Raw genomic sequence first — 72,089 nt, forward strand, 5'->3', positions numbered from 1 at the left:
GAAATCCTGCCAATTCCTCTTCATAGCTAACCTTGTGTCCATGTCCTTCAAGTGTGTGGTGGAGGGGGAGGGAGGAAAAGAAGCCAATGAGCTGGTGTGGGAGGGACTACGCAAGGTGGAAGTGAGCTAACCACAGTTCTCCTACCTGCCCACCAGGAAGTCACAAATGCACCAGCTGACAGGAGATTGCACTAGTCTCTGACTCCTGCCCTCCGAAGTTATTATTTAAACAGTTCATCAGGGCTGGAAGTATGCTGAGCACTTTAGCTCCAAGAAGCCCCAGACTCTCTTCTCCACACCATCTTCTTCGTCCCCTCCAAGCCAGCTAGAAGTTGTAGGAGGGGAAGGCACCCCCAAGCTGAAAGCTGGCAGGGGGAAAACATTCCCTATCTCCCCGCTATAACTACATCCACATTTGTGGAGCATTAGTAGAGGAAGCATTTCAGTCCAAACCTACCAACCCATCCAGCCATTGCTGTTGCAGTCTTTCCAGCTTCATCTTACTGTATAAGCCGGGGATTCTCAAACTGAGGGTCGGGACCCCTCAGGAGGTCACGAGGTTATGGCCTGGGAGGTCGCAAGCAGTCAGCCTCCACACCAAACCCCACTTCGCCTCCAGCATTTATAATAGTGTTAAATATAAAAAAAGTGTTTTTAATTTATAAGGGGGGGTCTCACTCAGAGACTTGCTGTGTGAAAGGGGTCACCACTACAAAAGTTTGAGAACCACTGGTGTAAGCAGAGTCTGAATGAACTCTCTCCTGACATCTAGTGGTGAGCTGTGGAAAAAGACTTCAGAAGCTGATCTGGTTTGCATGGACACACCCACCCTGCCTAGGTGCACAGCATGATGGGATTGCTTGCCAAAATGATCACGTGTGGCTGGTGTTGGACCCCCAGTCTCCTTGTTATTGGGACAGGAGTAATAAAGGGTTGTTATCCTTCTTGTGTGAACCGAGGGCAGCAGAACTGTACCTCGCATATCCCAGTGGAGGGACTAACCCTCAACTGAATGGCACTCACTAGGCAGGGGACATGGGTTCCAAAGCCCTGTGAGTTGAGAAAGGGTGGGGACAAATACCTGTACTTGGTGGGGTGGGCCCTGTTTAAGGGTTCTATATGCCACTTGATCCTTTTTCTCTCTATGGTATAATAAGAGAGCTAATTTAGACTCAATTGAGAATCTTGTTATATGCTACAGAGCTGAAATCGCTGATATGTAGGTCTAAGCATTAGACCTACTATGGGAAAGTGTCTTTATTGCAAGAGACTCCTCAGTGTGCACCAGCAGTGAGGCTCCCCTACTAACAGCTGAAATCACTGACAGCTGTTTTAGGTGTGGGGGCCCTGAAGACATCTTAGAGAGCAGCCAGCTGGTGGAGAGGTGTGGCAAGCAGCTGTTGGGGCGACAAGCGAGTTTCCAAGCAGTGCAGTGTTTAAGGTGTTTCCTTACCCCCCCCCCCCCGCCTTCCACCCAGGGTGGGAGGTGAACTCTGTGGATGAACCTCTGAACTCTGGGGCTGCACTGGCCAAGGACAGCAACTGTGAGTAGGGTACAGATTAGAGACGGGCACGTTAAAGGGACTTTTGGGTTGCTTGACTAAAGACCCTGAGGGGAAAAGGACACTGCCCAGCTTACTTTGGGGTGGGTCTTTTGCTCATGGTTTGTGTTTATGAACCCTAGTTGCAGTGTTTTCCCAAATTAATGCTGAGTTACTTCCCTCCTTTTATTAAAAGTTTTTGCTACACTCAGACTCTGTGCTTGTGAGAGGGGAAGTATTGCCTCTCAGAGGCAGCCGGGGGTGGTGTGTAAATTTCCCAGGTCACTGGGCCGGGGCTCGAGCTGGTTTTGTGTTGTATTGTTGAAAAGGAACCCCTAAATACTGAACCCGGCCCTTGTTGCTGCTGGCTCCACCTGGCAGAGGGGTTACAATGTATGGCAGGGTGTTGTCACTGGATCACACCCACTTATGACACAGCATGGCACTGGTGGCACCGCCCTCAGTTCCTCCTGGCTTTTCCATAATAACCTATTCACAGCTTGTCATAACTATAAAGGGAAGGGTGACAGCTCTCCTGTGTACAGTGCTGAGATCCCTCCTGGCCAGAGACTCCAAATCCTTTTACCTGTAAAGGGTTAAGAAGCTCGGGTAACCTGGCTGACACCTGACCCCAGGGACCAATAAGGGGACAGGATACTTTCAAATCTTGGGGGGGGAAAGGCTTTTGTGTGTGTCCTTTGTTTGAGGGGTTGTTCGCTCTTGGGACTGAGAGGGACCAGACATCAATCCAGGTTCTCCCCATCTTTCTAAACAAGTCTCTCTTATTTCAGAATTGTAAGTAAAAGCCAGGCAAGGCGTCTTAGATTTACTTTGTTTTCTCAACTTGTAAATGTACCTTTTACTAAAGTGCTTATCTTGTTTGCTATACTTTGAACCTAAGACAGAGGGGATTCCTCTGAGCTCTTTAAGTTTGATTACCCTGTAAAGTTATTTTCCATACTGATTTTGCAGAGATGATTTTTACCTTTTGCTTTAATTAAAAGCCTTCTTTTTATAAACCTGATTGATTTCTCCTTGTTTTAAGATCCAAAGGGGGTTTGGATCTGTATTCACCAGGAGTTGGTGAAAGGAAGGAGGGGGGAAGGGTCAATTTCTCCTTGTTTAAAATCCAAGGAGTTTGGATCTGTATTCACCAGGGAATTGGTGAAAGGTTTCTCAAGGCTTCCCAGGGAGGGAATTCTTAAGATGGTGGCAGCGGACCAGAGCTAAGCTGGTAGATAAGCTTAGAAGTTTTCATGCAGGCCCCTACATTTGTACCCTAAAGTTCAAAGTAGGGATACAGCCTTGACATGGTGGCAGAGGTGGGATCGTTTTAAACCCAAAAGCCAGTAAGAGATTTTTTTTTCCTTCTAGCTGCTTGGAGAGCAGAGCTGAAGGTAGATGCATATCTTATCTCTCCTTGCCTGAAGGCAGAGGTGTTAAGTTTTTTTAACAAGGTCCTTTGTTAAGAGAAGGGTTCAATTAATGAGCAAACGACTGGTAAAAGGAATTTACAAGCTGAATTGTTTTTTTTTTTTCTTTTTTTTTCTTTTTACATCCTCGTGAGTAGCTAGTTAGAAAGTCTCTGTTAGCTCAGCAGCAGCCAGAGCTGAGTACATCCCAGTTTCATTCAACTGCAGAGGGGTGTGGCCCAGCACAGGAAAGCAGGAAAATGACTACCAGTGAAGCAGCTAACAAACTAGAACTGGCCAGACTAGAAGCAGAAGAAAATGAGAAAAAACATCAGAGACTACTTCAAATTAAAAAACTCGAGAAAGAAGCCAAAGAGGAGGCCCACAAGAGAGAAATGGAGCTGGAAAAAGCCAAAGAGGAGGCCCATGAAAAAGAAGAGAAAGCCAAACAGGAGGCCCATGAAAGAGAAGAAAAAGCCAAACAGGAGGCCCATAAAAAAGAGATGGAGCTGAAAGAAAAAGAGATGGAACTGGAAGCAGCAAGGACTAGGCAGGGTGCATCAGACCATCCTAACAACTCCTCTCCAGGTACCACTTCCCATCCCAGGAAATTCCCCACCTACAAGGCAGGCGATGATACTGAGGCCTTCTTAGAAAATTTTGAAAGGGCCTGCCTTGGATACGACATCTCTCCAACCCAGTACATGGTAGAGCTGAGGCCGCAGCTCAGTGGACCCTTAGCAGAAGTGGCGGCTGAAATGCCTAAGGAACACATGAACAGTTATGAACTTTTTAAAAACAAGGCCAGACTCAGAATGGGGCTAACACCCGAGCATGCCCGTCGGCGGTTCAGAGCCCTAAGGTGGAAACCAGATGTGTCATTTACCCGGCATGCCTACCACATTGACAAAAATTGTGATGCCTGGGTATCAGGAGCAAATGTTAAATCTCTGGAAGATCTGCTTTCCCTAGTAAAAATGGAGCAGTTTTTAGAGGGTGTTCCTAAAGAAATAGAAAGGTACATCCTAGATGGGAAGCCCAAAACTGTAACCGAGGCGGGGGAGATTGGAGCCAAATGGGTGGAGGTGACAGAAAAGAAAAAAGCTAGTAGCAGTTGGAGCGAATATCAGAAGGGGCAAGCCGAAACAAAACCTTATCACCGGGGACAACCCAAGACCCCACCCACATCCCAAGGGAAACCCCAGACGCCTTCTCACCCCACCACACCAGTCTCCAGCAACCAACATCGCCCCGGTGATACCTTAGCAGGGCGATGTTTTAAATGTAATGAACTGGGGCATATAAAGGCTCACTGCCCCAAGAACCCCAACCGATTACAGTTCATTACACCCCAATCACACCAAAGAACCCCAGACCCAGATGCCTCTCTCATACCCTCGGAGCGAAGGGAAACCTTGAGAGTGGGCGGAAAGAAGGTTATCGCTTGGAGGGACACTGGGGCACAAGTGTCAACTATCCACCAATCCCTAGTGGACCCCAAACTCATCAACCCTGAGGCTACAGTGACAATTCAACCCTTCGTGTCACAGTCTGTAACCTTGCCTACAGCCCAGTTGCATGTCCAGTACAAGGGCTGGTCAGGAATGTGGACTTTTGCAGTCTATGACAATTATCCCATTCCCATGCTGCTGGGGGAAGACTTGGCCAACCATGTGAAGCTAGCCAAGAGGGTGGGAATAGTCACCCGCAGCCAGGCTAAGCAAGCTTTCACCCCCATCCCTGTTCCTGAGCCGTCCACCAGGGCCCCGTCTGTGTTACCGGAGACCCAAAAACAGGTGGTGGAACCGAATCCCCTGCCAACGACTGCAACAGCCGTAGTGGATCCAATTCCAGAAACCCAGCCAAAGCCAGTCCCAGAACCGGAACTGGCAACGCAACCAGCACCAGAACCATTGCCAGCCCTGAGTCCAGCGCTTGCAACCCCGTCTACAACTCCAATGCCAGAGGGCACCAGCGAGCCTAAACTGGCGGAAGCAGCAGATAACCCTACCCAAGAGGCTCAGCCAGAGCCTGAAATACCACATAGTGCACCAGCGGACAGCGGTTCACAGTCAATGGAAAAAGCCCCAGCACCTGCATCGCTTCCAGAGGGACCAAGCCCCAGTCCACAGTCCAAGGAGGAACTGATGTCTCCAGCATCAAGGGAACAGTTCCAGGCCGAGCAGGAAGCAGATGACAGCCTTCAAAAAGCTTGGGCGGCGGCACGGAGCACCCCACCGCCTCTCAGCTCTTCTAACCGATCCCGGTTTGTTGTAGAAAAAGGACTTTTATACAAGGAGACTCTTTCTGGTGGGCACCAGGAAGACTGGCATCCTCAAAGACAGCTGGTAGTTCCCACTAAGTATCGGGTAAAACTCTTGAGCTTAGCCCATGATCATCCCAGTGGCCATTCTGGGGTGAACAGAACCAAAGACCGGTTGGGGAAGTCCTTCCACTGGGAGGGAATGGGCAAGGACGTTGCTAATTATGTCCGGTCTTGTGAGGTGTGCCAACGAGTGGGAAAGCCCCAAGACCAGGTTAAAGCCCCTCTCCAGCCACTACCCATAATTGAGGTCCCATTTCAGCGAGTAGCTGTGGATATTCTGGGTCCTTTCCCAAAGAAGACACCCAGAGGAAAGCAGTACGTACTGACTTTCATGGATTTTGCTACCCGATGGCCGGAAGCTGTACCCTTAAGCAACACCAAGGCTAAAAGTGTGTGCCAGGCATTAGCAGACATTTTTGCCAGGGTAGGTTGGCCCTCCGACATCCTTACAGATTCGGGAACTAATTTCCTGGCAGGGAACATAAAAAACCTGTGGGAAGCTCATGGGGTGAATCACTTGGTTGCCACCCCTCATCACCATCAAACCAATGGTCTGGTGGAGAGGTTTAATGAAACTTTGGGGGCCATGATACATAAATTCGTAAATGAACACTCCAATAATTGGGACCTAGTGTTGCAGCAGTTGCTTTTTGCCTACAGGGCTGTACCACATCCCAGTTTAGGGTTTTCACCATTTGAACTTGTGTATGGCCGCAAGGTTAAGGGGCCATTACAGTTGGTGAAGCAGCAATGGGAGGGGTTTACGCCTTCTCCAGGAACTAACATTCTAAACTTTGTAAGCAACCTACAAAACACCCTCCGACACTCTTTAGCCCTTGCTACAGAAAACCTAAAGGATGCTCAGGAAGAGCAAAAGGCCTGGTGTGATAAACATTCCAAAGAACGGTCCTTCAAAGTAGGAAACCAAGTCATGGTCTTAAAGGCGCTCCAGGCCCATAAAATGGAAGCGTCGTGGGAAGGACCATTCACGGTCCAGGAGCGCCTAGGAGCTGTTAACTATCTCATAGCCTCCCCCACCTCCAACATAAAGCCTAAGGTATACCATGTTAATTCTCTTAAGGCCTTTTATTCTAGAGAATTAAACGTTTGCCAGTTTACAGCCCAGAAAACTGATGACGCGGAGTGGCCTGCAGGTGTCTACTATAAAGGAAAAAGGAATGGTGGCGTGGAAGAGGTGAACCTCTCCACAACCCTGGGACGTCTGCAGCGACAGCAGATAAAGGAGCTGTGCACAAGCTTTGCACCGATTTTCTCAGCCACTCCAGGACGGACCGAACGGGCATACCACTCCATTAACACAGGTAATGCTCACCCAATTAGAACCCCACCCTACCGGGAGTCACCTCATGCCCAAGCGGCTATACAAAGGGAGATCCAGGACATGCTACAGATGGGTATAATCCGCCCCTCTAACAGTGCATGGGCATCTCCAGTGGTTCTAGTTCCCAAACCAGATGGGGAAATACGCTTTTGCGTGAACTACCGTAAGCTAAATGCTGTAATTCGTCCTAACAACTATCCAATGCCACGCACAGATGAGCTATTGGAGAAATTGGGACATGCCCAATTCATCTCTACTTTAAACTTAACCAAGGGGTACTGGCAAGTACCCTTAAATGAACCCGCTAAGAAAAGGTCCGCCTTCGTCACCCAGGCAGGGGTGTATAAATTCAATGTACTCCCTTTCGGGTTGCAAAATGCACCCGCCACCTTCCAAAAACTTGTAGATGGTCTCTTAGCGGAATTGGGAGAATCTGCCGTTGCCTATCTCGATGATGTGGCCATTTTTTCTGATTCATGGACAGAACACCTGGAGCACCTAAAAAAAGTCTTCGAGCGCATCCGGCAGAAAGGACTAACTGTTAAGGCTAAAAAGTGTCAAATAGGCCAAAACAGAGTAACATACCTGGGGCACCAGGTGGGTCAAGGAACTATAAATCCCCTACAGGCCAAAGTGGATGCTATCCAAAAGTGGCCGGTTCCAAAGTCAAAAAAACAGGTCCAATCCTTCTTAGGCTTGGCCGGATATTATAGGCGATTTGTACCACACTACAGCCAAATCGCCGCCCCGCTGACAGACCTAACCAAAAAAAAACAGCCAAATGCAGTTCAGTGGACTGATAAGTGTCAAAAGGCCTTTAACCAGCTTAAGGCAACACTCATGTCTAACCCTGTGCTAAGGGCCCCAGACTTTGACAAACCGTTCCTAGTAACCACAGATGCTTCCAAGCGAGGCGTGGGAGCAGTTTTAATGCAGGAAGGACCGGATCAAAAATTCCATCCTGTCGTGTTTCTCAGCAAGAAACTGTCTAAAAGGGAAAGCCACTGGTCAATCAGCGAAAAGGAATGCTACGCCATTGTGTACGCGCTGGAAAAGTTACGCCCATATGTTTGGTGACGACGTTTCCAACTACAAACAGACCATGCTGCGCTACAGTGGCTTCATACCGCCAAGGGAAATAACAAAAAACTTCTTCGGTGGAGTTTAGCTCTCCAAGATTTTAATTTTAAAATACAACACATTTCGGGAGCTTCTAACAAAGTGGCTAATGCACTCTCCCGGGAAAGTTTCCCAGAGTTAACTGGTTAACAATTGTTCTTGTAATAAAACATATTGTTAGTTTTTATATAATCAGTAGTATGTCTAAAGGTACATGTGTCTTATTAACTCTGTTTTCTCCTAGAGCTCCAGGAAAGAAATCACAGCCAGTGTGGAACCAAACGTCCAACACTATCTGTGATTTGGGGGGCGTGTCATAACTAGAAAGGGAAGGGTGACAGCTCTCCTGTGTACAGTGCTGAGATCCCTCCTGGCCAGAGACTCCAAATCCTTTTACCTGTAAAGGGTTAAGAAGCTCGGGTAACCTGGCTGACACCTGACCCCAGGGACCAATAAGGGGACAGGATACTTTCAAATCTTGGGGGGGGGAAAAGGCTTTTGTGTGTGTCCTTTGTTTGAGGGGTTGTTCGCTCTTGGGACTGAGAGGGACCAAACATCAATCCAGGTTCTCCCCATCTTTCTAAACAAGTCTCTCTTATTTCAAAATTGTAAGTAAAAGCCAGGCAAGGCGTCTTAAATTTACTTTGTTTTCTCAACTTGTAAATGTACCTTTTACTAAAGTGCTTATCTTGTTTGCTATACTTTGAACCTAAGACAGAGGGGATTCCTCTGAGCTCTTTAAGTTTGATTACCCTGTAAAGTTATTTTCCATACTGATTTTGCAGAGATGATTTTTACCTTTTGCTTTAATTAAAAGCCTTCTTTTTATAAACCTAATTGATTTCTCCTTGTTTTAAGATCCAAAGGGGGTTTGGATCTGTATTCACCAGGAGTTGGTGAAAGGAAGGAGTGGGGAAGGGTCAATTTCTCCTTGTTTAAAATCCAAGGAGTTTGAATCTGTATTCACCAGGGAATTGGTGAAAGGTTTCTCAAGGCTTCCCAGGGAGGGAATTCTTAAGATGGTGGCAGCGGACCAGAGCTAAGCTGGTAGATAAGCTTAGAAGTTTTCATGCAGGCCCCTACATTTGTACCCTAAAGTTCAAAGTAGGGATACAGCCTTAACACAGCTCAAAGTACTTAACATAATGTTCCCTCTAACTAGGGTCCAATTTATTAAGTATTGATAAATATACAGCTTCCTTTGATCCTTCAGGCCCAAATCCTTTGAACTGGTTAAGAAATTCCACAGTTCACCCTTCTGAGGCTGTGCAATGGTTAAGGCCAGCTTCCCCAGCCTACCAATAACCAGGTTCCAGCCCTGCTTCATAGACCCTCTCTTCCCATCTGCCCTTTGGTTCAGGGGCCCCCAGCCCTCCTTCTTACACAAACATTCTCCTTTCCGAGCTAGCTACCCTCTCCCCAGAGTCACCTCACAGCTGCTCAGGAAGGAGCTCCCGGATTACCACCTGGTCCCCATTCACCAGCTTGTCTGCTGCTCCCTTAAACACCTGTTTCTTTAAGGGACCAAGTCATGGAACAGGGTGGGCTGGCCCCAACCCCCCTCCTCCCTAAAGGAGCCAGACCACCCAGGGTCATGCTTCCTCTCACACTCTGCCTGCTGTCACATGCACACACCCTGAGGATGGGCAGGGGGAGTTCAAAGCCCAAGAGGCTGAGCTAAAAACACAATGTAATCTTCTTTTAAAATGCCATGATTTTGGGGCCAATCTCATGATTTTTTGGGGATCCGATTCATGATTTTTGATCTCGTGAATGTGGCAATATTGTAGTACCCACACACCTTAAGGATATACATATGTAGCTACACACACAATTCCTTACACGGTATTGTACATACATTTCGCAATGATTGTGATTACAGAGCGACACTGGCTTTCATTTAACATCTCACATGGCATCCTTTGGTAAACGAGAATGTACACACCAGGCCTGTGTGGTGCCTGTACCTACTCTGCACCCCCTTGCCAGTTGGCATTAAGAGGGTCTTGGGTCATAGTGTTAATGACTCTAAATACAATTTTGACCAATTAAGCAGGATGTTTAAAAAACAACCATGCTAAGTAGCTCTTACAGCATATAAACGAACAGAATGGAACTGCCTTGGGTAATATTTTTTGTAATAACTATCTTTTGTTGGTCCTTCTCACTTCCATCTTTTTATAAAAGATGACACTTTTTTTGTTTATCCAAAACTACCTGACCACTTGGTTTTTTTCAATCACAGCTACTGCTCGCACTAACTTCTGCGCTAGCATAAGGTTCACCTTAGTGGCTGGGATCAATTTGTCAACTCAGCATTGGGATGTTCTATTACAGAACTTCAGACTTCTACCCTGATGCTGGACCTTTGCCCTTAAGCCTCACGATTCAGTTGTTTACTAAACTAGAAAATCGTGATGCTTGGATGTGCCTCTCAGCTGTTCCATCACACATGCTTATGCTGTAGCTGACGTATCTGTCCCTCGAGCACATTTGTTAGTGAAACTCAAATTTGGCTGGTTCAAGTGTAGATTGTGGGGTATCTAGGACAATTACTCATTATAACCTTTATTTCAGCTCCTTTAAAATAAATGTTGTCTCTGACATCAAAAGCTGGTCAGAAATTTTCTATTGGAATGATTTTCCAACAGACAATGTCCTTTTTACAAAATCGGAATTTTCCATCGGAAAATTTCAAGTTTGCTGAAAAGTTTTCAATTTTCTATTGGGAAAATTGAATGGATGGCTCCCTGCCTAGAAAGCTCTTGTCAATGCCACTTTCTGCCTACCTCAGGCTGAGCCCCTGGACTGTCTCTCTGCCTTCCCCAGCTCTGGCTGCAGGAGAGGCAGAGAATTCTGGCACTCGGCCTCCCGGCCTCCCCCACAGCTCCTCTCCTATGCTGGCTGGGAGAAAGTGAAATTGACAAGAGCCTTCCAGGAGGGCAGCCAAGAAGCCAAAAAATTCCATTTTGGTTCTCCCAAAATGGAATTTTTCTGAAAATCCTTCCTGGAAAAAAAATCTGTCCCCTGAATTGGGGGCAAATTTTTGTTCCGAAACAGTGATATTTTTCTTAGGAAGGGATTTCCATTTTCCAGCCAGCTCTATTGACATGCACTTTTCCAGGAAACCATATGTTTTGAGGTCAGAGAGGGTATGATTTTGCAGATGTGACAGAATAGAAAATCTTATGAAGTCACCTGGCATTATATTCTTGGCAATAATGACTGCAGGCTCATGGGACCTGCCTATTATCTCATGTGCAGCAGTGTAAATCAGCAATAATGACTCTGGTAGAAAGACAGGATAAGTGAGATCAGAATCAGGCCTTCTGTTCCTTTTCCTTCTTTTGGACAGTGATATGAAGCTCTTTGCCCTGATGTTCTCAGCTTGTGAGGTGGATTCTTCTACATTTAATTTTCTTGCTTAATTTTGAAACATACGCACGTGTTCTATGTGCATACACAAAAACACACACAGAGATTTGCTCCTGGAAACAGGTGTGTTCTTTGTACCTGTGACAGCAGAAGGGCAACGCCCTGCCACATGCACTGACAGACTGAAGACAGGTTATCCCTCCTCAGAGTAGCTCTTCCTTTAACCCGGGTGCTTTTTTATTTCTTTTTCTTCCTTTGTCTGTCTTGTTTGCACTGTAAATAGCACTCTGCTTAAAATGCAAATGCAAAAAGAAGGAAAAAAACAGAACCGTTTCTTCAGAAGAGATTAAGGCCCTGATCCAGCAAAGGCACATATGTAACTGTAAGCATGAATGACTTCCATGGGAGTTCTCATGTGCTCTAAGTTACATGCTCATCAAATATTTAGAAGAAAGGAAAATAATCCATGGCATGACTCAGCCTCGTTGCATTCCCAAGTGTTTGTAATATATTGGACTATTTTGTATTTGCTTTTGACTGTTTTTCATCCTCTTCCCACAGTCACATCTTCACCATTAGTATATGGACAAAATCCACAGTCTCCGTCTATCAGGTAGAGGATATTCATGCTGATCTTTGGAACACCCATATATAACAGCCATCCCATTTGTACCATCCCAGGTGCCCGTTATGACGCGAGGAACTGATATGTAATGATATTATGAACACTGAGCTGCAACAGTTTTATGATCAGGTCAGTGAGGCAAAGTTGTGATATACTGGGTAATTAGATTGTTCTGTAATGATCAAATTTATACGTCAGGAAGTGGAATGTTTATTATCTGCCGATAATGCATGTGTTCGTGGGGTGTGTTCATTAGTGGCTTCCCAGATAAGAACATCCAACCAAGTACTTGAAAGGCAATGGGGCAAGCTGTTAGCTTCAAGGATCCTGTCTCCAACAAATGACAACCTTTGTTTTGCCAAAGCGAGGAGATACCAGCACAAAATTCTATAAACAGTTGAAAAGTGACTCGACTGCTGTGAAGGAGGGTGACAAACGCAGTGGGCTGCGAGTTAAGGAGTGAACTCTAACAGGAAGACAAGCTGACAGACAGTGGGGCTCTGCAGAAGAGCCTATAGGTAGGACGTTAGCCCTCCCAAGGTTCCCCATGTGGAATATGGTTAGATACCTGGTAAGGTAGGCATGCATATCGTCTGTTTTATCCTTTTAAAGAACTGTTTTCTCTGAAATGCTTTTGTTCTAAATAAATGATATTTGGCTCTGAGGAGGTTGTTTGGTCACTGGTTACCAATGTCGATGCCCAAGAGGGAACAGAACTGCAGGGTTTAAGCCTATCTCAGCAGACCTGATCTAATCATGTTAGTACATTTCATTTCTAAGACTCTGAGGGTAAGTCTGTATTGCAATTAGATACTCGCAGCTGGCCTAGTCCAGCTGATTTGGGCTATACAAAATTTTAAGAATCAAGGGGGGAGGGATAGCTCAGTGGTTTGAGCTTTGGCCTGCTAAACCCAGGGTTGTGAGTTCAATCCTTGAGGGGGCCATTTAGGGAACTGGGGTAAAAATCTGTCTGGGGATTGGTCCTGCTTTGAGCAAGGGGTTGGACTAGATGACCTCCTGAGGTCCCTTCCAACCCTGATATTCTATGATTCTAAGTACCAGGAGACTGCAGACCAGTGCCCTATCTGCGAGTGGGAGAATTGTGTGATCGCACCCTGAACCAGGTGACAGCTACAGGCCTGAGATGTGACAGAGGGCACACTTGAAGGGACCCGGAGGAGTCAGAGGTGCAGGGTGATATCCAGTAACTGTGATACCCAGCGCTGAGCAAGTCCTCCGAAGCCTGGCATCTCAATTTGCTAGCACTGCTTAGGGAATGTCTAACATTTTATAATCCCTTCTTAGTGCCATACGAATGCTGTAGTAGAGTCCCTGAAGTGCCTTAGGGCATGGCTACACTTGCAGATGTAGAGCGCTTTGAGTTAAACCAGCCTTCGGAGACCGCAGCAGGGAAAGCGCTGCAGTCTGTCCACACTGACAGCTGACAGCGCACAGGCGTGGCCACATTAGCAGCTCTTGCAACGGCCGCAGAGAGCAGTGCATTGTGGTAGCTATCCCAGCATACAAGTGGCTGCAACATGCTTTTCAAATGGGGGGGGGTGGAGTGTGACAGGGAATGTGTTGTATGTATGTGGGGGGAGAGAGAGTGGGTTTTTGGGGGGCTGAGAGCATGTCAGCATGCTGTCTTGTAAGTTCAGACAGCAGCAGACCTCCTCCTCCCTCCCCCTGCCTCTCTCTCTCATACACAGCATTCCACAGTAATGGTTGCTTTGTCTCGGAGCAGATAAGCAGCCGGCTGTCAGAAACAGAGCTTTCAAAGGGCATATCCGCATTCCTGCAGTGGTTGACTTAAGGGGATTATACGACATTTCCGGAGGCCGATCAGAGCGCAGTAATGCAACACCTCGTTCACACTGATGCCCGGGCGTTTCAGCCAATGCACACCAAGTGTTAATCTTCTTGCCGAGGTGGAGTACCAGCAGCGCTCTAGTTCTGGAGTCAGAGCACTCTACGTGCCTTGCCAGTGTGGATGGGTAGTGAGCTAGGGCGCCCAGGGCTGCTTTAATGCGCTCTAACTCGCAAGTGTAGCCAAGCCCTTAGGATGAATATGTTTTTGGATGTTGGCATTCACTCCAGGCTGGCCATGGAAACATTAAGGAGAATTTGCTGGCTTTTGAATTTGTCCTGATCTAGTCACCATACCACTGTTTGTTCCTTACTAGGAAATGGATCGACAAATGTTTATGAACCGGGCCTCGTATCTGTGTCTAATCTTATTAACCTTACTCTTCGGGCCATTTGCTTCTTTCTGGTTGGAAAGGAAATTGTTTTACACTCAATTTATACACACATTTTATTAAAGGAGTGTCTATCTTTTGCTCTAAGCTCTCCACAAGACCAGTGTTGCCAACACTCCCACTTTGATCATGAGTCTCGTGATATTTTGTGTTTTTCCTAAAGATCCAACTTCTAGAATTAGGTTATTACCAGACAATCTCAGCTTTCACTTACCTAAAAAGCAAGTTTCTAGCCCTCATGGGTCCTGCAAAATGCTTTAAAATGTGAGGTTCATTAAGAGAGATTCCCGTTCATAATGGTGCCAAACTACTGCTTCATAACTGGTAAACTTAATAAAGGATCAAGCACAACTAAGCTTCACAAAAAAAAAAAAAAGGCCACATAGTCTTGTGGATAGGGTGCTGTCAGAAGTGCCAGGTGATGTGGAGTCTGTCCCCCCCCTTTGGCGCTGACCTGCTGTGTGACTTTGGGCAAGTCACTTTACTTCTGTGTTCTTATTTTCCCTGCCCCCCCCTTGTCTGTTTAGATTATAAGCTCCTCCAGTCCCTGATCTCAGTTGGGGCACCAGTAATACCAACAGACTCTTCAGAAACAACTCTTCGCTGAATCATCAACATAAATCATAACCCAGCAGCTAAAACCTTATCTCCAACCTTTGTGGTCTCCCCTCATTGCTGTGAGGGTCTTTTCAAATATATAATGTTAGATAGCTCTATTCACCAATACAAACTGGCATAAAAAAGAGTCAGGGTTGAAAGTGTGTTTGAATGGAAACCAGTGGATGCCAAACAGCAACACTACAGGTACAAATATCCTGTTTCTTGAAGCAGTCCAAATGTTGGAGATAGAACTGGCAGAAAAATTTCCACCAGAAATGTTTTTTTTAATCATAAATTATGTTCTCAACTAAATGGACTTTTTAGTAGAAAATGTTTTTGTGTCTAAACTGAAAACAAACATTTTTAGTTTTCCAACAAAAATCTGAATATTACTGACAAAAAAATGAGATCAAAACGAACACATTTTGTTTTCACTGGCATTTTTCACAGGGGAAATAATCTCATTTCCTGACCAGCTCTAGGCAGAATGTCTAGAAATAAACAATGAAGGCATCCAGCCAGTTCACAACAGCCCTATAATCCTTTATCACTTACTGTTAACCCATCTGATTTACACAGATCAGTCAACCTCAATTTTGCTCATTCGTTATTATTATTATGATGATGATTATTTATTGGTATTATCATAATGTGTAGGAGCCTCAGTCATAGACCAGGGTCCCATTGCGCTAGGCACTGTACGAACATGGGGAAACCTTGTTCTGTAATGGAAATATACTGTTGGATGTTTGCTGTTGGTTTTATCTACTGTTTACTGAATGTGTTGCAAAGACTTTGAACGGAATATAATTCTAGCTATAATCCCTAATCCTATGTCAGGGTTCTATTCATTTTCTCTAAGCATGATATCTTGGTGGAGAAGCAGAACATATTTTTGAACAGAACCCGGATTGTTTAATCTCCTTGGTGTATAAACTATTTATGCTCATTCAAACAACTGGAAAATTCACAAGCAAAATTTTGTTAAAAAGAGTTGAGGTTGAGAGGGTCTTTCTGCGGAGTTCAGCTAGCAAACTAACTTTACAAAACACTTTACAACACTCCTTTAAAAAAAACAAATGTGAGAATGTCTGGAAATGTTAAAGGACCCAGCCAGTTCCTCACTGACATAATCCTCCATCCTTTACTCTCATCCCACCTGATCAACACCACTGACATCTAAAATCTGCAAAATTATATGCAAGTGTCAAATAGCTACAGTGCAAGGTTCTGGCACACAGCTTATGCCCCACTTAAGTTCCATCTAAACCTTCAAAACAAGGGCTTAAGTGTGACTTAAATGATGCTCAGGCCTCTGCCCAGGGCGATTTCACCCAAGATTGTGAAATATTATTTCCTATTAAAGGGATCAATTTCCAATACATCCTAAAACCAACATACACTAGATTACTCACTACAGAAGGAAACTGCATAAATCAGTTGCTGAGGAGTATAATTAATATAGTTAAATATAAAATTTGCCACGCTGGCCCAATGTAGAGAGACAAGTCCATGGTTTGCTTTAGCCTTGTGCAGAAAAAAGAGTAAAACAGCAAACAAAGGGGAGCAAACTGACAAGCAGTTCTTGATTTCTAAATGAAGAGCACAGCTGTGGCCCTGGCTAAGGTGAGCCCTTGTTCTCCTGCCTGGAAGTCCCATATCACCGGTTGCAGCACAGGAGGGATAGCAGCCTCTGTGCCACTATCCTCCCACTAGTGCAGGTGGGTGTGGAGTGGATGGAGCTTTGACTCCACCCTGCCCCAATGCACTGGCCAGCACAGCTGAGCCTGTGCAGAGGGGGTGTGGTCAGTGCCCTTCCCCCAGACTTCCTGTCTGAGAATTTAAGCTACTTAAAGGTACAGTTCCCAGTTTCACAAGGGAAGCAATCTGTGCCACGTATAGGACAGGTACAGGTTACTTCCCCTTTAGGAACCAATCTGTAACTTACTGAGTAACAAACTTCACTGGTCTGCCCCTGGGGCAGCACACCTATGTGCTACTCCGTACTGGAGATTTGTGGCAATGTATCCCTAATCAATATAGCAAGATGCTCAGTTTCTCAGTTCCTCCAGGCTTCCTCTCCTGGGCATGGGGAGGGAGAACATTTCTCTCCCCCAGCCATTCTATGTCTCCTATTCTTTCTCTCAGGTGCTTGGCTGGCTGGTTCTTGCTCACATGCTCATGGTCATATGTGGGTTTGGGAAGGAATTTCCCCCCAGCTCAGATTGGCAGTGACCTCAGCGGTTTTTCGCCTTCCTCTGCAGCATGTTGGTGCGGGTCTCTTGCCAGGTTTATCTGGGTATCTTTCACTGCCCCGTCAGTTCCTCTTATTCCCTGCCTGTGGCACATAACAGTCTAGTCTCCTTTGGGCTGTAATAGTTTGGTCTAATTTTGGTTGTTGGGTTTAGTTTGCGAGTGCTGGGTGGTGTTGGTGGCCTGTGATATTCAGGATGTCAGACAAGGTGATCCGATGTTCCCTTCAGGCTGCAGCTCTATGACTCTATGACTTCAGTGGGAGAAGAGTGAGGCCACAGTGAGGGGGTTGGAAAATCTCTACCCTTACAGTACAATGGGCTAAAGAACCTTCTTTCGTCTCTAATTTCTACAATGTATCTCTGGACATTTTGAATAAATTGTTCTACAGTTAACATGCGTTACAGGAATAAAACAGCAAATAAATGGTGATTGTAGAATATGAAAAATCTTATTGATTTCTTCTCTCTTTTTGGTGAAGCAATTGAAATTAATATGCTCAAATACTTTGTTGATCTCAACTGAATGAGACATATCTTGTATTTTTTATTCAGTGTGATTTTTTCACATGTCTGCCTAGTACTTAACCATACTGTATTACACCTGGATCTCTCTTTACGGATAACAACACTTATTGCACATTAATGTCTTACCAATGGATTATTAAATATGTGTTCACTGAGGGTTAAAATCTAATTTGTCTCCTCTAATCCCCACCCTTGGTCACAAGCAGACACTAATAATTGTAAAGATGTCTGGAGTACTCCTGGATAAACACAGACTGAAGGAGTGTCCTACAAAACCAGTCATTTAACAGCCTCTAAATCTAAAACCATTAAGCTGAGCAAAAGCAAGAGCTGAGTTTAATCACGTCTTTTACCTGCAGACATCAGCATTGAGAATTAGTAGAAACTAGAGGTGACCTGAAGCCAAAGTCTGGATCTGAAGACCCCTGAACTTTGGGATTCAGTCAGTACTGGGGTGATCCAGGTTTTATGTTGCCAACTCTGGTGAATCTGTCATGAGTCTTATGATATTTGATGGTTTTTTTCCTTATAGCCCCAGCTTCTTGAATCCAGTAATTATGGGAGAATCTCAGCTTTCATTTTGTTTTAAAGTACATTTCTAATCTATCCTTCATGGTTGCAGTGAAAAACAAGAGCGAATGAACCCGAAAGGCTCAAAACCAAGGCAAATAAAAAGAACCCCCAATGAATTAGTTTTACAGCCTAATTAACGTTTAAATGTAACGTATAGACTCATAGAAGATTAGAGTTGGAAGGGACCTCAGGAGGTCATCTAGTCCAACCCCCTGCTAAAAGCAGGACCAATTCCCAACTAAATCATCCCAGCCTGGGCTTTGTCAAGCCAGGCCTTAAAAACCTCTAAGGAAGGAGATTCCACCACCTCCCTAGGTAACCCATTCCAGTGCTTCACCACCCTCCTAGTGAAAAAGTTTTTCCTAACATCCAACCTAAACCTCCTCCACTGCAACTTGAGACCATTACTCCTTGTTCTGTCATCTGCCACCACTGAGAACAGCTGAGCTCCATCCTCTTCGGAATCCCCCCCCCCTTCAAGTAGTTGAAGGCTGCTATCAAATCCCCCCTCACTCTTCTCTTCGGCAGACTAAATAAGCCCAGTTCCCTCAGCCTCTACTCGTAAGTCATGTGCTCCAGCCCCCTAATCATGATCATGCGGACAGGTTTCTAACACATGATCTTTGAATGCTTGGGTTGGCAGTACTGGGAAAAAGTCAAGTAGGTGTCTGCAATGAGGTCTTACTTTACTGCACTTTTGCCTTGTCTTACAGCAGGCTCATCCCCCAAAATGGACAAATGCACAAAGCCATGGCAGCTTCTAAAAAATTTGTTCTTAATGTGTAAATTTATCAGAAAATCAATCAAGGTTACCTGGTATGATTTACATCTGGTTTCCCATGGTCTCTGTGCTCAAACTGTGATAAAAGGAGAGTGGGTTAAACATGACTATGCGGACTGTGAAATGACTGATCAGTAATTTGTTTTCATTCGTTTACAATATATTCAGTAGTAACTGAATAAAACACATTGAGGAAACAGCTTTCTGGGAGGTTGCTAAGGCTAGCAGGTTTCTAAAAGGGAGAAAAATTGAAAACACTGTGTTCAGAAAATCTTCCCTATTCCAGATCTTCCGCCCTTTAATGGATTTTAATTTTAATATCTGGTATTAACAGGCATCAAAGGGAATCAATTCCACAGCTCAGTGGCCTGGAGAATAGGCCCTAATTCAGCAAAGCACTTAAGTACATGCTTACCTTTAAGCACATGCTGCAGTCTATTCCATAATTCAGCAAAGTGCTCAAGCACGTGTTTTACTTTAAATGCATGTTTAAACCACTTTGACTTCAGTAGAACTTAAGCACACACTTAAAGGTAAGCATGTACTTAAGAGCTTTGCTAAATCAGTGCCGTGGTGCAAGTAGAAATCATTTTTGCCGGTACGCTGCACTCATGGGAGGGACACGAAGGGGGGGCACATGACCTCCCCAGCGGGGAAAGGAGCAGAACGCTGCCAGCTCCTCCAGTGGCTGTACTGCCCCCAGCCACGCCTCCCAGCCCTGTCCTCCGGTGGGGCTGCTGTACAGACAGAGGAGACACAGGTCCGTGGAAGGGCAAGGGGTGGGGCTGGGGACGGGTTCCTCCTCTGTCTTTCTGGTACGCCATACCAGCTATAAATATCTTATTGGTACGGCACAGCTTTTCCAGTGTAGACACACCGTTCTTCACAGGGACCATAAAGGTTGAAAACAGGTGAAAATCCTCAGATCTCCAACAGGGATGACTAGAATTCCCCACAGTCCTTGGATTATAAATACATTTTCCAAAGCACCTATGTGGTTTCAGAGTTTGAGTCCCATTGACTTTCAATACAATGTAGCATCCTAAGTGACACAGGCACTTTTGAAAGATTTACCTTCTGTCTAATTTCTGACCTTTTCTATCACTTTTCAGGCACCTGTCACACCTTTTCCCCAATGCCGTTGTCACAGTGAAGTATATTTCTGATACTTTCATCTCTTTGTAAAAGCCAGGAAAGATGCGCAGCATGCAGACATCTCCTTTTGTAATTACAGATGCTCCATAGCAAAGGGCCCAACAATTGCTCAAGTATGTCCCCATAGCACCCTCTACTGCTTCAGGACAAAAAGCTTCTGAGTTGATTTAACCTTCACCAGATGTGTGTTGCAAAAAAGAGGCAACTCAGATGATTTACAGAAGAAATCTCTTCTATCTTCAGCTTCCCTTTTCTAAAGGGGCAACCCAAAATGTGGCTTTGCCTTTTTTCCTGAGCGGCTCGCCCATGCACAGTCCACATGACTGAGCTGACATTTCATAACAAATGTTTCAATTAAAACAACGTCCAAACCAGTGCCATCAAGTGTGACAAGCAACCTAACAACAATAACTTACTATTTGTAGGTAATAAAACAAAAGCACCTTGTTAATTAAACCAACAGATTTCAAGCTGCCTATTATAGGAGTGAGTAATAAAACATGCTTAGGAATTTTCTCAACTGTATTCTTTCAAGATAAACATCCAAAGTCAACCCCCATGAAGAAAAGGTTTCATTTCACCCCCGCACAACATACTGTACATGTGCGTTTTGACAAAGATACACAAAGAAGAATCTTGAGGTTCTTTCCACACACACCTCTAACCTCGTTGACTTTCTTCTTGAAAACAGGTTTCTTGCAAGCGAGGAAAGACTACAGAAATAGTTGTAAAAAAAACAGAGGGGAGTGTGGTCTGTCTTTATCTTCTGAGGGCTGTGAGGCAGTGTGCTTCTATAACATTCCCAGTGTATGCATTCATTATCACACAGCAAGCCTCCAAGGAAGTGTTATACATTATACATACCAGTATATAGAATGTTGTCAAAATGGTCTACAAAGTGCATATAGGGTATGTTACATGCAACACGCCTGGATCCTGGCTATCTTATTCCATCACTCCCTTTGGTCAATCCACACCTCCAGAGGAAGCACTCTGGGCTTGATCCAACACCAATTAAAGTCAGTGGGACTGGAGATCTTATTGCCTTCAGTGGAGACTGTATTGGGCTCTCTGTTTCTATCCTTCTTCCACACTTAACTTCATCATGCCTTTTATCTGCTCTTTATACTCCTAACCTCCCCCCTGCCATCTCCTACACTGAACATTCACCTCCCCTTTAACTCACATTTTTCCCACAAAGCCTTTTCAATGATTGTTCTTACACACCCGATGTTTGCACACACGCACTCACTGATCTGTGTCTGATCTGTTTTGTCTGGGTCTGAACTAGCTTGGAGGAAGCTTGTGGCAAACACCGCACCTTCAGCTTTGTTAGACTACAGCAAAGAAACAGTTAAATAACAGTTTCAGTAATGGCATCTCTGGGATTATTCAGTTTCAACTGTGCATATTGGGTAAATTTTTCAAAAGCACCCAACTGATTTAGTAGTAAGAGTCCCACTGAAAGACATAGGCTCCTAAATGACCTGGGTGCTTTTGAAAATGTTGGCCAATATGTAATTACTTCATAATGAGATAGCAGGACACCATACTGGACCTAACAGAACAACATTTTACTCTCAGGTGAGCAAAGTACTTTGGATTGACACTGGTATGACATGGGTCTTGCACAGAGCTTTGCACATTATCAGTGCTCCACAGATAATACTAATGACATATTATTTTACTCGGTATAAAAAACTCCACTTGCTCTGCTCTCTTAGGGCCTGACTCAGCAAAGCACTGATATGTTGTGACGCTCTGTACCTCGGGGGAACACCCAGTACCCCCATGTTCATCCTTGTAAAATGACTGTGGTATCCAATGCAAAGTTTGGCATGTCGGGTGTCTTCGGAGGGCTCATGATGCACAGAGCATTGTTGTTATAGTGATGTTATAGTAATTGTTATAGTAATGCTAGAGGTTGTAATTTCATGTATATAGTTATGAGGCTGAAAATGTGTCCTTAAACTCTCCAAGAGCAGAGGGGCAGTTCACACCTCATCAGGGCATATATGGGACAAACCCAGCCCAGCCTCACAGGAACAAAGGACACTGGCCTAGGCAGCATCAAAGTATCTATTGGACTCTCGAGTGAGTCACCCCCTTTCCCTTGGTCAGTTTGGGACTGCGATGAGGTAATGCTCACCTGATTCTGAAGAGGGGGGGCAAAGCCAAGAGGGAAGAAAGAACATGGTAAAAGGAAGAGATGTTTTCCATACTCTTCCTCTCTCTTCCAGCTCCATCTACAGACACCACCACCAAGCGACTGAAGCGCTGATCAAAAGGGAGAGCCTGGCTGAAGGACAAACAGCCAGTCTGTGGTGAGAAGCATCTAAGTTTGTAAGGGCACTGAAAGTGTTAAGATCAGCTTAGAATGTGTTTTGCTTTTATTTCATGTGTTGTTTACTTATGCTAAGCAATCTGTTCCACCTTGTATGTAGCTGGGACACTCAGAGTACTTTCCCCAGACCTGAAGAAGAGCTCTGTATAGCTTGAAAGCTTGGCTTTGTCTACACTGGCAACTGAACGACAAAACTTTTGTAGTTCAGAGGTGTTAAAAAAACACACACACACCCCGAAAGACAAAAGTTTTGTGGACGAAAAGTGCAGGTGTGAACAGAGCAGGAGTGCTCTCCTGCCCACAAAGCTTGTACCGCTGCTCGTCGGGGGTGGAATTTTTTTGTCGGCAGGAGAGCTCTCTCCCACCGACAAACAGCGGCTATACTGCTCGCCTTTTAGCGGCATGGCTGTAGTGGCACAGCCGTGTCATTAAAAGGTGTGTAGTGTAGACAAAGCCCTTGTCTCTCTCACATTGGTCCAATAAAAGATATTACCTTGCCCACCTTCTCTCTCTAATATTAATGATATTTGTGTGGTTCTCAGCACCACAGGGCCTTGGGATGACGGCCCTGGCTTCAAATGCAATGCAAAATGGTTCCTACAGATAGTAACGGATCTGGCCCCCATTGTTGTAATATCTGAGCCCCTCCTAATATTTCATGTATTTATCCCCTCTGTAAGGCAGGGCAGTGCTATTATCCCATTGTACAGATGCAGGTGCAGAGAGACTGGGGTCTGGTCCACACTAGGATTTTACACAACCTAAGGAGACATAGCTATACCGGCCTAGCCCCCCATGTAGACAGAATTCTTCTGCCAACCTAGCTACTGGCTCTCGGGAAGTGGATTACCTCCTACGGCAGCGGTTCTCAAACTTTAGCAACCCAAGAACCCCCATTTTGATTTAAAATTTTTCGTGGACCCCCAAGCCACCCCTGCTCAGCCCCAGGCCATGCCTCCACTCCACCCCTTCCCCCAAGACCCCACCCCACCTCTTCCCACTTCTGCTCCACCCCTACCCCTCCTCTTCCCTGCCTCTTTTTGTCCCCTCCCCTGAGCGTGCCCCATTCCTGCTCCTCCCCCTCCCTCCCAGCGCCTCCTGCATGCCACTAAACAGCTGCTCCCTGGCATGCAGGAGGCACTGGGAGGGAGGGGCAGAAGTTGATCAGTGGTGCTGGCGGCCCTGGAAATGATTCCACCCCCTCCCCGGAGCGCACCCGGAAAAAGGGGGGGGGGTGGAAGGCTGCCAGAAAGATCCCATGGGGACTATTGCACCCTGAATCCATTGAAGCAGCTCCGCAGAACCAGACTGGTGCTCCGAGGATCAGGGAGTCTAATGGCCTTCTCGGTGACCTCTCCCACCTTGAGCTCTGCAGATTGTTGAACAGCCAGTCCTCAGGATCTGGCCCTTGCTACTTATCAAAGACAGGTTAGTCTGCACCTACGGACCCAGTAGTTCTGTGCTATCAACTTCCAGCAGCCAGCTTGGAAAACCAGCCTCTGTCACAGCAGCACTGCCAGCCTCTGACCTCACCTGACTGTCCTTGGCCCCCTGTTCCTTCTTTTTCTGTTTGAGGAAGAACTTAACTGTCTCCTTGCTCTGAATGCAGCAAGAGAAAACTCCCACAACTATCCCTCTTTCTCATTACTCTGGGGAAACCCAGCACAGGGGGAAAATTAACATTCAAACTCTTACCATTTGGCCCAAGCAGGAACTGAATGAGCAGCATGAGAGTTTGCTACTGGTACCATCAGGGGCGGCTCTATGTTTTTTGCCACCCGAAGCACGGCAGTCAGGCGGGCTTCGGCGGCATGCCTGCGGGCGGTCTGCAGTCACGCAAATTCGGCGGCGTTTCTGCGGGTGGTCTGCCGGTCCCGCGGCTTTGGCGTACTTGCCACCGAATTGCCGCCGAAACCGTGGGACCGGCGGACCTCCCGCAGGCACGCTGCCAAAGGCTGCCTGACTGCCGCCCTCACAGCAACCGACACGCCGCCCCCCGCAGCTTGCTGCCCCAGGCACGCGCTTACTGCGCTGGTGCCTGGAGCCACCCCTGGGTACCATGCTAATTACAGACAGCATTGCAGAGCCCATGTCTTCAGAAATCATGAGTCAAGTCCCCAAAATCATGAAAATGGCTTTAAAACCAAGATATTAAAAAAGCAAATAATAAATTTGTGGGAAGGGGTGTCTTTTTCTTTGCCTTTTGGTGTTTGAGCCATTCGGGTTCACGTTACTAAACTTTCCTCTGCGACCGAGTGCTAGAAACTTACTTTTTAACAAAACAAAACTCGAGTCTCACATGATTGCCTGACTCCAGAAGCTGGGATCTATAAGGAAAAGCCCCAGATACCACATGCCTTCCAGTAAAATCATGAGAGTTGGCAACAATACAATGGGGGTGCATCAGTGGCACGTGCAGGAAACTGGTCAATGCCATTTCCAGACATCTTTAATGTGGCTGCTGTCCTTAACAATGGTGTTTGGACTCATTCTGGGACCTGTTTGGATGGCTAAAAGGCAGCCAATGTGAACACGCTATTTAGTGGGAAGGGAAGAGGTAAAACAAGGAAGCTCCTGGCTAAATGAATGAATTTGAACTTCTCCATCCCAGTTGTCAGTGTGGGTGTGAACCGTAGCACTGCCGCCCTGGGAAGTCTGCACTGTAACATTCCAAGGGACTACTTGCTACAGGCAATGCAAGGGGCACAGAGTCTCTTTCCTGGTGACAAGCAGTAGCAGCTGCCCCAAAGGAGAGGAAGAAGAACACATTACTAAGGTTACTTCCTGGGGGTCTGTAATTCCTCGAAACAAATTACCTCTGTGCCACGGATTAAGAACAGATGTAGCAGGATCCAGCTGCCGGGAAGCCTTTAGTGCTTTGTAGCAAAGTGGCCATCACCCAGCACCCCGATGACCCGAGGGCAGCCCTGCATACAGCCCTTCACCTCCGTTTCCCTGCTTGGATCCCCAAATAAATCCCACACAGGGTTTTCCAGTCCAATCACAACAGGGTCTGATTTATTAACGTAAAGTTCATAGCTAAACACAGAAGCCTTCCCTCCAGCCAGACACAGCCCCAACTCCCCTGGTCCCGTCAGAGCCCTCCCTGCCTAGCAGGCTAACCCCTGCCTCTCCCAGCGGGAGCAACTCCCTTGGTCTCAGGGTCTGCCCCACAGGAGCCCCTCTCACTTTCTGCAGTCTCACTACAGCCTCCTGAGCGTCCCCTGACTGCTGCCACCTTGCATCCATGATAGGAAATTGCCTGATTCCCCTCAGGTGGGGCTCTTCTGTCAGCAGGGTTGACTTGCCCCAGGCTCTCCAGCCCAAGGGCAAGCCACCAGTTACACACTAATACCAAAGAACAGGCGGACAGAAGAGTTTAATAAGATCTACAGGGTGGCCAGGTAGCATTCTCTACCTCACAGCTTTATGGGTGTGGAGAAAAAAAAAACATTGGGGGCCATGTCTGCTTAGCAGATAATGGAAAACCAGGGCTCCCTGCTCACCGGAGACTTCTACAAATACAATGGCTGGCGGCATGGTGGGGAGGAAGCCCATGGCTAAAGCAGCAGTAGTGTTAGTATCGCAGAGGCATCTATGGATTCATGGTACATTCCAATTAAGTCTTAACATAAAGGGCCAGATGCTGAGGTTTCTACCCAGTCCTTACTAAAGCAAAACTACTGCTGATGTCACTGGGGTAGCCCCATAGCTGGTGACTTCAATGGAGCTACACCATTTATCAGAGCTGAGGATCTGTCCCTGTCTAAGTAAGAACCTCGGGAGCGATACTAGGGTGACCAGATGTCCAGATTTTATAGGGACAGTCCAGATATTTGGGGCTTTTTTTTTTTATATGGGCTCCCCCACTCCCTGTCCTGATTTTTCACAGTTGCTATCTGGTCACCCTAAGCGATACCCCCTTAGCAGGCTTCCAAGTTGGAGTCAAGGAGAGTCCATCTCTGTGTGATGAAGCCCCACGGAGAGGGAAAGCTAGATGGAAAGTTCCTCTGGAATATAACCTTGGTCCAAGAAAGGCGCTTCCTTGTAAATATGGGGCCAGATCCTCAGCTGGCCTAACCTGGCACCGCTCCACTGACATCAATGGAACGATGGCCAGTGATACCAGCTGAGGATCTAGCCCATACTGTGCACCCAGAGCATGGGCACAAGGCACGTGGCACCAGTTTTCATTTTGTTTGGGATTGCTTGGGCTATTCCATGTGGCGCACAGCACACTTTGCACTTCCCTCCTAACCTCCCCTATATTTCCCCTTAGCCACCTCTGGTCTAGTCTATGCAATATAGGTTCTTATGCCTCCCAGAGAGGGGGCAAATTTTAAGCAGATTCTACATTCAATCTGGAAAAGAACCTCCTTGGCAATTCTCTAGGCATCTCCTTAACCGATTATTTTTTTAAAGAAGATTATTAATGAAGCAGCAGCAACAACTTCCATAAAAGAGTCTCCCATTCAGCCTTGTAGGTGCTTGCTCTTGCACTGTGCCGTCTGTGTCCCAAGGCAGCCTTTGGAAAATGAGGAATGTGAATGGAAAAGCAGAAAAATTCTCTGCCCCAAAAGTCCCCTTTTCTCTGCCTTTAATTAAAAAGAAAAGCAAAAACCCAACAATATAGCCTTTAAAATCATGAATGAAATGTTTCCAGCGTTAGAGGATGCGGCAAGGCGCTCCTTGTCCTTTTTTGGGGGGGAGGGAAGGGTAAGGAGGGGGCTTTCATTCATAAGAAGGGTGATTCACGCCAGAGTTATGCTGAATGTGCAGCAGCAGCCCCCACCCACCTACCTGGCATGGATACTTACCCTGTGACAATATTGTTTGAAAAAGTCAAACGAGTTCATTAAGCAAAACTTGGGAGGGAAAAAAAAAAAGTCAACACGCCTCTGCTCTTACTTGTCTGGACAAAACCAGAGCCGAGTTTTCATTTTTTTCCTTTTGGTCAGAAAGTGAGTTTGCTTGGAATGGCATAATTTTGCAGAAGGGTGTAAATGAAGGGGATTTTCAAGCAGCAAGACAATGTCCATTCTCTGGGACCGAAGGCATCATGCAAGTTGATTAGACCAAAGCAGTAGTTCAATTCTCAGGAATACTGTACTGTAATTTTAAACAGAGAATGTCTGTCAATATTTATATACACAATGCCTGGGGACATATACACTGCTGATGAGCTCTGACTTGTTTGAAACAGCTCGTGAAAACATGGGGCAGTGCTAAACACCATACCAAGAGAACAGTCTGACATTGAAACCTTCTCAAGTGCTTTGTTCCGAAATCAAGGGCACCAAAGTGTGGAATGTATTTTGACAGGAGTCTCTCTTTCAGTGTCAGCTATAGCGAGAGCTATTGTTCATTGTCATTGCCCCGAAGCACATTCAAACGTACACAACATATGGATATCTCAGTGAAAAGAGTATCTCAGCAAAAACTTGAAGGCCTTACTACATGACAGTTATTAACTCGAGGCAACAGCTATGCATGCAATTTACCCAATGAGCATGCGGATTTACACCATTACAGTATTCATATTATACTGGGGCAACAGAGTCCTTCACAAATAGCTGAGAAAAAAATTGGCCAATATTTTAAAGAGTGACTAGTGATTTTGGGTTGCCCCTCTATTTGGGTGCTCTACTTGGGACACCTTAAAGGGGCCTGGTTTTTAGAGAGTGGGTGCTCTTCATTTTCTGAAAACCAAGTCTTGTTAAGATGTCTCAAGTTGGACACCCAAAATCACTAGCCAGTTTTGAAAATGTAGGGCCTCATTGTGAATGGAATACCCCAAATGGACCCTTGGAGGCACATTTCAGGTGCTTAAAGATGCAGATAGGCACCTAATGGGATTTTCAGACGCGCCGAGGTGTGTCTAACTCCCACAGATTTCAACCTTTTCATTGAAAAAGCGTTTTGACAAAAGAACTGACCATCCCTTCTGTACATTGTCCTGGAGGCCATGTGGCTGTGCCTGATCTCTCATCTGAGTGACACAGGGTGCACCCATCAGTAACATGCCTGAGGCAGCAGAAATTCAGCACAACATTCCTGATTTTACATAACAGTACCACACTGCCAACAGTAATGGAGTGGCCCCTTCACTAGAGCAAGACTGGCCTGATCAGATGGTTAATATAGGGCTAGACTGCAATCTGCAACCGGGAACCCGGGGTAGCACAAGGCAGGCAGAGCTTCTGCACAGCTCCCCTTTCTGCAGTAACAGTCCATCTGCGACCTTGCCCTCTTCCTCCTTGGCAAAGCAATCACCCCCAAAGAGGCAAAGAACAGTCTCCAGTGGAGGGAGCATCCGGCACCATTCTAATGGATGGTGCAGAACGTGTAGGGGTAGCCAGCACCCCGGGGAGAGACGCCTCTCCTGGTGCTCCCCCAAGGCCAGGCAAGCTCTGCACTGCCCCCTGATTGTGGCTCTCTGCAAACTGCAAAACTGAACCCATCATCATCACAGAACTATAGCTAACTTGGGCCAGACCCTCAGTCGGTGTAAACTGGACCAGCCCCAGCAAAGGCCAGGGGACTGTTCCAACTCTGAGGAATGAAATTGCTTGGGAAGCTAAGAGTGGGAAGGGAGATGGTTCTGACAACTCCTCTTGTACGAGGAGTCTGTGAATCTAGTGGGGAGCGGATACTTCACTAACATAGGGTCTCATCCAGAGCCCACTGAAATCGATGAGACTCTTTCCTATTGCCTTCATTGGGCTTTTGTCCAGCCCCTTAAGTGATGAATGAGATAGAAACCCCCACCTTACCTACTAACACACAGTTAGGGTTAACCCCAAACGGGTGATCCTTCAGCTCATGCAAGTGGTCCCATTGGCCTTCTCCATCAGGCCCTCTTCACATATCTGATTCCAAATGCAACCCAATTAAATGAATGGTAATACTAATAATATATAGCACATGTCATCAGTAGATCTCAAAGCACTTTACAGAGGAGGTCAGTATGTCCATTTTATGTTGGAGAAACTGAGGCACAGAAAGGTAACATGATTCACCCAAGGTTGCAGAGAAATAGAAACCTGGTCTTCTGACTCTCTGGCCAGTGCTCTAGTCACCAGGCCACTTGTAATGGGGGATTTTTTTGCACTCCCAGTTTTTCTACTGACCTCCGGAGCAAGGAATTCACCCCCTATTTCTAACTCTTTGGCCATTGGCCAGGTTTAAGGATAAACTGTAATGCCTCTCTCAGATTCATGATGGTGTCTTGTAGCACCCAGCTACCACAATGACAGATGTGATATAGACAGACAAATGATAGCTAGTATAGATCCTGTGTTCCCTAATCATTAAGCCCCATCTACTCCTAGTAGTACAAACCCTCATGGATTTTTATTACTAAAAAATGTGACTGTAGGGGAAAGTTAGATTTTACTTCTACATATATATGTCTGCATTTGACCAATTTCCAAACTGCCAAAAGCAATTACAGTGTATTTTACTGTACCCCTTTTGGAGTAACACGAGCAGCAAGAGTCATCTGAAACTAGCAGATATTTTGCATATATTTTAAAGAGGGGCAAACTGCTTTAAAAAAAAAAATCAGTAAAAGAGTAATATGATTCTGGGCTGAGATTTTTGTATACAGTCTGGCCATGCATTTCCACAAATGACTAGTGAGTTTGGAGGACCAAGTTTTTGGGTGCCCAACTTGAGACACCTGTAAGCTGCATGGTTTTCAGAAATCACTGAGCCCAGCCCTTTCCCCTGACCCAAAATCAGGCCCTTTCAAGGTGTCTGAGGCTGGGCACCCACAGTGTTGCCAACTCTCATGATTTTGTCATGAGTCTCATGAAAAGTATTGTTTTCCTTAAAGCCCTAGCTCCAGGAGTCAAGTGGCTATGTGATGATTTTAGCCTTCATTCTTAAAGAAAAAGTGAGTTTCTAGCCCCTGTGGCTGTGGAGATAGCTTCAAAATCTGATACCCTAGTGTACCCCGAAGGCTCAAAAAGCAGAAGGCAAATAAAAACAAATAGCAAATGTATTATTTTTACATAATTTCATGATTTTAAAGCCAATCTCATGATTCTTGGTGAGCCTGACTCATGATTTTGAACATTTGGGGTTGACAATACTGCCCCCAAAATCACTAGTTACTTTTGAAAATCTGAGCCTCTGTGCGTGTAGTTTCTCTACACAGCACATTTCCCAGGCATGTTTGCTTTTGAAATATCCAGCCCATTCTCTCCTGCTTCATCCTGAGTGAATCACAACACACAGGTTACTACTGTACAACTTTCTGTCATGATGCAAAGGAGAAATGTGTTGGTTTTCTGCCACCTAAACTATCTAATGAATTCCTTTCCTTCCATTACTAGTGTTGGGATCTTTTATATGTGCCTTCAGTGTATAATGTTTTCACCCCTCAGCCACAGTCAAATGCTACAACAGTAATAAAAAGACTTCATAAAAAAGTAACACCTTTGCTTTTTAACTCAAAGGCTTATCTTCCTGACAACAGCACTTAAGTGATTTTTATCAAGAATTAGATTGTTCTTTCTGCCAAAATGCATTTAAGCCCTGATCCAGGGGTCTTAGTATAATTTCTACTACATGCTTTTCTTTTTCAGGTCTTCCCAGTTGTGTAATTTTCCTTTTCATTGTATTTGTTTACTCCAGCAGACAGACATCCTTTGATAAGGGAGCTGGCCAGCTGCAGTAGATTTGTATGAAATTTGCGCTTAATAGACAAACCGAATTTCTGTGTGACCCTGGCCAAGTCACATAGCCTCTCTGTGCTCCCTGGGGATTATAGCACTGGGTATTGTGAGGATAAATACATTAAAGATTGTGATGAACTTTGAGATCTATTGATGAAAAGTGCTATATAAGAACTAGGTATTATTCTTAATTATTATTATTATTATTATTTTATTATTTCTACATGGATGCAGAAACTATTAATCAGCAGCTTACTGAAGAAAATACATACTGATGGCTGGTCCACACTAGGAACTTACATCAGTAGAGATATCTCTCTCAGCGGTGTGAAAAATCCACACCCCTGAGAGATGCAGCTCTACCAACCTAACCCTCCAGTGTAGACAGTGTTAGGTTGATGGACCCAGCTACCACCTCATTGGGAGGTGGATTACCTGTGATGTGTCGACATTGGAGCACTACAGTGGCACAGCTCTAAAATTTTAAGTGTAGACATACTCTTAATGTAATCTATTAGAACCAGTTGTTCATAGATTTAAAAGGCAGAGTACACCATTGCATTGGTGATCAGCTAGTCTGACCTCTTGCATAGCATGGGCCAACGCATTTCATCCAGAGATTCCTACATCATGCCCGTAACTTCTTACTGAGCTAACGTATCTCTTTTAGGAAGGCATCCAGTCTTTATTTAAAGACTTCAAGCAATGGAGAATCCATCTAGTCCCTAAGTAAGTTGCTGCAATGGTTAGTTACCCTCAGTGTTAAAATTTTGCACCTTAGTTTTAGGATCAATTTGTCTAGCTTCAGCTTCCAATCACTGCATCTTATTACGCCTTTTTCTGTTAAAGTGAAGAGCTAGCTGTGATCAGAAATCTCTACCCCACATAGGTACTTGTAGACTGTGATCAAGTAATCTCTTAACCTTCCCTTGGGTAAGCTAAATAGATTGAGTTTCTTTAAGCTCTCGCAGTAAACCATGTTTTCCAGACCTCAAATCATTCTTGTAGCTCTTCTCTGAAACCTTTTCAATTTTTCATCAACCTTTTTGATGTGTAGACACCAGAACTGGCCATACTATTCCAAGATTCTATCCCATAGGATGCTCAGTAATTCCCAAATCTCAATCTTCACCTCTTCCATTCATCCTCTCCTGGGTCAGGTGGAGTGAAGGACTTGGCTTTATACAGTGATATTCCAGGGAGCTGTATCTCCCCAGAGCGAGTTAACAGTTCCCCCAGCTACAGAGCCTGACAGGCTATAGGCTGAATAGAGACAGATGCAGGTATTATTTTATCATAAATGGATTTGACGGAAACAGAAGGGAAGGAGACATACCTAATCTTCACTATTAGGGGCTGATGTTCAAAGTGCTTTGCAGGAGTCACATAGACTCATAGACTTTAAGGTCAGAAGGGACCATCATGATCATCTAGTCTGACCTCCAGCACAATGCAGGCCACAAATCTCACCCACCCACTCCTCTAATAGACCCTTAACCTCTGGCTGAGTTACAGAAGTCCTCACATCATGATTTAAAGACTTCAAGTTAGAGACTCCACCATTTACACTAGTTAAAACCTGCAAGTGACCCGTGCCCCATGCTGCAGAGGAAGGTGAACCCCCCCCCCCAGGGTCTCTGCCAATCTGACCCAGGGGAAAATTCCTTCCTGACCCAAATATGGCGATCAGTTAGACCCTGATCATATGGGCAAGACCCACCTGCCAGACACTTGGGAAAGAATTCTTCCCCATCTAGTGTCCCACCATTGGCCATTGGGAAATATTTGCTGCGAGCAGTCGCAGATCAGCTACATGCCATTGTAGGCAGTCTCATCATACCGTCCCCTCCATAAACGTATCGAGCTCAGTCTTGATGCCAGCTAGGTTTGTTGCCCCCACGGCTCCCCTTGGGACGCTGTTCCCGAATTTCACTCTGATGATCAGAAACCTTCATCTAATTTCAAGCCTAAACTTCTTGGTGGCCAGTTTATAGCCATTTGTTCTTGTATCAGCATTGGCCCTTAACTCCTCTCCCTCCCTGATATTTATCCCTTTGATGTATTTATAGACAGCAATTATATCTCCCCTCAGCCTTTTTTGGTTAGGCTAAACAAGACAAGCTCTTTTAGTCTCTTCTCATAAAGTGGGTTTTCCATTCCTCGGATTATCTTTGTAGCTCTTCTTTGCACCTCTTCCTGTTTGAATTCATCTTTCTTAAACATGTAAGACCAGAATTGCACAGAGTATTCCCAGATGAACTCTCACCAATGTCTTGTATAATGGTAATATCACTTCCTTATCTCTACTGGAAATACCTCACCTCATGCATCCTAGGATTGCATTAGCCTTTTTCACAGCTGCATCACATTTGCGGCTCATAGTCATCCTGTGATCAACCAATACACCTAGGTCTTTCTCTTCCTCTGTCATTTCCAACTGATATGTCCCCATCTTATAGCAAAAATTCTTGTTGTTATTCCCTAAATGCATGACCTTGCACTTTGCACTATTAAATTTCACCCCGTTTCTATTACTACAGTTTACGAGGTTGTCCAGATTTTCTTGTATGATATTCCAGTCCTCCATATTGGCAATACCTCCCAATTTTGTGTCATCCACAATTTTTATTAGCCCAATCCCACTTTTTATGCCAAGGTCAGTAATAAAAATGTTAAATAAGACTGGTCCCAAGGCTGATCCTGGAGGAACTCCACTAGTAACCTCCCTCCAGCCTGACAGTTCACCTTTCAGTCTGACTCATTGTAGTCTCCCTTTTAACCACTTCCTTATCCACTTTGCAATTCTCATATTAATCCCCATCTTCTCCAATTTAAATAATAATTTTCCATATGGACCCGTATCAAATATTTTACTGAAATCAGGCCAATTAGATCTATGGCATTTCCTTTGTCTAAAAAAATCAGATATATTCTCAAAGAAGGAGATCAGGTTGGTCTGGCGCAATCTACCTTTTGTAAAACCATGTTGTATTTTATCCCAATTACCGTTAACCTCTATGTCCCTAACTACGTTCTCTTTCAAAATTTGTTCCGAGTCCTTGCATTCAATTGAGGTCAAACTAACAGGCCTGTAGTTTCCTGGATCAATTTTCCCCCTTTTTTAAAAATAGGAACTATATTAGCAATTCACCAATCATAGGGTATGACCTCCAACTGAGCAGATTCATTAAAAATCCTTGCTATTGGGCTTGCAATTTCATGGGCCAGTTCCTTTCATATTCTAGGATAGAGATTTTCCAGGCCCCCCGATTTAGCCCATTAAGCTGCTTGAGTTTGACTGTCACTTCGGATGTGGTCATTTCTACCTCCATATCCTCGTTCCCACTAGCCATCCCGCCACTATCTCTAAGATCTTCATTAACCTCAGTAAAAATGGAGGCAAAGTATTTATTTAGGTGTTGGGCCAGGCCTAGACTATGTTTAATCTCCACCCCCATCCTCAGTGTTTAGCGGTGCCACTTCTTTTTCCTTGTTTTCTTCTTATTTATATGGCTATAGAACCTTTTACTATTAGTTTTAATTCTCTTTGCAAGGTCCAACTCTACTTGGCTTTTGGCAGTTCTCACTTTATCCCTTCACTTTCTGACCTCCAGGAGGCAGCTTTCCTTGCTGAGCCTTCCCATCTTCCACTGCGTGTAGGCTTTCTGCTTTCACTTAATCACCTGTTTCAGATGTTTGCTCATCCAGCTTGGTCTGCAACCCTTCCCTATGAATGTTTTCCCCTGGCTTGGGATGCAGGCTTCAGATAGCTTCTGCAAGTTTGACTTAAAGTAATTCCAAGCCTCTTCCACATTCAGATCCTTGAGTTCTTGAGTCCAGTCCAGTTCCCTAACTAATTCCATTAATTTTTTAAACTTTGCCCTATTGAAATCAAAGACCCTTGTTGCAGATCTACTTTTGTTTATCCTTCCATTTAGTTTAATCAGAATTAGTTCATGATCACATTATAAAGCCATATTGTTCAAGGCCAGAAGGGAGCACCCACCCAGATTATCTAGTCTGACCTCCTGCATATCAGAGGCACTAAACCCCATCCAGTTACCACCCCCGCATTGAGCCCAATAATCTAGAATAGATTAAGGTATTACAGTCTTCCAGAGACTAAACTATTATTTGCCCCAGGGTGGACCAAAGTGCACCAATGCCCGATGCCCCTGCAATGGCAGGGAATTGATTTGATGAACTATACCCAGATGTCAAGTATCAGAAGGGTAGCTGTGTTAGTCTGAATCTGTAAAAAGCAACAGAGGGTCTTGCGTCTGATGAAGTGGGCATTCACCCACGAAAGCTTATGCTCATATACCCAGATGAACATTATACACCCTAACCCTAATAATTGTAACTGAGCTGTTGTTGGCAACTAATAGGGTCTGTGTGCCGGCACCAGTTCCAAAATAAGATCAAAGCACAGCCTGTCACATGTGACATTTTAATTTAAAGTCATATAGGGTAGGTACTTTCACATCCTTATTATGTGCAACTGCTCATGTGATAGCACAAAACAAGTTTGGAGGTTTTTATAATCTGCTTTTTTGCAAGTGTTTCAGTTTCACGATTACCTGCAATTCATGCTAGTCACATGCAGACAGCTCTCTGGAATAGGAGGATTCATGATGTGATAGTCTCTAAGATACCCATTTCCATCTGTACATCTTTAGCTTCACCCTTATTACTGAATGGGAAATAGGCGAACAGACAAAGGAATCATATTTGAATGGTTTCCGTGCATGCAGCAGAACCAGCACCCATACCAGGCAGCTGGGTAAATGCAACTTGGGGAAGGAATCCATTCACCAGACTGGAGATCTGCTTCAGGAAGTCTACTCCATGCCAATGCCTGGTGTAGGCTGGTATTTACATGTTCCCCCCAATCACTGTAGAATCTCAGGAGAAGTTCTGCAGAAAAGGACCTGGGGATTACAGTGGATGAAAAGATGGATATGAGTCAGCAGTTTGCCCTTGTTGCCAAGAAGGCTAATGGCATTTTGGGTGGCATTAGTAGGAGCATGGCCAGCAGATTGAGGGAAGTGATTATTCCTCTCTATTTGGTACTGGTGTGGCCACATCTGGAGTATTGCATCCAGTTTTGGCCACCCACTACAGAAAAGATGGGGACAAATTGGAGAGAGTCCAGTGGAGGGCAACGATAATGATTAGGGGCACATGATTTATGAGGAGAGGCTGAGGGAACTGGGCTTGTTTAGTCTGCAGAAGAGAAGAGTGAGGGGGGATTTGATAGCAGCCTTCAACTACCTGAATGGGGGGTTCCAAAGAGGATGGAGCTCTGCTGTTCTCAGTGGTGGCAGATGACAGAACAAGGAGTAACGGTCTCAAGTTGCAGTGGGGGAGGTTTAGGTTGGATATTAGGAAACACTATTTCACTAGGAGGGTGGTGAAGCACTGGAATGGGTTACTTAGGGAGGTGGTGGAATCTCCTTCCTTAGAGGTTTTTAAGGTCAGGCTTGACAAAGCCCTGGCTGGGATGATTTAGTTGGGAATTGGTCCTGCTTTGAGCGGGGGTTGGACTAGATGACCTCCTGAGGTCTCTTCCAACCCTGATATTCTATGATTCTATGATTTGAGAAAGGACTGTCTCTTACTGGATGTCTGTACAGTGTATAGCATGTTGGGACCTCAATGCACTACCCTAATGCAAATAATAAATACTAATAGAAGTAGTAGCTGAAATCACACTGTACTGGGAGAAGAATTATAATTTGTAGCATTTATATTAGGAAATGCAGAAATCCCGAAGGAAAACACACCACAACCAACATAAATAAATCCTTTGTAACTCAAATTCATTTCCACAATATACACTCATAGAATAAGTGAGGTTTAGCGTTACATCCACTGCAGTCTTTTTCTAGAGGGGATAACCCTTTGGCCATTTGTATTTAGCTGTTACAGAAGCTGGCATGAGTTCAAAGATGTTGGCATAAACAATTGTTTAATGTTATGCTAAGAATTTTACAGAAGGTTTCCTAAGATAGGGCTGCTACCAACAGAAACAAGATGACTTTGCGAAGGGTAATTGGCAAGACAACCCCCACTCACAAGTAATTAGTGGTACCTCAGAAAATTTACTGTCCTCTACTGCTCAGTTCCCCTCCCACCCCCTAACAGAATTCCATATTTGCAGGATAAGATTACTTGACAAAAGTGACCGTATTGCTTTCATTTATCAAGATCAAGGCAAATATAACCTTATGCTTCAGGTTCACTGATTATCAGCTTGGGAAAGGGGGAAAAACAGACTCCCAGATATAGCATTGGACAAATAGATGGAGCTTGGGCATTTCACTCCTTCCTCTGAAACATCTGGGATTGCTGACCAGCCATGGAAAGCCTGACGGGAGGTCTGTCCTCATAGGGCAATATCTGTGTTCATGTTTGCTATCTGAGGCACCACGGCGTTAGGAGCCTGTGTTCTAATCCTGGGTTTGCCACTGATTATTGGTATGACCTTTCTGGGGCAAGTCACTTCCCCTTCCTGTGCCTGTCTCCCCCTCACTATGTGTCTAGCTTGTCTATTTCGTTTGTAAGCGCTTGGGGGCAGACATAGCCCATCACTTGGTATTTATGCAATGCTTAGTGCAATGGGGCACTGATTCTGACTGAGGCCGCTAGGTGTGACTGTAAAATACATAACTAGATAAGAAGTAAGTAGTATCCACCTATCTCACAGGGAGACTAGAAGGAATTATTAGCTGCTATTTGCAAAATGCTACCTATTATTAATTCTCATACATCAACAACTCTCACAGAGCCATTGTATCATTTTGTACCTGAGTGGAACCATAACATTTAGGGAATGTTGCTGTTCAGCGGGTTTCCATGTTGCAAGGTCACAAATAAGCCTGCACTTTTTTCTCAGAAAGCAAACTAATTAAAAATGAAATCAACCCCCTTTCTCCCTTCCTTCCCAGGCACAAAATCCTCCTTCAGACTCCATGGATCCTACCACTGAGCGCACCCCAGAGCCAATGGCAGAATGGGTGGCAGCACTGTCAGAGGAGTGGCTGCAACATGCACAGAAAAAAAGATCTTCCATGCGTCTGGCTGAAAAACCATGAGAAACCCTGGCTTTCCGTACATGGAACCCATGTTTCTGTTGGGTTGTCCCCTGCTGTCGCCTGGCTATTCCATATCCCCTTGGCCCAGTGTTGAGGGAGACAAATGTGGCCAAAGGGCTGAATTTCACAGTTGTGTGTGGCTCTGGCAATAGTTTGCCCCCTTCTGTATGTTTTGTGTATAGCTTTCCATTCAAACATTCATTATTCACTCTGTGTTTTCATTTTCTCTTTACTGTGGCAAGTCATAAACATATGTGAACAATTTAAAAAAGAACTTTTTTTTTGTATAATGCTTCTCAGTGTATTTAACACATTCATTTTGCTGCTGGTTTTCAGAGCATGAATGCTCAACACTATGAAAATTAGGCCCCTCCAAAGTGTCTCAGGTTGAACACCCAGCGATGAAGGCATCCAAAATCCTTAATCATTTCTGAAAACCTTGGCCTTATACAGACCTAAAATTCAACTACCACTGTAGGGGCAGTGCATCTCCTCCCCTTCCCCAGCACTGCTTTGCCAGGACATGCGGGTGATCAGTGTGTTACTCATCTCATAGACAGATGAGGATCAGATCATGGATTTCACCCAGTGCCTTGCAGAGAACTGGCTGGTCATGTGATGCTGGATGTTCTTGTTTCCACATGTCATCATGTCACTTAAAGAGACCTAGAAATTCTTTGGTGAGCACGTCTAGAGATGTCGGGGGGAGAGGGGGGGGAGAACAGAAGGGTCCAGCAGTGGGATGCATGGCTCTGTTCTCATTCCATCTAAATGCCCTACTACTGGGGCTGTTAACAGCAGGATCTACCCTCTCTTATCATGATTATACTGTTGTTTCTATTATTTTCTTTAAGCTGTATTTATTAGACTGATTACTTTTTTCCAGTGGAAAACTGCAGTGCATTTGCACTGAAACATATACTGTGTTAATTCAAAAGAATTAAAATTTGTAGCTTTCCTAGTTATTCCCTCATTTTCACAGAATGTTTCTAAATGCTTCTTACCGCCCTCCTCTATTCCCCACCCCCACCCCTTCCTCCAGGGAAAATTTTGCATGCTTCACTCCCGCCCATAGCCATGCTCTGTGCTATTTCTGATGCTCGGGCTTCCCTTCCAGATTATTTCTGAATCCCCATATCAAAACATGCTCCATTTGGCTACTTTGTACTGGCATATTGAAAAATAGCTGGTGTCGCTAATCAAGTCCTCATTCCATATGGCAGAACAATGGTGCTGCAAGTCTCACTGCCAGGCCAAAGCGGAAGAAAGAAAGAAAGATCTCCAGCAGCACTTTTATTTTTAGCTTTTCTTTGCATTATTTATGAGCAGAAATGTTTGGGAATTTGGCAGTGTCACACTGGAAAATAAAACTGATTTGTCAAAATTATAAGCCCTATAACATGCTCCCTCCTCATATCTGTCTAAGTTTGGGTGAATTACAGCATATGTCCTGATAAAATGTCTAGATGAATAGAAAACTAGTGCATACCTATGGAGTATCGCTCTTTGGTCTACTGATCTTCTGTAAATATGGATAACCATGACAATCATCCCTAGAACCAGTCACTCAGGACCTGATCCTGCTCCCACTGGAGTCAACGGCAAACCCCTCTGTAGTATCTGTGAGGAAGCAGCCTCCGGTTTCAGTGAAATGCTTTTATGTGTTTAACTACACTTCTACCCCGATATAACGTGACCCGATATAAAATGAATTAGGATATAACGCGGTAAAGCAGTGCTCCGGGGGGGCGGGGCTGCGCACTCCAGCAGATCAAAGCAAATTTGATATAACGCGGTTTCACCTATAACACGGTAAGATTTTTTGGCTCCCGAGGACAGCGTTATATCGGGGTAGAGGTGTATTATATTCATCACAATGGATGAAACCAGATTCAGTGTCTTAAACTCCATCTGTTTCCATGTCTCTCTCTAGCCTACTTCTGGTTGGATACCTACAGGGTCCACAAGATGGTCATTGTGCCACATTCCCATTGATGGCAGCAGGCTCAAAGCCTTGAATTGCAAAGTTGATGGGTAAGATCAGGGCCGGCTCTGGCTTTTTTGCCGCCCCAGGCAAAAAAGCCTCCGGCCGCCCCGCCCCCCCTAGGGGGGGCGGGGCGGCCGGAGCCCCGGGGGGAGGGCGGCGAGCCCCGGCGGGGGCGCCGCTCTCCCCCCGGCGGCCAGAGCGCCGGGGGGAGGGCGGCGAGCCCGGCCGTGGCCCCGCTCTCCCCGGCGGCGGGAGCGCCGCGCCGCCCCCCTCCAGGTGCCGCCCCAAGCACAAGCTTGGTGGGCTGGTGCCTGGAGCCGGCCCTGGGTAAGATTGCTCTGTATGTATTAAAATAAAATATTAAGAACAAAATCCAAGCAGATGGCATGGACAGTAATGTGATATGGAACATTTCTCCTCCAGGGGTGTGAGCCAGATAAATGATGAGTACCCTCTGCAAGGTGCTACGGGCATTCAACTCCCATGGAAGACAGTTGGAGCTGAGGGTGCTCAGCTTTCCCCAGGAGATGTTCTGCACCTCACAAGGTCAGACAAGAATTTTCCAGGCCAAGGCCCTGATCCTGTAAAACTTCAGTGGGATTTCACAGGCTTTCTAGGGTTTTCTTGGGAGTTTCCAAAGCACTCAGCAAAGGCCCAACAAACACAGTGAGAGTTTTACCATTTGCATCAATGGGGGCAGAGTTTGGCCAACTCTGAATACTTCTGAAAATCCCTCCCATAATGCTGAACTGAACATAATGTTATAAACTTGGCCATGCGCAGTACTAAACAAGACAAAATGAGTTCAACAGGTCAGAGAGTGTGTGTGTGTGTGTGTGTGTGTGTGTGTGTGTGTGTGTGTGTGTGTGTGTGTGTAAAGGTTGAGAAGTCAGGAGCACAACCTGAGACACTTGGATGGATATAAGATTTGCCATTCATTTTTAAGTTACAGTTTTCTGTAATGTACATTTCTTGCCTTGCAGGGATACAAATGCCAAGTCTTTGCTACACTCTTCTCAAACACAGCCAGCAGAAATGTTCTAAAATGGAAAATCACTCCAGTAGAACAGATGTTGGCACTGATGAGCATTAAAAAGTTACTGTTTGCCAACTGTTCAATGTCATCTCACTTTTCTGCACTTTCCCCCTACGCTTAGCATAGGAGACAGTGTGCTCCTCAGGGCATGGTAGGACTCCGTGTCATAAATGCCAGGGTAAATCCATTGTCAATAGGGTTACAGCGCTGGAAAACGTATGTAAGTGAGAACAGAATCAGTCCCTGTCTTTATACCTGTCCATAAATCACTTATCACACTGTTATCACTATGCAAATAACAACACAATTATTTTTCTTATCGTCTGTGTGTCTATAGGGTAACGGTTGGTGAGCATTGCACTGACTTTTTGCTTCTTCTGTACTGCACGCTTACACAACACCCCACATTCAGGGGAATCTCGGAGACTTTATGTGTGGAACTAAACTAATTAAGTCTCAGCATGAAGCCAACACCATCTGCTACCTCAGGGAGATGTTTGCTTTTTGCTTTTCCGTCTTTCACTGGTGTGTTCCCCTGTTTCTCTTTCTGGCACTCCCTTTAGAGCAAAACAGGCTGAGGTTATGTGGAATGTGTAGCAAGGCAACCCTCACCTTGGCAAGTTCAGGCAGACCAGTGTGACACACCCTGCTGGAAAAACTCACAATGGAGTCCTAGCATCACTCATTCTGTCAAGTCAGGGCAGAGAACTGCAAATGGGTCTGACCTGGCTGTTAGGACATGCTTTGCTGTTACTAACTGCTCTAGTTATAAAGTTCAAGAGCTAATGTACTGCCAAGCCCCAGAATGAGTAGAAGAGCGAAAAAAACCACTGAAACAAATCACTAATCCTCCAATTTAGGAGGATGTCCGGTTCTAAGGTTCAAATGAGAGATTTCAGGAAGATGATGGGGAAAGAAAGGGAGATACAGGAGACTGGCATCATAGAGGGCTACAGAAATATTTTGGAATAAACAGCATTAAGGAGATAAAGTCCATCTGACTTTTTAACTGACAGAAGGGATTGCTGGTCAGCAAAACACCAGTCATCCAGCAAACCTGAACATGACCTCTCAGTGTGCTCTGGTGACTAAGAAAGCAAATGCTACCCTTGGGTATACAGTATAAGCAGGGGTGTATAGACAGAAGTAGTGAGAAGGTATTATTTCTATAGATGGCATTACCAGAATACTGTGTCCAGTTCTGGGGTCCACACTAAGGATGCTAAGAAATCGGAAAGGGTTCAGCAGAGACCCACAAAAATGATTTGAGGTCTGGAAAACCTGCCTTCCAGAGAAAAAGTAAAGAAACTCAATTTATTTAGCTTAACAACGAGAAGGTTGAAAGGTGACTTGTTTACAGTCTATAAGAGGGCCCTGAGCCTAGCAAATGGTTAGTTTGGTGGCTCCTGTGACAGGAGAGATCTTCATGGACAGGATGGGCCAGGCCCCGCAAGATTTCTAGCTCCCACAAGACTTCCAGGCTGGTGATTTCATGGCATTTGGCATGAAATTTGGAGCAGTAAAAGGAGCCCTGTGCTCTGGGCCACTTCCTGTTTGCCAGCTTGACCAGCAGTTGACCCCCACCTTCCTTCCCTTATCTAGGTCACTGTGGGCTGTGCGAGTCACCGCTTTGGGGCTGGCAGGAATTTATCCCCATACCTCCAGATTGGCCAAGTCTGATTGGGTTTTTCGCCTGCCTCACAGCAAGGAGTTTGGTTCTGAGTAACCAGAGGGTCGGGATTCTCCCCCTCCTGGAGGGCAAAGTGTGGACCTATGGGAGAGTCGTTTAGTGGTCATTACTTCTGGCAGGTTCCCAGTACAGGAACTTGCTGATTTAGGCTCCAGATATAAAAAAAAAAAGGTAACACAGTGGGCATCCCGAGAGCATCTCCTTACAAGATGGGGGCATGGTGTCTAACCCTTTGGGACAAACCAGGGACTGGGACACTACCTGAGGGGACTGCCCCCACCAACGCACTTTATGGTGGTGCTGTTGCAGGGTCGAGGTCATCTCTCGCCTCATCCCCAAAAGAGGAAGGGATGCTAGCAGGCAGGTAGAGGCGCCCAGAGAACCTCCTACTGCAATGATTGGCTCCCCCTGCAATGGGAGCACCCTCAAGAATTGGCAAAGGGTCAGTGGGGTGCAAGTGACTGCACTGGGCTGTCCCACAATGGGAAACGGATGGAATTTGACTAATAAAGTTGCAACCTGGTTAAACCTTTCTTCCGGGCAGTGAGCAGACCAACTACCAACTACATGGTGAGACAATTTCTGATCATTGATGGCTCTTTAATCTAGCAGACAAAAGGCCAAGAGCCAGTGATTGGAAGCTGAAGTTAGACAAATTCAGACTCGAAATGAGGTGCAATTTTTAATAGTCAAGGTGATTGGGCATTGGAGCAGCTTACTTGGGGATGTGGTGGATTCTCTGTCACTTGGAATTTTTACGTCAAAACTGGAAGTCTTACTAAGGAGACACTCTAGCTCAGTCAAAAGTTATGGGCTTGCCGGAGCAACCACCCTGTGAAATTCTATGGTCTGAGCTGTGTAGGAGGTCAGACTAGGTCAGGGATGGGCTAACTTTTTGGCCCGAGGGCCACATGTGGGAATAGAAATTGTATGGTGGGCCATGAATGCTCACAAAATTGGGGTTGTGGTGCGGGAGGGGGTGAGGGCTCTGGCTGGGGGTGCAGGCTCTAGGGTGGGGCCAGAAATGAGGAGTTCAGGCTGTGGGAGGGGGCTCCAGGCTGGGACAGGGAAGTGGGGTGTGTGGGGGGGTGAGGGCTCCTGCTCGGGGTGTGGGCTCTGGGGTGGGGCTGGGGATGAGGAGTTTGGGGTGTAGGAGGGTGCTCCGGGCTGGGACCAAGGAGGTCAGAGGGCAGGAGGGGGATCATGGCTGGGGCAGGGGGTTGGGGTGCGGGAAGGGGTGCAGGCTCTGGCTGGGGGTGCAGGCTGGGGATGAGGTGTTTGGGGTGCAGGAGGGTGCTCCAGGCTGGGATCAAGGGGGCGGGAGGGGAATCAGGGATGGGGTTTGGGGTGTGGGGAGAGGCTCAGGGGTGCAGGCTCTGGGCAGCGCTTACCCCAAGCAGCTCCCGGAAGCAGAGGTATGTCCCTTCTCCAGCTCCTACACGGAGGCACAGCCAGGCAGTTCTGCGCGCTGCCCTGTCCACAGGCACTGCCCCTGCAGCTCCCATTGGCTGTGGTTCCTGGCCAATGGGAGCTGCAGGGGCGGCGCTTGGGTCGGGGGCAGCATGCAGAATGGAGCTCCCTGGCTGCCCCTGGCTGGAGATCCGGAGCGGGGCCACACCGCTGCTTTCGGGAGCCACGTGGAGCGGCCCCTGACCCTGCTCCCCAGCGGGAGCTTGAGGGCTGGATTAAAATGGCTGGCAGGCCAGATCCGGCCTTCCTGGCCGTAGTTTGCCCACCCCTGGACTAGATCATCTAATGGTTCCTTCTGGGCATTAAATTTGTCCATCCTTAAAACCTGAAGCTTTTAGGTTTCTATCAAGCAAATTTCATTGCTTGGTCTGTGTTTTTTCCGTCTCCTCATTATACATAAAGGACCAGATCCTGAACCTTTTTTCAGTGGTCTGTAGAGTTTTTGCCAATTTACACCAGCTAAAGATCTAGCCCATAATGTTAAACTGTATTTTAGTCTCATTGACACGGTTTATTTGAGTGGGTTTATTTGGAAACCTGACTGCACCACACACATTCAGTACTGCTTGTCTGATTTGCTTAAAGTGGAAGGTGAAACTCCAACTGACTTCAGTGGGAGCAAGATTGGGGTTTTTATGTGACATAGTGCATGTGTCTACTAGTTTCCAGTTCCTAGTATTTAAATTGTGACCTTCGGCTAGGAACCCCAGAAACCGAACCACCCAAATTCACAAGTCACTTCTGAAAATCTAGATCACAATTCTACATGCTAGAGGGACAGGAACTATCTTGAGAAGGGTGAGCATTTCAAACCGGAAGAAGCCAAAGGCAGAGCTACGTAGTTATGATCCATTTGCTAATTGTTACCTTTACCCTCCTTTTGCATCTGGTAGCATACGTCTGCAGGTGTGCCACTGTGATGAATTTGCATGTCAGTGCTGATTTCCAGTCAAGCAATGAGGCTATTACATTACAAAGCAATTTCTTAAAACACCGACTATTCATGGAATTAAAACGTTTCTGCTAGGAATGCTGTGGGTTTGGAGCACATTCCTCAACAACGCAGGGCCGGAAATGACAGACGACGGTCTTGGCAGGTGTGCTGCCAACGTACTTAGACAGAGTCACTCTTGGAGATGAGAAATGTTAATGATTCAGGAAAACCTTGCTGATCTAAACGAACGTTGACATGAAGATTTAGCAAAGAACAGACTAAAGGAAAACTGAAAGGAAGGATGGGACAAAATCTGTTTCCAAGGACAGTAGCACCAGGCTGCTAACACATCTTTTCATTCCACTTTGGAGCCTAAATCCTTTAGCTAGGCCATGATGACTATTCCTAGGAACATACAAAACACTCTTTGGGGCACTAAGGCCAATTCATGGCTTGCCCCCAGTGAACAGTTAGGAGGGGAGCAGAGCTAGGGTGAAGAAGCAGGAATTTCCTGAGCCATTGTGTGGAGCGGAATGGTCCAAGGGTCGGAATGAAAAGTGTGCACAGCACCATAGGAGACAACTCCGTGGGTGCTCCGGGGCTGGAGCACCCATGGGGAAAAATTAGTGGGTGCTCTGCATCCACCGGCAGCCAAGCTCCCCTCCCCGCCCCACCTCACCTCCGCCTCCTCCCCTGAGCACGCCACGTCCCTGCTTCTCTGCCTACCTCCCAGCGCTTGCTGCCGCCAAACAGCTGTGAGCAGAAGTCAGCGCCTATGCACAGCACCAGCCCTTATCTTGCTGTGTGCCGCATGTGCTTCCCTCTGCTTGCTGCCAGAGGCCAGCTTTCAGACTGGGGAGGTGGAGGGAGTCAGAAGATTGGTCACACCATCTCCCTGGCTGACCATCCCAACTTGGGATTATGGCGCACTGCTGGGCACATTACCAGTGTCCTCTGTCTAGAATTTGGGAAGCACTTGATATGAATCCGTCCAGTCTCCTGCACAGCTGTGCTAGGGCTGGCAGTGGAGAGAAGCTTCCCTGTATTGTCTTCCCATCCCAGTCCACCTACACAGGGCAATGCAGAATTTGGCCCTCAGTGAGCAGACTATCTTGACCTGTGCAATTCCATGTACTGAAAACAGTGGCCTATTTCTAACTATCAACATTTCCAAAGCAGTTATTACCATGGCATGAAGGCTTCACATGCACAAATTACAAAAACAAAGTGAGATTTGAATAGGGAAATATTAGAGGTACAGTATCAGAGGGGTGTTAGTGTTAGTCTGGATCTGTAAAAAGTGACAAAGAGTCCTGTGGCACCTTATAGAGTAGACTAACAGACATATTGGAGCATAAGCTTTCGTGGGTGAATACCCACTTCGAAGGACTCTTTGTCGCTTATTAGAGGTACAGTTGTCTCTTTGCCCTGGTCTTTGGTTTCACGGTAGATTCCCCTCTAACTTGGACTGCATTCCAAGGTTTTCTGCTGTTCTGGTTCCTGAGGGAATGATCTGGGAAAGAGGTGAATCTTGCAGAGTGACCTTCAGCTAGCGAGGTCAGCTTTTGCCAAAAGGTGCATTAGGGACCACCATCCAGAAGGCTCTGCCACTGGCTTGCAAAAGTTTATTCCAGAGCTCTGTTAGTCACCACATGCTGGACACTCCTAGCTGTTGTGACCAGGTTCTGGAAGGAGAGGTGGTTGCTGAGACTTCATGGGTGTTTTCCACGAATGGTTTTGCAGATCACCTGGGAATTTTTCCCCAGGTCAGATTGGCAGAGACCCTGGGTTTTTTTGGCCTTCCTCTGTACCATGGGTCACTTGTAGGTTTAAACTTGTGTAAATGGTGGAGTCTGTGTAACTTGAAGTCTTACAATCATGATTTGAGGACTTCAGGAACTCAGCCAGAGATTGTGGGTCTATTATAGGAGTGGGCGGATGAGGTTGTGTGGCCTGCAATGTGCAGGAGGTCAGACTAGATGATCATGATGGTCCCTTTTGACCTTAAAGTCTATGAGTCTATGGAATATAGGTATCCATTTTTAGTCTGAAGCATGGGGTGTTATCAACCACATTTGCATTAATATTGAAGGGAGATGGGCAACTAAAACCTTCTGCATCAATCTGAAAATGTTTTCACTGGAATGTCTAACAGAGAACTATATACAGGAAAAACAGTCCTGGTCATGTGTCAGTACATAGAATATTTCTCTATTGTGACTGGACTTCCTAGACACAAGTGCAATAAGGTTAATAAATAGGAAGAAGATTAAGAACAGGCATAAATAGACCTCATGACCAAAGTTTAATACCTTTTAAAATATTTTTTTATATTACAGTACCACAAGAGGCCCTAGCTAAAGTAAGGGCCCTGTTCTGCCAGGTGCTGTACAGATACATAGGATGACACAGTCTCTGCCCTAAGGACCTTGCAGTCTAGATAGAGAAAACAGACACACAGTGGGGGAGAAAACAGGCAACAGGAAGATGAAGTGACTTGCTCAAGGTCCCACAGCACACCAGAGTCAGAGCCACGAATAGAACTCAGGCCCCCTGATTCATAGCCCAGTGTCCCACTGTGATGGGGTTTGCACCCATCACCTGGCAGACAAGGAGTTAAGCCAATTAGTGCACCCACGAGGGGGGAGGGTCCCCAGCCCGAGCCCTAACATCGACACTGCAATTAAACAGCCCCCAGCCAAGTTCCATGAGCCTGAGTCAGCTGACAAGGGTCAGCCAGGGGCATTTAACCGCGGTGCAGACATACCCATAAGGAACCGCAGGGACCGCAGTATGAAACAGACTACAGAGGGGACATGATTCTCCTATGCAGAGAAACCGCACAGGAGCAGGTCAGTCTCTGTGTGTGTGTGTGGGGGGGGGGGGGGGGGGGGGAGCCTTGAGATAGGGCTCAAACTGGCAAGATGCCAGGTACGAGGTCCAGAGGGAGCAGGTTAGGCTCCTATGGGGGAGGCCCTGAGAGAGGGTCAGTGAAGCACTTGAGTGGGGCCCCAGAGGGGTGGAAGAAGAGCACCAGAGAAGGGAGAAGCCAGAGGCCTGAGAAGCAAAGGGAGCTGTGTTAAGCAGCACAAGGGAGCATACATATTGGGACAGCTATCCCAAGTCCGCCCATGTTGCCTCTGGCTACACTGCTATTTAGTGTGCTAGCTGTCTGTCTACCTGTGCTGGGAGAGACACTCCCAGCTGCAGTGTAGTCATAAACTCACAGTGTCTAACTGATGCAGGCTCTAAAGGATAATGCACTCCTCCGAATGGCCCTTATCCATCAGGGTAGACAAGCTGCTCCCTCCAAAGTCAAAGCCGATGAAGTTAGTAGACCACTACTCCAGTATCAAGCAGTGTCCGGTATCAAGCAGAGTGCCCCAGGGATCGGTCCTGGGGCGAGTTTTGTTCAACATCTTCATTAATGATCTGGATGATGGGATGGATTGCACTCTCAGCAAGTTTGCGGATGACGCTAAGCTGGGGGGAGAGGTAGACACGCTGGAGGATAGGAATAGGGTCCAGAGTGACCTAGACAAATTGGATTGGACCAAAAGAAATCTGATGAGGTTCAACAAGGACAAGTGCAGAGTCCTGCACTTAGGATGGAAGAATCCCATGTACCGCTACAGGCTGGGGGCCGACTGGCTAAGCAGCAGTTCTGCAGAAAAGGACCCGGGGATTACAGTGGATGAGAAGCTGGATATGAGTCAACAGCTGGGATGATTTAGTTGGGGTTGGTCCTGTTTAAGCAGGGGGTTGGACTAGATGACCTCCTGAGGTCCCTTCCAACCCTGATAGTCTATGATTCTATGATTCTATATTCCCCTGATACTCCCCGCTGTGAGCAGGTGGGTGGGAAAGAGGTATGGGGAGCGGGAGGCAGGGCCGGCTCCAAGCACCAGGCAACCAAGCACATGCTTGGGGCGGCACCTGGTAAGGGGCGGCCAATCTTGGGGTGGCGGGGGGCAGCGCAGCGCGGCATTCCGTGTGTGGGGGGGTGCTCCGGCGGCGCGGCGCTTGGTGGGGGGGCGGCGCGGGGCGCGGCGCTCGGCGGGGGGGGCAGGCTCCGGCGGCGCGGCGCTCGGTGGGGGGGGCGGGCTCCGGCGGCGCGGCGCTTGGTGGGGGGGCGGCGCGGGGCGCGGCGCTGGGGGGGGGTTTCCGGCGGCATGGCGCTCGGCGGGGGGGGCTCGGGGGGCGGCGCTTTTTTTTGCTGCTTGGGGCAGCAAAAAAGTTAGAGCCGGCCCTGGCGGGAGGAGCCCTGGCTCCACCTTCTCCTCACCATCCAGAGTTGTGGGTCAGGTGTATGGGGAGGAGAAACTTGCTTCCCCTCCCAGAGTAAAGGGGGAGCAGGGGAGGAATCTGGCTCCTAGGTTGTCATGGCTACATGCCTAAGGGCTCAGTCCTGCCGATGAGGAGTAGAACTGGGGAAGTAAGTTTTACTTAAAGCCCCGATTCCTACAATTGATAGCATGGGGGCAGACTACTGGTCCCATGTGGATCCCTCTGACTCAATGGGATTCTGTGTGGGTGCAGACACCCACCCACACATTGTCACTTGTAGGGTCTTTATTCGATGAATCTCCCATCTTTCTGTCTATGAATTGCTTGCACACAAAGGATGAATGTCACAGTTTTATTCATCGTTCACAACTGTCTGTGAATTTCTTCAGGGACTAATCCTGGGACTGCTCCCAACAGGGTCTGATTTCCTGCTGCCCTGTTCAAAGCTCAGAGTTAGGAGTCAGCACCAGGACAAGGGGCGAGCTCCAGAAGCTGGCAGGTTGCAGTACGAACAGGATTCTTAGCACTCACGTTTGGTTTATAGACCCACTGAGGATGCAAATTACAAATCTGGGGCTCGATCATGACTCTAGACACAGCCCTGCAACAGGGGCTCGCGCAGAGCTGCTCCAGTCCATGGGAAGCACTGGGAGACAGTCTGCTTCAAGCGGGTAAAATGCCACCTTCAGTATTGGAGAATGCCCAGGCTCACCAGGAGAAGCTGCTTACTCCATCCATTGCACTGGTCCTGCTCAGCGGGGTGGCGCAGGAGGTCAGTGGGGCCACAACATATTGTTTGGACACCAAATTCTACCCCCCCAGTTACAGCTGTTCAACCTTCCAGAAGTTAGCAGAGGTCTAACAGAGAGCAGTATGCACCTCAAAGGGCCAGCTGCTCCGCTGGTGTGTCCTGACTTCATTGGAACTGCACTGATTTACACCAGCTCAGGGTCTGGCCCTGAGAGCTTTTAGATTTGTATCTGTTACTGAAATGTCTTTGATTCTCCAACAACTTAGTGTTATTTGCTACAGGGATTTTCCTGCTTCTTTCCTCTATCTATCATGAAGAAGGATAAAAGGGCACAAAGTTAATTTCTAAAAACTCCCTTGCAAGTCACTTAATCCCAGAACCAACAACGTGCTTTACGAATATCAATGACAAATTAACTGCACACCCTTAATTTCACACACAGGGCCCCATTCTGCCACCCTGGCTTTTGTTGAATAGTACTTTATGAATAGCCCACTGACTACAATAGTGCTACTCCTGGAGTAACACACTACTCACTGTAAGTAAAGCCAGCAGAACTGGACCTGGAGTGGTTCAGAAGCCATTCCATTTTTCATTACACCCTCTTTGATTCAGATTAAGGAAAGCTCTTTGAAATAATCTAGTACAGGTCTGCCACGGCTGGCTAGCAATCTTTTACAGACAGCTGTGGATTTGTTTCCTTCCCAGAAATGCTTTTCAGAAAAACCCATTAAGAAGTGTGGCACACGGACTGAGGCAATTCCATTTCTCTCCATAATTCTTTACGGCTGGTGGCTTCCTCCTTTAGAAAGGCACAACCATGAGCAACTGGCTTATGCCTGAGATGGTTTTTCGCTCAGGGATTCCCTGGGAGAGCACGCCAGTGACATCACTGGGAGATTTTCATTTCACTTCCCTGGTTTGTGCAGGGGAGGGCACTCGCCATCTCTGAGAGCATAGGACGGGGGATGGGGAATGCAGGGAGTTTCCTGGGAAACACTGTAGCAGATGGCCTGGACTGCTGATAAACAGTGACACAGCTGCAGCTCGCCGGTGGGAAGGGTATTTTTAGAAATCTCTGCTCTCCTAGGTCTGGCTAGTGTTTTTCTCTTCTAGCCGCCTTCCTTTTTACTGTCACCTTTCCCTAGCAAGTGAGGCTTTGCAGCTTAGATTGCAAGCACATCCACCCCAGGAATGCCATTTAAATTCTCTACGGATGCCATTCTATATCCCCACCACCCCCTCCCTGCATCTAATTATGCTCGATGGGCTCCTAGGATGGTGCTGAATACAAGAGCAAATGTTGCCAAGGTAACAAGAATGAAAAGCATCCCTTTTTCAACAGATACTTTGTAACCTACGGTGTTAATTTTGCACCCTAAATGAGAAGCCCCTGATAAGATCCAGCCAGGCCTGCCTGTAAATAACAAGGCATACTTTTTAGCCTACTCCCCATACTTTGTCAGAATAAATACAAAATGCTATTCTCTATTCATTTTGCACATAGTGTAGTTTACACAATGGTCTGGCTAGATGGGAAAACACCCCTCACGGAGGGCTAGGTAGTAACCGATGTGGCTGCACAGGTGGGTTAGGAGGAGTAAAATTCTCCCATTACATCCCTGCTACCTGGCCCTTGAGTGCAGGCGAAAGCCAGTGCAGTGTGCTTACCTGGAAGCAGGTAGTGAGTAGTTAGGGAACAGATGGAGCCAAGTTTCCGCTCCTCCCTCTCCCCAATGAACCCGCTGCCGCAGGCTGTGCAGATGTACCCTCAGGGGCACAGTTCCTTCCCTCTTCTGCTCCAGGGGCAACACGGCTAGTGCCACCCCATCGACAGGGCATGTGGCAAAGCCGCAACCTCAACCTAATTAACGTAAACCACTGTTACTAATGAGTCCGTGCAGGCGTTTTGAACAGTCCCTGCTGTTTTATTGTTTCATTATTTTTATTTCATTTTCACTCTTTGCCTGCGTATGGTGTCTGCCCGGCCAAATTCTAGGTGTTCTTGGGCTCAAAGAGCTTCTCCCTTTGCAAATCCACGGGGTGGTGGCTGAGCTCTTGTTTAAAGATCTTTTAAAATCCTTCTGGTAAAGGGCCCGATCCTGAGCTACCTCCACTCCTGGCAGCTGAGGATACAAAGCACTTCGCACCTGGCAGAATGCATGAGCCTAGGTCACTGAGATGGGTGAAAGGGAAACGCAAACTGTGCTTGGATTTCTTTGACAAAACCCAGTCCCAGTAGTTATCCCTTTAAAACCAGCTCTCTATGGAGCTCAGCCCCTGGGTGTTACAGCAGGTCTCCCTGTTCTGCCTCACCCCAGCGCCAAGTGATGGAGGTATAAATGAGGTATAAATAGCAATGCTCCCAAGAGTGAGGTGAACCTACAGCCGAGGAGCACAGAGGCTGGCCTCTCTTATGCCCTGCCACTTAGACGCACACAACTGTTCTGCTTCTCCAGTGAAATCCACTCTTTGCTTTTTGTGTTTGACATCCCAGACCAGCTCTTTGAAATCCCCACATGTGTGAGTATTCATATTGAAATCAACTAGAGAAGGCAGAAAGTGGGAACGAAAACAGAGGCACATGCAGTGAAGTGACTGGCCCAAGTCGCATGGGCTGTTTTGAAAATCCCACTCTAAATTCACAAAGTGGTGGCACTCCATAGAAATACGTGTGATACAGTATCATCATGTACTTGTTTGTATAGCAGTCTGGAACTAAGGGCGCATTGCTGCAAAGACTTATGGCTGTCTTTAAGCACGTGAGCACTGCCATTGGAGTCAATGAAACTTCTCATGGGTTTGAAATTACGCATGTGCATAAGTCTTTGCAGAAGGCAGGTCTAAGGTTGCACTGTACTGCAATCTTAGCCCTTCCTATGAGGCTCTATGGTGGCTTTTATGCTTCTATTCATTTTTCTGTAGGGGGACATGTTTCTTTAAGTAGAGAGTTGTGTTTTGGAGTGAGTGAGAAGAGAGTTTATTTCTAGCAGCACAGGCTCTGATTTTTAGGCAAGTCTCAGCTGGATATTCCTTTTTGCCAGTGCAATTTCCAGCTGCAACAAATTGCACTTGTGTTGTGTGTGTTTGTGGTTTTTGTATCTATAATGCATTAGTTGCACAAAGTTTTGCCAGTGCAGCTTGCCTCTGAAATAAGGGATGCCATCTTCTAAAAGTCTAGGCCTAAATACATGATGTTATTTCTTTGCTCTTAAAAAGCTCTCAATAAAACTAGCATTTAAGTGAACAGAGTGAAGTGAAAACAAAGCCTGTTTGTAGAGGGGCTGCTTGATACAGGAGCACAAGCAAGAATGCTGTATAACACAGGGTGCAGCTACACTGCCAAAAAGACCCACAGCAGTGAATCTCGGAGCTCAGGTCAACTGAGTCAGGCTTGTGGGGCTTGCACTTATGGGGCTAAAAATAGCAGTGTAGGAGTTCGGGTTTGAGCTGGAGCCTCGGCTCTGAAAGCTGATGAGGGTTCACTGCTATTAGTGACCCTGTACCACATGCTGCTTGAGCCCAAGTCAATTGAACCGGGCTCTGAGGTTTACTGCACTAGGTCTCTTTTTTTTGCACTGTAGACATCCTGACAGGCTACAGAACTTCCATAACATAATTCCTAGAGCAGATCTTTTAGAGAAACATCCAATCTTAAAGTAAAAATTGCCAGTGATGGAGAATCCACCATGACCCTTGGTAAATTGTTCCAATGCTTAATTACTCTCACTGTTAAAAAATGTACGCCTTTTTTTCCAGTCTGAACTTGTCTAGCTTCAAATTTTGGCCATTGGATCATATTAGATCTTTCTCTGCTAGATTGAAGAGCCCATTATCAAATATATAGATACTTATAGATTACAATCAAGCCACCCCTTAACCATCTCTTTGATACACTAAATAGACAGAACTTCTTGAGTGTATCACCATAAGCCATGTTTGCCAAGCCTTTAATCACTCTTGTGGCTCTTCTCTGAACCCTTTATCCACGTCCTTCTTGAACTGTGAGCACCGTAACTGGACACAAGATTCCAGCAGCAGTCGCACCAGTGCCAAATACAGAGGTAAAATAACGTCTTTTCTCCATCTTGAGACTCCCCTGTTTATGCATCACATTAACTGTTTTGGCCACAGGTTCCAATGATTATCCTCCACACCCCCAAATCTTTTTCAGAATCACTGCTTCCCAGGATAGTCCCCGATCCTGTAACTGTGGCTGCATTCTTTGTTCCAAGATGTATACATTTACATTTAGCCATATTAAAATACATATTGATTGCATGGGCCCAGTTTATCAAGTGATCCAGGTCACTTTGTATTAGTGACCTGTCTCCATTATTTACCCACTCCCCCAATGTTTGTGTCATCTGCAAACTTTATCAGTGATGATTTTGGTTTTTTCCAGGTCACTGATAAGAACCAATTGCTGCAGGATCCTACTAGAATCACACATGCTCGATGATGATTCCCCATTTACGATTACATTTTGGGACCTATCATTTAACCAGTTTTTAATCCATTTAATGTGAGCCCTATTAACGTTATCATTCTAGTTTTTTAATCAATATTTCATGCAGTACCAAATCCAATGCCTTAGAGAAGTCTAAGTATATTACATCAACACTATTATCTTTGTCGACCAAACTTTTAATCTAATCAAAAAAAGATAAGTTAGTTTGACAGGATCTGTTTTCCATAAACCTCTGTTGATTGGCATTAGTTATATTGGAGGAGGGATAGCTCAGTGGTTAGAGCATTAGTTAGAGCATTAGCCTTCTAAATCCAGGGTTGTGAGTTCAATCCTTGATGGGGCCATTTAGGGATCTGGGGCAAAATCAGTACTTGGTCCTGCTAGTGAAGGCAGGGGGCTAGACTCAATGACCTTTCGGGGTCCCTTCCAGCTCTATGAGATAGGTATATCTCCATATATTATTATATTACCCTCCTTTAATTCTTTACTAATTGAGTCTTGTATCAGCTGCACCATTATCTTGTCTGGGATCGATGTCAAACTGACGGGCCTATAATTACCTGGATCATGCTTTTTATCCTTTATAAAATATTGGCACATTAGCTTTCTTCCAGTCTTCTGGAACTTCCACAGTGTTCCAAGGCTTATTCAAAATCAAATGGAATGGTTCAGTGAGCTCCTCAGCCAGCTCTTTTAAAACTCTTGGATGCAAGTTATCTGAATCTGCTGATTTTAAAAATATCTAACTTTAGTAGCTGCTGTTTAACATTCTCCCATGATACCAGTAGAATGGAAAGACTGTTTTCATAATGAGATGATATAACTACATTATCTGTTTTTTCCCCAAATACAGAACAGAAATATTTACTGAACATTTCTGCCTTCTCTCCATTCTTAGTGATAATTCCACGATTTCCAGCTAGGAAATATGTGTAAATGCTTTGCTGAATAGGGAAGGGCTGCTGAACTGGGGGCAGAGAGTGCTTAAGTGATCTAAGAGCCTACATCTCAATTTCAAAAGTGACTTTGGCAATTGGGAGCCATTTGAGACTTAGGCTCCTAAGTGTTTAAGTCATTTTTGAAAATGGAACTTAGCTTCTAAGGCCATGGTTGGACAGGTGGTAACATAGTACCCCATTGGGCCAGGCTATTTTTAGGCTGATATTTCTCAGGCTGAGAGACTCTCATTTTGCAGGTATTCTTCTTGGACCTGGATCTGAGGAGGGCAGCGGGAAAGGCATTCCACTGAAGGAGTAAAAGTTAAATTCCCTGACGGGCCTGACAGCCAATTATTCAGAAACACTGTCACGGCTCACCTTACACAGATTCACCTGATATAAGGAAGATGTGCGAATTATTAATTCACAGCCATTCTCAGTGTTGTCCATTCTGCTGAGTGACATTTATACTTTCATACACAGCTTCATCTGAAGTACCAGACGTATGCATTTGGGTCTTATTTCCTGACATTTAAACTTTCAAACTCTCCCAAATAATATGCGATACCCACCTCTTCCCCAACCCCTTGCAGAGACTCTATGTCAGAGTTCGCATGCTGCTGCAGGAGCTCCATGTTATGGTTTAGCGCACCGGGCACTGGTGTGGGAATCAGGACACGTGGGTTCTACTCCGAGGTCTATCACTTTTCTGAAAATCCCACCCACAATCCATCAAAGGCTTTCAGATAAATTCCCTCTCTGTTTATTTTAAAATATGACCATCTCTAAGGAAGCCACTTGGGAACTGGTCCTAGAGCAGCACTGTCTTTCCAATGGCTCTCGTCTGCCATTTTTAAATTATCAACCTAATCTTTCTCTGTGCAGCGAGATCAACAATGGCAGAAGCATTGTTTAATAACAGTAATCCTGGTGTAGCCAAACTTCTGGCATTGGGATTATCATTTATTTTCTTCAACAACATACCCATAACCCTTCTCAAGGCAGCAGCAAGGCATTGAGGCCCGGAGCTCTTCTGCGGATAGCCGTACACCCAACATAACTTTGACAATCCTATACGTCTTGCGATGTGTCCAATCAATGTTGCATGTTACTCTGAAATACTGTAATTTAAAATGTCCATGCCTTATTGCTTTACTATAAAACAACACTGCTTCTCTAGATTTTCACATGTCGACATGAAGATCCCATTAGTTCAGGGCTTCTGGGTCTCAATCATATAGCAACTGTGAAAAAAAACTGGGCCAGATTTTCCATTGCCCTGCACCTGTTATAGTCATTTATTGTAACATGCTACAACATCAGAATGGTAATGTTTTATACCCACTTTGCACTGGTACAAATGACAATAAAGAATCCGGCCCATTGACTCCAGTGTGGCAGAACAAGTGTGGACGCAATTTCTCTACCTGTAGTGCCTGTTGATTGCACTGCAATCTCCAGGGTTGCCCCAGTTCTCCAATCGACCTCCTGGCAAGAACCACTCATAACATGTTTACCACAGCTTCACACAGATATTGACAGGCATGCTCCATGCCACTGTCCTTTTAAAACAGGATGACAGAGCAATCAGTGTCTTAGTGATCTGCCACTGGGCCCATACAAATGCAATACCTCTCTTTTTAATGGACAAATGGAGGGAAGATGATGCAGATTCATAGATTTTTTTGTATTTCCTGCAACTAGGCAGGCCATTAACCCGGTTTTAAGTTCTAAGGTTTGGTACTGAAACAAAACTGGATGTGGTTTTGTCTGGTATTGGAGGGGGGATACCATTTTGAAGAGCACGCCACTCTTCCCCCGCCAGCATGACCTTGCATGACTGAGTGTGAGGTCACACTGGCGAGGGGCAGTGCGCTCTGCAAAATGGCATCCCCTGTGTGGCATCCCCTTGCACACACCGTGCATGCAGGGCCATGCTGCTGGGGGTGGGGTCACACTGCTCCTGGAAGTACTGGAATATCCAGTATTCGGGGATGCATGAGTGGCCACCCTACCTGCCAACCCTTATTTTGTTTCCACAAGTGACTTAGGTCAAAGGATTGTCTCTCTCTTCCCTGTGTATTAGATGACACCATAGCATGTTATCAGGGGTTGCTGACTATTGGGCACTATAATCCTGTATAAATATAAATAACCAGGTGCAAGGGAATGAAAGGACTTCTTACTGTTTTCTAACCGTACGGCCTGCTAACGCACATCATGTACATTATGGGAATAAGAACAGGAATGCCATGCACTTTTATGTCTTTCTAAAAGATACTCTCTAACTCATCAGCAAGTGATCGGACTAGCTGCAGGAATAATGGGGTGAAATTCTCTGGCTGGTGTTGTTCAGGAGACCAGACTAGATGATCATAATGGTCCCTTCTGGCCATAACAATCTATGAAGCTATTTCAGAACCAAATAATAGTTTGATAAGCAGGGAAAACAATGAAAATACCAGTTATATAACTTATTGCCCCTTAGCTACAATTAAATTACAGTGTGAGCAGACTTAAACAGTATCTCAGTCCACACTCCAGTGAGTCTACATATATTCACATTCATTGCTATGCTCCAGAGGTTGTGTGCTACTCAAGTGATACAAAGCGACTGTATCTCTGGCTTTACTAGGCAGTTAAACCAGGTGTGTGGCTGCTTTGTGTAACTGGCCAAGTACAGAACAGCTAGAGTGTAGCCATGACTAGCCCTTGGTTGGGATACCAAATAATCAGTCATCTGCCAGGCTTGCTTGGCTGGCTTGCATCTTGACAGTAATATCCTTTTTCATGAGATCATAGGCGGATTTGTGCACCATGCGACTCTGCCCATCCTTTCTCAGAGACTGACAGAGCAGTGCAAGTTCCTCCCACACAAAACCCTTCCAGCGGCCACAGTGATTTGATGCACGCCCTTTCAGCCAGAGGGCAATCTTCAACGGAAACCCAGCAGCTAGGCAAGGGTGTAAAAACACATCTAGTCATTCCAGTCCTGGTTTCTAAGGCAACAAAGCAACAGCACTAATCAGAGTTCCAAGCACACAGCTAAAACCTCACATTCTATTATGGCTATAGAGAGAAGGCCCAATTTTTCACTGTCTGGCACCTTGTGTAATCACTTACGCCCGTGCAAAGTACATCTAAAAGGACACCATTCTGACTTGGTAGCATACCACACTCTCTTTGCACGTGTGTAAATGGCTACATAAGGCACAGGGGAGTGGAGAATCGGTTTTAGATATTGTAGATAATGGGCCATATTTTCCAGCTCATGCACTCACATTTGCATGAGTATTTGCACATGCCATATATTTGTGTAAAAAAACAACAAACATGCTCAATTCCAACCTGCATGCACACAGCATGGTATAATTACAACTGGTCAGAAAATGGAATTTCCATGCCCCAGGAAATATTTCATTTGTTTTCATCCTGAACCGGGACAAAAAGGCTAAGTACAAAAACAATTAGTAGAATGAATAATTTAAAAAAAATCCAATTAATAAATATCAAAATAAAAAATTTCACACTTCAAATTGAAATGTCAACATTTAAATGTCAATTCAAAGTGAAAAGTTTTGGTCAGAAATGATGTTAAGATAATATTTTAAGTTGACATTACAATTTGAATAAAAAAATTTCATTCAAATCAACATTTTGAAAACAAAATTCCAGTTTGTTTTGAAAAGTCAATTTGAAAGAAAATTTTGTTTTGATTTTTCCCGATGGAAAATAATTAAAGAAAAAAATCAACAAATTGACATTTTCCCATGAAAAATATTAGATTTCAACAAAGCTATATTTCCTAACAGGACAATTTTGGGGTCAGAAAATTTCAAACAACTCTAGGTATATGCTTCAGCTAGGCATATGTAAAATTGTGTGTTTGTGTTTTCATACACGTTTGAAACTGGCTCAGATACTCCATTTGTTCCTTAGATTCTGACTGGCTGAATCAGAATTATTATTTATTTGTATTAGTGTAGCATCTAAAAGCCACAGTCATGGACCAGGACTTTATTGTGTTAGGTGCTGTACAAACACAGAACAAAAAGATGGTCCCCACCCCAGAGTTTGCATTGGGGAAAGTCAAGTGATATTGCACAAGGGCAGGTGAAAGATCACTGCACGTGGTCAGATGCACTCTGCTTTCGAAAGAGAACATGGCCAAAACAGCTTCCATTTTGCAGAACTCTGCAAGTAAAACCCTAACCTGCTTTTTATTTAATGTTTTAAAAATAAAAGTGAAATGACCAAGTGTGGTGGCAGCTGAATAAAATATTGCCGTGGAGAGAGAAAAGTTGCTTTCCTGGAAAAGACTGGAAAGCAATGCCTTCAGCTTCTGGAATTATGTAAGATCTTGGCAAATATGCTATCCCCTAAGGCAATATTTACATGTCACTTTTTAATATACACATTGGACCAAATCATCTCCTGTCATTTACACCATTGGGGTTGCACTGGTGCATCTGAAAAAGGAACTTGGTTCTCTCTCTATATATATATGTATGATTATTATTTCCGTAGACAGTATTATGTACACTTTCAGTCATTGCTGTTTTCACCAAAATAACATTACAGGAGTGATTCTCTGCCTGGCAACAGGTTTCTTTGAGTCTACAGTATCCCCCATGGCCATAGACTCCTCCTTTAGCAGCAGACGTAGAAGAAGGCAGCAGCTGATTGTGGCTCATTTTCCCTATTGTTATCCCACAAATTACATCTGGAGCTGCTGCAGAAATGGTCCTTCAAATAGCTCAGAGCTCTTTGGCCTGCATGTACATAGGTAAAGACAAAGGGCCAGATCCTCCATGGCCCTGCATCGCGTGTGTCAGTCATTTACACCCGTTCAAAATGGGTGAAAATGCTGCTACATCTGAATGGAAGCGGTTCACACTCACTTGGCACAGGTGTAAGTGATGGCACTAAGTGCAAGGCAGTGGAGAATCCAGTCCAAAATAATACAGTGTTGTCATATATACCATAGTGACAGCAAATACAAGCGCACAAATTATACAAAAAGATTTGATCTTTTCATAAAGATTCTAAACCCCCTCCCCCCATTATTCCTGCTCTGTAAAATAAATAAATTAATGGAGATATCCTATTTCCTAGAACTGGAAGGGACCCTGAAAGGTCATTGAGTCCAGCCACCTGCCTTCACTAGCAGGACCAAATACTGATTTTGCCCCTGATCCCTAAGTGGCCCCCTCAAGGATTGAACTCACAACCCTTGGTTTAGGAGGCCAATGCTCAAACTGCTGAGCTATCCCTCCCCCCCGATCTGCTGTAATCTTACAGAAATCTTACTGTGAAAATAAAAGGTTTCTTTTTAGCTATACTTCCTATGAAAAAGTGGAGGGGCGTGTAGAATTTTGTTATTAATGATGGAATGATAACTCAATGAACCTGTTGTGCATAGCTTGCATTTAAGTGTGTTGCCCAACTTGGATAGTGTCTAACTAAAACTGGGCTCATATTGCAAAACAGTATTTGCAGAACAAACTGGACATTTGCTTTGAATGCATGCTCAGCCCTTGTTATAAGTTTTCTGCACAGGAGTAATTTATTTTTGGTTCACAATAAAGTGCATGGCAAGTTTGTATTTGCATAGAGGCTCATACTGTATGTTTTCACGTGATCATCTTTAACTCTCATTGAGTTCCCTCTTCTTGTTCATAGGGGTGAAACTCAAAGCTCCATCTCTTTAGTTGGTCAAAGAGAAGGTTAACTGGTGGTGTGATCATGGTCTATAGGTACCTGCACAGGGAGATGATTTCTGATAATAAAGGGCTCCTCAATCTAACAGACTAAGGAATAACAACTTTCAATCACTGGAAGCTAAAGATGAACAAATGTAGAGTAGAAATGTGGCACAATTTTTTTCCATTTAAAAGTGACACATTTTTAATGGAATGCACACAAATCTGATGGATTGAAATATATCACCACCAGATAATATAACTAGCAGGAACAAGAAACATTCCCTCTCTATTCCAGAGTATATATATCCAAGTTTCATTTAAAAAACTCCCCTGATTTAACCGTCATCTCTCTCTTACGGATGCTGCATTAGCTACTTCTGCTTTGCCAGACCAACCAGGAGTCTCAGGAGCAATTTTAAGAGAGTATTAGTAAATAACTTGAATGTCAGACTGAATTGCAGAAGCATATTGTTAAGATGTACTCACTACAGACAGCATAGCTAAACCCTAACCAGTAGAGTTCATGCTTTGCTCTCCCCTGATTTCACCTAGGGTTTTATTAAATAGTGTCATTGTGACATATATAAATATAGGTGTTAATTAAACAATCTGCATCTTTCCTCTTTGTGGTACTAGGCTTTAAATGCACTTTAAATAGAGTTTTCTCTTCCTACCCAATAGTATCTTTCTTTTTTGTCAACACCAGGCACCACAGCTGCGTCATTTCCCTATTCACCAAGGCAACATCCATGTCTTCTCTCCCCTCCCCACCCCCCCGCAAAATCATGCACAGCTCAAATCATCTGTCCTCTTAATACAGTTGGTGCATCTCAGCTCTTCCTAACATATTGCCTTTCCCACGTACCTCACACAGCTGTAGCCAGCTCTGGTTGGCATTGGGCAATTCTTGCATAAATTACCGAAATAAAGAGTTATATAAATTCTAATTTACAGCTGTAATTTGCTAAACTCTGAATACTGCCAAGTGTGCCTTGAACTGGCTCAGCAAAAACCTAAAGCCTTCTGTTCCAGCACTTGTCATGTGGGCCCAAACTTTTGCTGAATACACACCCACATGCACTGACATGATTAATATTCTCTTTTTGATTTGGTGTGCACATTAATACTGGCATTTTTGGAGAATGACAGCATTTGCAGGCAGCACGCACAATAATTTGGAGGCAGCTACTTTGGCTCCAAAACCGTCTTTTTTAGTTGATCAGTTTCTTCAGACAAATTCCTTTTTAGTTTGTTTCTCATGCTTATGCAATTCATTGGCTCTGGGCATGTGATCATGTCCCCACCTAGTGGCTGACCCTGGAAAGAAGTCTTGCTCATTACTTGCAGTTAATTGACTCACCATCCCTATTCAGCATGGCAGTCAAACATGCGCATGGGATGGATGAGTGGTTTTTGTCTGAGGTAGTGGTGGTTCTATCTGGGACAATGGAGCCAGAAGACTGCAGATTTTATAAACTCTACATTGGAGAGAGCTACCGCACATGCCATTTGCCCAGGAGAGAGCAATTTAGAAAAGAGGAAGGATGGTTTTGTGGTTAAGGCACTGAACTCAGACTCATGAGATCAGGATTCAATTGTTGGCTCTACCATAGACTTTCTTAGGCAAGTTACTTAATTTCTCTCTCAATGTGTATAATGGTGATAATAGCAGCAATACTACTTTCTCCCACCCTTTCTCTTGTCCATTTAGACTCTAAATGCTTCAGGGCAGGGCTATCTATTATGTGTAAGTACAACCCCTAACACAATGGGGCCCCAACTTGGTCAAGGCCTCTAAGCACTACTGTCACAGAGATAATAAGATTGTTTAGGACCCTGATTCCCTGTAACCGCCTGGTGAGAATAAACCAATTGGTTCCTGAGTCACTTGGTCCCTGCACTGGGCTCAGCACTTGTACAGAGATAAAATCAGGCTTTTATTTTCAGTTCCTGAACTCACAGCTGTGTACAAAGACCTATATCCTAGTGGACTTGTTTGTTGTACTAGATGATTTAATTAAGTAACACAAAACTTATTCCAACCTAGATATTCTAGTTTGGAAGATTTGACCAATTTACTTGTTTTTGTTTAATTTTTTTGAATTTTTTTGTTTTACAAATAAAAAGTAGTTACAAAAATTAAGACCAGAATCTGTAAGCGGATCCAGTATTGGAAAGGGAGCCAGTGCAGTAAGGATGGCACCAAAGTCCATGTGAAGCGCTGTGTTTCCATTGGCCTGTGCTCCTTAGTAGAGGTTTTGAAGCAGTTGGAACTTTCTCAGAACCTTCACTCTGATCCTCAGGTTATGGTGTGTTTAAAAGACAAACAGGGAGTGACAAACGGAGCTGATCAGGAATTTTCCAATTAAACTTTTATTGTTTGAAAATGCTGATTAGTTGAAACTGTTCCTGGGAAAGGATCTGTTTTGATGAATCTGTTACAAAAAATTGAAAAGTTTAGAAACTGTCAAAACATCCCATTTTGACATTTCCAAAACAAAAAGTTTCATTTTCTCAGTTTGAAATGATTGTTCAGTTAGAAATTTTAGTTAATTTATACTAAAAGAGATTTTTTTTAGAGAAAAGTCAAATTGAAACAAAACAGTTTGATTGACCTGATTGGAATTTTTTCCCCCAGATTGTCGGTTCGTAAAAATTGGATATTTTTACTTTTTGTCCCAATCTGGGACAGGAAAATTTTTCAAAATCCTCACAGGACAGGAAAGCCATTTCATGCCTAGCCGTTTATGATGGACAGATCCATGGGTTCCCTGACTACTGCACTAAGACTTACTGCAACAGCAGTACGAGTTTCATCTTGATCCTGATGATGTTGGTGAGCAAGGGGAAGGCAATTCCTGCTTACTCGGAAGAACCCAACTGAGTCTGGGGCACAGCAGCTCTACTTGGTTGCCCTGGGCATTTTCTCACAGAGCTGGGAATGTATTTTCATAATGGAAAAGATCCTTGAATCCTGAATGGTCCTAAGTGAAGAGATGAATTGGACTGCAGCCGACAGTCAACCTGACAACAATCTGAACTTCCCAGTTTCAATCTTAATAGAAAAACACAAGGTATCAGAACTGGAAATGACTTCTCTTTAACATTCAGCTATGAACACAACATGGATTCATGTTAAAAAATAGGGCTCACCAAGGGGTTTTAACATACTACTTTCTATGACACAAAAATTAGCATGAAAGTCCAGAATGGAGTAGCCACTTGGGAATGCTCAGTCCATTACTACACTCATCTTTAACCTCCATAGTACGTGTGTAACCCTGAGTAGCTAAATATCACATTTTAAAGGGCATTTTTACAATTGTGATTAAAATTATTCTGCAAATAAAGTTCAGAGCTTGTATTCATAAACCACATGACCTAACCCTTTCCATCAGGGTGGATTATATACCACGCTCTACCCAGAGAACTAAAGCCTAGCATAGAGGCCTAGCATAGAGGAAGCCAAGATAGCTTCCTCAGCTTCTTACTGTGAAGGAACTTCTCTCTTCGAAGCAGCGTTGTAGGACTGCATAGTGTCACCCAGCTGCAAGGGTCTGTTCTCCAGTCAATATACAATCCTCAACCCCTAATCCTGGCAGTGCTCCCAGGACCCCAGTGAGAATGCCCCCATCTCCTCAGTAATAAAGGGAAAGCACAAACAGATATTTGCCAGCTGGAAGACAGAAAGATGCAAGGCCCATTTCACTTTTGTGCCATCTGGGCCCTCTGTGAGCACATCAAATCTGCGTTGCTGAGGAGAGGCACAGCTGCGTTCGCAGGACTGGCAGGTTCACACTCAGCTTGCATTGCTGTAGTCCTGCCAGGTGCCAACTAAAGCATGTATGATGCAGGGCAGGTCTTCATCCTCAAGGTGAGGGGACCCAGTCTCTTAAGCAGTCAGATATGGTAGAACCCTGCGATGTGACCAGAGATGGGATTCAGGGCTGGAAAGTACTATTTTTAAGCCTAGATCCTCAGAGCTTCCTGGGACTAGTCTCCCATTAAAATCCATGAAAGTTTGACCTAATAATAATACTACTACTCCGCTCTTCTATAGCGCTTTTCATCAGTGTGTCTCAAAGTGCTTTACAAAGCATGTGAGCTGCGTGACTGGGGCCTTAGTCTTTTTTTCCTCAGGACTAATGTCCTGTGAACTTTTAATTGGTTTGACCATTTTTCCTTTTGGGTAACATGGGGATATTGAAGTCACAATTAAAATGCCAGGAATCTTTCTTTGCCCCAGAGCCTGCTCATAAAGGCTGATAACAGCCTTTGAAAGTGTTGGCATCATTTTAATTAGTGAAAAATCATTAGGTAATTCTATGATCTTTCATTCCAACCAATATATGACAGCTAAATACAATCAGATGTCCTGTAGGTCAGACAAAATGTTCTTGCACAATGAGAAAGTGCCTTTTGTAAGACCCTTTCTTTTAGCATTCCCGCCTCTTTGTATGGATTACATTGTGAAGTTCCAGGGCTCGTCCCAGAACCCGTGATCAGAGACCATTTACAGGAAGTCAGAGAAAAGACAAACCTATCTCCTGGGAGGTCAGGTTTTAAACCCCACAAGATGGGGTAGAGTGAGAAACAATTAGCTTTTCTAGTGGAAGACAAGAATTTACTGGGAATACTGCACACATTGTAACGTGCCCACATCCCATCCTCCAGCAGTCATTTGGATTAATGATAGCCTCTGAAGAGGTGGCATAATTCCAGTATTGTTAATTCCCCTCCCTTTTACTGCCTGCTAATACATGGAGTGAACTGATGGGCTTCAAGATACCCTGTGGCTAGGTAGTCAGAGGGGTATATTGGAGTGGTTACTGAGCTTCAGAGAATATACTGCAGCAAAACAAAATACTCAGATTCACTGTTTACCAGAGATCGGCCAAATAGCAAGACATTGAGAAAATGAGTAAATGACAGTAAGACAGTAAAGAGATAGGGATAGTAAATCCCATAGAGAGTTGATTAGAATCTCAGTAATGAAGCCAAGTTGAAGGAAATGTTGATTACGCTACAACTTTAACAGCAGTTGAACGCAAACCTTTTGTGACGTGCAGTCAACACTCAACACATTTGAGTGTGCACATTTTGCATACCTTTGGTACCACTTTGCCCACGAGACGTGTCCAACATTCTCTATTCATGTGAGTGAATCAAATCCAGAACTGAGAAATAACAAAATATTACCCGCAAAGTTTAACAAATGAATTCCTAGCTAATGCTAAAATGTGGCTGAAATGTTCAAACTTGGGTGACTAGAATTAGGCTCTTAAATCTGTATATGAGAACCTGCAGGGCTAGAACCTATGGGCTTGTGGTCTGTTGATGCCTCCACACTGCCACTGAAGACTTAAGCTGGACTCCAAAGGTCGGAACCTGTGAGGTTTGGCAGGAAGTACCACCCAGTAGGGCCTGATTGGCAGCCCCTCACAGCCATTGGCCACTACTGGTGCTTAAACCAGGAAGCCATCATGAGGAGCTGTCTGAGCAGCAGCACAAACTGTCTGCCTGCTTCTGCTCTAGACCCTGCTTACGATAGACCCTAGACTCTGGACTCTGACCCTGATTTGTCCTCGAGAGTAACTGAGTCTTACTTGCTTGCACACACAGCTGCATGCCCATCCCCGCCTCCTGGCAATGATTGAGCTCTCTGCACACACCCCTAGATCCCCCACCCCGGCGCTGATTTACATCTCAGCTAGCTGTCTGGGTGCTCAAACAGACACGTCTGGTCTGCCAGGAATGGGTATGCATCCTCCACAGCTTTCTTTGCTTCCCCATTTTTCTACTGGGAAACAAAGAAATCTGCGTGGGACATGAATTCTACGCACATGCAGTGGCGCAGAATTCCCCCAGGAGTAGAGAATGTAAATCCTTCATTTAGAGAAATGCTAAGCCACATAGAGCTGTACTAAAACCAGGGTTATGCTGGTGTAACTCAGACAGGGTGCCCTCAATGGTGGAAATAATGCCTAGATGGGGAATTGCAGTTGTAAAAAGTGAAAACTTTGTTCCAGAGATTGTCCCACAGTTGGCTAGCCCTGTCCCAAAAGTGGGTGGATCAGGAGCGCCGCTAGCTTTTCTGCCGCCCTAGGCGGTGGAAGGCCCCGCCCTGAAATGCCACCCCTCACAGAGGCGGCGGAAGGTCCCGCCGCCGAAATATCGCTGCGGTCGCCGCCCCCCAAATTGTAGCATCCTAGGCGACCGCCTAGGTCACCTAATGGGTTTCGCCAGCCCTGGGGTGGATCTGGCCAGAAACGGGGCATAGCCAGGGTATCCAGAAGAAATGTTAAGTCAGTGTATAGCTGGGACAAACTCCAGCAGAGCCGGAGCTACAAGTCAAAGTTGCCCTTTCCCAGTGCAGCTCCCAGGGTGGTGAAAACAAAACACCATCTAACAGTCCCTGTGGGTGAATCCCCACTATGGTACATCTCTGCCTGATGCTGCAAGAGTTTATTGACCCCATACATGATAAAATGCATGATTATAATTAAGCTTTTAATGTTACTCATAGGCATGATCAAATGCACAAGTGAGGTGTAACTGACTAGTTCCTAGCAATGGGTGGAAAGTTTTCCAGCTTTGCACTGCAGAAATATCTTGGAAAATGGTAGGCTCATTGATGCTAAAACTTCATCGTCAGTGGAAACTTTAATCAAGCTTGTTAACTTGCAGTTTCTGAGCTGTTGGTCTTGTATGAGATTCCAAGATCAAGGAATGCAATCATAGAGTCATAGAAGATTAGAGTTGGAAGAGACCTCAGGAGGTCATCTAGTCCAACCCCCTGCTCAAAGCAGGACCAACCCCAACTAAATCATCCCAGTCAGGGCTTTGTCAAGCCGGGCCTTAAAAAACCTCTAAGGATGGAGATTCCACCACCTCCCTAGGTAACCCATTCCAGTGCTTCACCACCCTTCTAGTGAAACAGTGTTTCCTAATATCCAACCTAGACCTCTCCCCCACTGCAACTTGAGACCATTGCTCCTTGTTCTGTCATCTGCCACCACTGAGAACAGCCGAGCTCCATCCTCTTTGGAACCCCCTTCAAGTAGTTGAAGGCTGCTATCAAATCCCCCCTCACTCTTCTCTTCTGTAGACTAAATAACCCCAGTTCCCTCAGCCTCTCCTCGTAAGTCATGTGCCCCAGCCCCCTAATAATTTTCGTTGCCCTCTGCTGGACTCTCTCCAATTTGTCCACATCTTTTCTGTAGTGGGGGGCCCAAAACTGGGCGCAATACTCCAGATGTGGCCTCACCATTGCCAAATAGAGGGGAATAATCACTTCCCTTGATCTGCTGGCAATGCTCCTACTAATGCAGCCCAATATGCCGTTAGCCTTCTTGGCAACAAGGGCACACTGCTGACTCATATCCAGCTTCTCGTCCACTGTAATCCCCAGGTCCTTTTCTGAAGAACTGCTGCTTAGCCAGTCGGTCCCCAGCCTGTAGCGGTGCATGGGATTCTTCCATCCTAAGTGCAGGACTCTGCACTTGTCCTTATTGAACCTCATCAGATTTCTTTTGGCCCAATCCTCCAATTTGTCTAGGTCACTCTGGACTCTATCCCTACCCTCCAGCATATCTACCACTCCCTCCGGTTTAGTGTCATCTGCAAACTTGCAAAGACATGAGACACAATGCTGAACTTTTGCTTGTAGAAATGTATATGCTTTTATTGGCTGTCACTGCCAATGTGGTTCATTGGCTTCATCTCTCTAATCCCTGCAGCATTTTGCCTTAGGCAAAACTGAAGGACTTGTACAGCAAAATAAAATAAAAAAGTTACAAAACTTAACACAGCGAGAACATAAAAGAAAGAGTCTAATGATGTGACCTGATCCCTCAGTGGCTTGGTAACTTCAGGTAGTGCATTCTGTAAGGCAAGGGACAGCTCCTAGTTCTCTGGTCAGGCCTCTTTGTATCTGATCACATGTAAGAGTGCTGTTATTAAACCTGGTACTAGTGTAACACTGACAGACCTTGGTCGTCAGCGGGTGGGATCGAACCTGGGATCTCTGGAGCTAAATGCATGAGCCTCTACTGCATGACTCAGGCTATAGAGCAGACTCATTAATCTCTTTCTTTAAGTGGTCGCGGTGCCACTAGATAGGACAGAGCACCACACCCAGGACACTAGCGTCCCCAAGACAACTCAAACTGGGTGATTCCAACATTCACCCAGATATTCCTTTGACAAACCAGCCCAAGATCTGCCACAAATTATGGGCGTGGTGCAGGAATTACTGGATGAGGTTCTCTGGCCTCTGCTATGCAGGAGGTCCAACTAGAACATCATAATGGTCCCTTCTGCCATTAAAGTCCATTCATTGAATGCCCACCATGCCCACAGCTGGACACACAGAGCAGAATTTTTAGAAGAATTCTGCTCTGACGTGTGCCCCCACAAAATGATATTGAAAACTTGCATAACTTTGAATATATTTGCATATATTCAGGCATAAACTATCAGAAATGCTTGCCTTCCTATTTTGAACTTATGCTGAACAAAACTCTAATGTGGGGAGGTAACTACATGTATTCATATGGAGCTCCAGGCTTTGTAGATGTCAACTATAAAAATGCCTGAAAGGTGAATACATAAATAAATAAACTCCCACACAATACTCCTAATGAAGTTCCTCCTCCCCTTCCATGGTGACAAGGAGATGTGAAGGGGAGAGAGAGTGCTTATTGGTGTTACCCTAAAACAACCCAAAATGTCAATCAGAAGGGCAAACTATTTTGATCAACTCCATAGTGATGTTCTTGGAGGAATGGTAGTGTACAGCCATGCCCTGGCTTGTCAAGGACTCAGAAAATTCTTTCCCATGTTTTTACTCTCTGATTCCTGGGAACAACCTGAAAAATCCCCAAGGAAATTCTCCTAGTAAGTTTCAAACTTGAATAGCAGGAAATGAGAAATCTGAGAAAGCTGGACATTCCTTTTATTTTTCTTTAAAAGAGAAAGTGGTTGTTTGGAATTCTGTCTCATGAGAGAACAGATGCAATCCGAACATAGATCATCTGAATTACGGAAGAAGTCAGGGATTCAGAAGCATTTGAAACATTATGGTGTCAGGGCTATTTCTTACATACCCAAGTCACTCTCTGCATATGAAATCCACTGAACCTGACAACGGGGAAAAAACCAGGGGATTGCTGGAGTTTCACCATATAAAGGGCCAATAATCTGTGGTCTACACGGAAGAGCAGTAAAGTTGGTAGATGTGTATTACGCCTTCTGTAGGAATAACAGATCACCACTCACATGCTGCAGCTGCTCACCTCCACTGGCTTTCCGAGCCATAATTTATCACCCAGTATATTTGCTTCTCCTCTTTGGATGTTGCAGTAAAAGAATCCTTAAATTTTAAGCCTGTTAAATCTTGATTTTTATCAACCCAATTCTCTGATGGGCCAGGCTTTAATATATTCTGTCTCTTACTGCTGCAGCTTATTTCTCGACTTGTGTATGTCAAGCGAAGGGCCTTCCTTGATACTCAGCTTGAAATGGTGTTAGCTTTTTGCATCAGTCACTTAAGAGCTTTGCTGAAGCAGGGCCTAAGCGCATGTTTAAGAGCTTTACTGAGTCAGGACCCTACAGCAGAATCCAAGCGGGATAAAATATCTTCTCATCTCATTTCTATGTAAGTCTTATTTTGTCCGCTCTTGGGTATGCTAAGCTTTCTGTGAAAGCCTTATGAAATACGACTCAGGGAAAAGGATAGATTGGTGAATGTCTGACAGTGATAGCATCATACTGTGAGACTTCCTATCATTTGTAGCATTGGGGGGGGGAAAAAGTAAATCACCACCAAAAATGAAAAAGACAAACTAGAGCCAGGTGCAGAAGCCGTGAAATAGTAAACAGATTTTAAAAGATGTTCAGAACTCCTAAAAATATTTTTGCTTTTCATCCATTTTGATATAGTCTAAAGACACTCTTTCAAGCCCTTTTGGAAGCTGTCCCTTTTTATTAAAAGAGTCTTTTGAAAATTAGGATTACACCCATACATACAAAGTAATACATAAAGTACAGCTAATGTGATCATAATGATAGAATACACTGGTTGCCCTTTAGAAATCAACAACTGCCAACCTTTACCACAGGGGTCGGCAACGTTCGGCACGCGGCTTGCCAGGGTAAGCACCCTGGCGGGCCGGGCCAGTTTATTTACCTGCTGACGTGGCAGGTTCGGCCGATCGCGGCCCCCACTCGCTGCGGTTCACTGTCCCGGGCCAATGGGGGCGGCGAGAAGCGGCGCGGGCCGAGGGATGTGCTGGCCGCAGCTTCTCGCAGCCCCCATTGGCCCGGGATGGCAAACCACGGCCAGTGGGGGCCGCGATCGGCCGAACCTCCCGCATCAGCAGGTAAATAAACTGGCCCAGCCCGCCAGGGTGCTTACCCTGGCGAGCCGTGTGCTGAACGTTGCCGACCCCTGCTTTACCATATGGTACTAACGAAGATACTATGGCTACTCCCTGTACTTAGGAAATGAGTACTTGTTTTTGGGGAAATAGCTGACTTTTTAATGGCACTGCTTATACAGAGTCAACATCAAACTTAGAAAATTCACCGTTCTATCCTGCCAGATTTAAAAACAACAACTATGCAGCATGGCTGGTGAAAACCAGCCCATTCATAACTTGACATCACCAACAAATCCATGCAGCTGGCACGAGGCAAGTCTATGTATTTTACACATTATATAGAAACTAGCATCAATACTATGTTAAGGTTATAGAATCAAACACTTGAAAGTCAAATTCCCACATGGCCAGCTTAACATTGCAGGAGAA

The sequence above is a fragment of the Emys orbicularis genome, chromosome 6 (genome assembly GCF_028017835.1).
Source record: "Emys orbicularis isolate rEmyOrb1 chromosome 6, rEmyOrb1.hap1, whole genome shotgun sequence".
NCBI classification, from domain to species: Eukaryota; Metazoa; Chordata; order Testudines; family Emydidae; genus Emys; species Emys orbicularis.